General features: G+C 41.5%; 1 long non-coding RNA gene across 1 annotated transcript; it reads left to right on the forward strand.

Moving 5' to 3' along the window:
* Nucleotides 1-31812: 31812 nt before the first annotated feature.
* LOC148874653 (uncharacterized) lies at nt 31813-60237 on the forward strand. Its single transcript, XR_016104462.1, has 4 exons — nt 31813-31949; nt 32035-32133; nt 59384-59609; nt 59708-60237. It is a non-coding gene; the product is annotated as an uncharacterized LOC148874653 (long non-coding RNA).
* The last annotated feature ends 11852 nt before the right edge of the window (nt 60238-72089 follow it).

The following is a 72089-nucleotide window of genomic DNA, read 5'->3' on the forward strand; positions in this document are numbered from 1 at the left end:
TGATCGGACAATATCCAATAGGGTATAGTTTTTCTTCTCCAACACACCATTTAACTATGGTGTAGCGGGAGGGGCTAATTGTGATACTATCCCATTGTCCTTTAAGTAGTCATTGAATTCATCAGAGAGATACTCCCCACCTTGAGTTTGTTATCATCCAACAACTTGGTGAAGTTTTTGTTTGCCATTTTTAGTAAAGGCGAAGCGAATTTATAAGTCCACAACCTAATTGATTCATGTCATCACATAGAAAGGGCTTTAATCTATGTTCCATTTCCATATTGGGAATCTCTGAGTTTCCCTCCAATCTCAATGATGAAGACAGTTCTATCTCTGGAAATGTGGAAAACCACATGGGGTGCATGGAGCCAAATGTTTTAGCTACAAAACCCCACCACCTTCTGTGAAGGATCTCATCCACTCATCTTATGAGCTTTCCCTTAGGCCTCTGTCAAATAAGGTTCATAGCCATTTTAGGTTAAACCTTTTTATCCAGTAAATGCTCACCCATCATGTTCGTGAACGCCAAGGTACCGTGAGAGAGTCTTCCATTTTAGGATAGGCCCCTCCCACATTGGTCTATGACGCCCCTATCATCTCATGAAGCAATCTAGCCAACTGCATTAGCAGATGGATAGCCCAATTTTATGGTGCATCTCCACCCACCAATACAACCAACTTTCATACTAATGATGAAAGGCCTTTAAAGAATTCATCATATGAAATTCCCTATCACATGCACTTATATTTAATGGAGGGAACAAAAGCCCCCTAGATCTGATTTAGGTCAAACCAAAGTGGCTTCCCCTGACTTTCATAAAGTCATATTCAAAGTGGGCCCGAAATGACTAGGGTTTCATGGTGTTCCTCTTGGGGAGAAACTGAAGTGGGCCCCACTAAGAAAGGGAGATCGTCTAATGATCTTAAGGGCACCATGGAAATGATGTGCATTCAGGCATGGTGTTAGAAATAGCCACTATCGAATTAGCATGGGCCAAGCATTTATAGCCCATGTACGCAATACATCACATCACATACATCACATGCATGAAATCCATACTTGATCCAATCAATTAAATAACTGTAAAACCCATAATTAAAATTAAAAAACCTTTTCATATCATTTTAAGCCCATAATATTATCAAATAATATTATCTAGGTATATGGGCTGAACTACAAAGAGTAGTTCGACCCATATAGTATTTATGCTGAATTGGGCTAAAGCAGTTTTAACAAATCAAAACTGGGTTTTACAGATGTGGGCCGAATTGCATCTTGCAATTAACCATCAACCCCTCGGCCCATGAAGAAAATTTTAGGACTGAGAACAGCCCCCATCAAACCACAGATTCGGTCCAACTAGTTTGGTGCAATCTGGTTCGAATGGGTCTAGGGTTTAATGTTTAATTCAAGAAACATGATATGAAAATAAAGAAACTGGTACATGACAATCAAGAATCATAAACAATAGCAAAAGGGCTGCTCGTAAGGCTGCAACCCTACAAAACAAAAGTTAATTCGCGGTTTGTAGTTTCCAAAATAGTAAATTGAAGATTACCAAACCCAAATCTACAAATTTTCTCCTTCGTGCTTCCAACATCATCGTCAAATAAATAAAATGGAAAACCTAATTTTTCTATTAATATTACATCAGAATCGAATTCCTATACATTTTGTCTAAAATTAAAAAGAAAAAAAATTAATTACAGACCAAGAATGAATAGAAAAAAAAAAGCAGATGCGCAAATTTCTTGCGCCATAGAAAGATTTCGATCTTCTCCATACGAACAGCCCAAAATTCAAGAAGTATAAATATAAAAATTCTAAATATATAACCAAATAATAATGATTTATTTTCAGATCATTCGCCCAAAATTGGGAATCGATTTCCCAGAAAAATCGCTAACTGTGCAAATCGGGTAGAACGCCTTCTGTCCATTTGCGCAGATCCAAATCTGATCTAATTCGGTTCAAAACTTGAACCTAGCTCTGATGCCACTGAAGGGATGAGAGATCCATCATATGGATGGCTGAACCCTGCAGGAAGGTTGGGTGAAATTTCAAAAATTTCTCTCTCCCATCTAGGAATCACATTCCCTATTTTAGAAAATTGCATTTTCAATGATCAATCTTGAACCCATAATCGGACCAGATCTGAAACCAAAAGAGATGAGGGGGATATACCTCATACGAAGTAGCAGTAACTCCCAATGAAGGTGTTCATGCCCAAAGGGAAGACCAAAACCCGCTTCCACTGAAGATGAAAGTGTGAGATGAAGTAGGATTAACAGGATGGCTCTTTAGCAAGAACCGGGATTCTTCAGCAAGAATCGAGCAGGGGCTGGTGAGCATGAATTCAGATTGTTTCTACAACCAATAAACAATATCAGGAACCTTTCTTGATCAATTCCACAAGTGGAGATCGAACTGGGTAGGGATGGCAAGAATGGAAGAGAATTCTGCAAATTGTTGTATATCTTAAAACTGAGGAATTTGCCCCCTATTTATAGTTTTCTTTGGATCAACCTCGTAATCTAATTATGATAGAGTTTCTTAATCCAAATCTGATATTTGGATCTACACTCTTAAATGGATAAAACTTATCATATCCTTTCAGCTAATCCTAATCAGATTATAAATCAGATTTTGCCTCCTATTTATAGTCTTCTTTGGATCAACCTCCTAATCTAATTAGGAGAGAATTTCTTGATGCAAATCTAATATTTGGATATGGAATCTTAAATGGATAAGACTTATCTTATCCTTTCAACTAATCCTAATAAGATTATAAATCGGATCTTGCTTCCTTTTAATTAACAATTTAAGCCCAATTCGAATTGGGCTTTAGGTCCATTAAGCTTATGTGCTCACTTAACCCTTAACTTGCTGCCCAGTTGGCTCTCTTTGTATGGCGTGGGACCCAAACATTGATCTACACATCAGCCACATGGGTTCAGCCCAACCTTTGTTACAAGGCTTGGCCGAATTCACTGTAGGAGACAGTGAACCCTTGAGTCCATCACCATGGGTTCTTAATGAGCCCAACATTTACACTAAATGGTCATTGGGTCCAGCCACCTTATGAAAACCCAAGGCTTGTGGGTAAATGCAAAATTAGCCCATCAGGTATTACCCTCAATGGTCTTACACTTAACCTCTCAGCCCTTAATGATCAAACACTATCCGACAAGAGAGGACCTCTCCCTCGGTTGCAAGGTACAGTACTGCACTCTTTACTCACATGGATCCCGGGAATTAAAACCTTTTTGCAAACAATTTGAAACCTTAATATATAAGTATATCTCTATATAAATATATTTTGCAAAACCAAATTTCACACACATTTGAATTCCACTACTGATAGTTTAGGTTTCCATCAGAGAGAGTGCATTCCCCGATCATTCACTTTGTTCGACAAAGGGGCTGATCCTATCACTATGATCACCCACTTAGGTGAATTCTCGAACTATCTTAACATACCCAAGTTTTGACCCTGTCTAAGGATCTCACTGATTGGCTTATCAAAGATTGCCTAGTCCGTCACCTAGTGCAATACTATAATCGAGTCTAGGGGTTAGGTGTAACATTCCGGTTTTTCTTATCTATCTCCAAGGTCCAAGGCAATACTGGAATTTGGCCCGGTTTAGGGTTTCAAGAAAACACACACTACATGTACCTCAGGTTTCACCCTGGCAGCTGTGACAAGCCACCCCAAGAAACTTGACGGTACATCAGTGTCAGCCTTGACAGGATAAGTCTCCCAGTTCTATCCAACAACTGTGAAGATTCTAAACTAACACAAGTCTCATAAGTGTCCAGTTTAGGGTATTACATGGAAACACACCACAATGACATGAATCAATTATGTACTTTATTCATTTACAATAAATGTCAAAAGATACAATAATTGACATAATGTACATCAAAATGATTGGAGCTAAGGGCATACACTGTCTAACACTTCATCCTTTTATATAAGGGAAGATCACGAGGTCCTAAAGGGAAGGAGCCAAAAGGGAGTTAACTCCTATTTGGAAAGGGGATCTTTAATACGATGTTAGTTATCAGGGGAACACTACTGGGGGTTCATGTCATTGTGGTGTGTTTCAATGTAATACCCTTAAACTAGACACTTATGAGACTCGTGTTAATTTAGAATTTTCATAGCCGTTGGAAAAATCTAAGGAGATTTATCATGCCAAGGTTGACACTGATGTGCTACCAAATTGGTTGGGGTGGCTTGTCTTAGCTGCTAGGGTGAGACCTGAGGTACATGTAGTGTGGGTTTTCTTGAAACCCTGAACTAGACCAAATTTCAGTATTGCCCTGGACCTTGGTGATAGATGGGCAAAACTGGAATGTTACACCTGACCCTAGACTTGATTATGGAACTACACTAGGTGACAGATTGAGCTCTCTTTGATATGCCAATCAGTGAGATCCTTAGACGGGGTCAAAACTTGGGTATGTTGGGACAGTTTGAGAATTCACCTAAGTGGGTGATCATAGTGACAGTATCAGCCCCTTTGTCGGAGAAAGTGAATGATTGGGGAATGCACTCTATCTGATGGAAACCTAAACTGCCAGTAGTGGATTTCAAATGTGTTTGAAATTTGGTTTTGCAAAATATATTTATATAGAGATATACTTATATATTATGGTTTCAAATTGTTTGCAAAAATGTTTTAATTCCCGGGATCCAAGTGAGTAGAGAGTGCAGCACTGTACCTTGCAACCGAGGGTGAGATCCTCTCTTGTCGGATAGTGTTTGATCATTAAGGGCTGAGAAGTTCATTGTAAGATCATTGAGGGTAATACCTGATGGGATAATCTTGTATCTGCCCACAGTCCTTGGGTTTTCAGAAGGTGGCTAGACCCAAGGACCATTTAGTATAAATGTTGGGCCCATTAAGAGCCCATGGTGATGGACTTTGGGGTTCACTATGTCCTTCAGTGAATTCAGCCAGGCCTTGTAACAGAGGCTGTGCTGAACCCATGTAGCTGATGTGTAAATTGATGTTAGGGTTCCATGTCATACAAAGAGAGCCAAGTTAGCCAGCAAATTAAAAGGGTAAGTGAGCTATGTGACTTAATGGGTCTAAAGCCCCTTTCGAACGGGGCTTAAGTCAGTTAATTAAAGGGGAAAAATCTGATTTATAATTTGATTAGGATTAGCTAAAGGATAAGACAAGTCTTACCTATTTAAGAGTGCAGATCCAAATATCAAATTTGGATCAAGAAACTCTCTCCTAATTGGATTAGGGGGCTGATCCAAAGAAGCCTATAAATAGGGGGAAAATTCCTCAGTTTAGATACACTCAACAGCCTATAGAATTCTCCCCAACTTTTATCGCCCCTACCTAGTTTGATTTCCACCTGTGGAACTGATCAAGAAAGGTTCCTGATATTGTTTCTTGCTAGAAGAAATAATCTGAAGTCGTGCTCACCAGCCCTTGTTCCATTCTTATTGAAGAATTTGTGTTCTTGCTAAAGAACCATCCTGCTGATCCAGCTTCCCTTTTGGTTTCAGATCTGGTCCGGTTTTGATTCAAGAACGAACCTTGAAAATGTAGCTTTCTAAATTAGGGAATATGATTCCTGGATGGGAGAGAGAAATTTTTGAAATTTCGCTCAACCTTCTTGTAGGGTTCGGCCATCTATATGATGGATCTCCCATCCCTTCATGTAGATCATGACAAACACACAATTCTATCAAACAGAAGATCATAGCCTTCCTTTGTTACCCAAGACTTCTAGCCTTTCTTCACCATTCAAGGAGACCACCACACTTAGCCTTATCACACCACCTACACCATCTTAGGTAGGCTAGGGAAAAGATAGGAAATGTGTTAGGCATCCCTCTCTCATTCTTATATGGATGCTATCTTTCCAACAGAAGGTTTAGACCAACAGATCAGCTAGTTTTAAAGAAGATAAACAACAATGAGATGCATTCATCTTACCATTTTGATCGACTAGAGCTCATTTTATTTGCACGATAGAGAACTTTTCCACTAGTAAAACAAAAGAATAATATAGGGAAAAAAATATTTCATTGTGCAACCTATAATCAAATTCTAAGGAGGCCTAGGATGAGGTATCCATACTAACTAATTCACTTATTTTTGTATTTAAGCATTTAAAGACATTAGTTTTCTTTCCTGCTTAGCATAATACTTGTTGTCAAAGGAAATTAATCTAAATGTGGATTTTGGATTGGAGTTCAATGAGTGGGGTGATATTGGGGTTCCCCCTTATACTTCTCTTGGAACCAACTATTACTCAAAAGGATCAAAAAGACCCTAATGGAGAGGATGTGAACTGATCAGGTAAGCCAAAAAACGTGAAATGAACATAGGGGGTTGGATGACATATTGTTCAAACTCATTTTCTTCAAGCCAAAATCCAATGATTGAGGTGGTATTGGAGTTTCAGCCTTCACACCTCTCTTGGAGCCGATTTCCTGTCAAGGGAGAGATGAATGCAAACGTCTAAAGCCAACCAACCCCCTTTATCCTCTGTTTAGAGCTTCAATCAAAGCTAGTTGAAATTTGATGAATGAGAAAATTCCAATGGTAGAAAGAAATTTCACCTTTGCGTTTGGATTGGATGGAATGGTGGTTCAACCTTGCTTAAAACCTCAAAAGAATGTCTAAGACGTTGTTTGCATGATCTAGAATGTTCCAACATGTCTAAGCTAAGTACTAGGAGAAGATCGTAATGAGAATGTGAAGAGTTGAGAGATCCATCACATGGATGCCCAAAGATTGCGGAATAAGGGGCGAATTTCAAAAAATTTTTCTCTCCCTTCAATTGGGAATCACATTCCCTATTTAGAAAATCATATTTTCAAGGATAAATCTTGAACCTTAAACTGAACCAGATCTGAATCAAAAGGAATGGGAGAAAATGATACCTGATACGGAGAAGCAATATCTCCCAACGAAGGTGTTCACGCCCAAGGAAGGATCCAAAGACTGCTCCCACTGAAGATGGCGCAGTGCAGGATGGAGCAGAATCAGTAGTGTTCTTCCCAAGAACTCTGTCCTTCGCAAGAAATAGCAGGATGGAACGTGAGCACAACTCCCTTTTCAATCATATCTCAATGAATTGATGTCAAGATCCAAACTTGACTTCTCCCACATCTGGAGATCGAACTGGCAAACAGGGTGGCAAGAGCAGGGAGGCGGCAAGAGAGTATTCGCAGGGTGCAGAATTCTCTCTTCTTGATTTCAGCACTAAAGAGGATCTGATGTGTTTTTTGTTTTTGGTCTCTCTCTCTAGGCTGCCGCCCCCTCCTTCCTTTTGTTAACTTGAAAAGATCAGCTCCTAATCCCATTAGGAGGTGCTTATCCAAATCATATTTGGATCAACCTTCTCTTCTAATGATAAGGATAAACCCTTATCTTATCTGCAAATTAGATTAGCTTTATCCTAATCTTATTAGGAGGTTTCTAGATCTGAATCACATTCAGATCTAGACTCGCTGAGTGGATAGGATTAAGACCCTATCCTAACTGCTAATCCATCTCAGAAATTCACCCCTTTAATTGACTAAATTAATAGCCCAGTTTGAAATGGGCTTTAGGCCCATTAAGCTTATGTGCTCACTTAACCTTCCTAACTGCTGCCCAGTTGGGCTTCCTTGTATGGCATGGGACCCAAGCATTGATCTACACATCAGCCACATGGGTTCGGCCTAGCCTTTGTTACAAGGCCTGGTCGAATACACAGTTAAAGACAGTGCACCCCTTGAAACCCATCAAATGGGCTCTATGGGCCCAACACTTACCCTAAGTGGTCCCTGGGTCAAGTCACCTTGTAACACCCAGGGACTGTGGGCAGATGCAAGATTAGCCCATCAGGTATTATCCTCAATGGTCTTACACTTAACCTCTTAGCCCATAATGATCATACACTGCCTGACAAGAGAGGACCTCTCCCTCGGCTGCAAGGAACAGTGTTGCACTCTCCACTTATATGGATCCCGTGAATTAAAACCCTTTTGCAAACATTATAGAAACCATAATATATAGACTTTTATATCTCATATAAAATATATTTTTCAAAACAAATTTCAACGGTTGAAATCGGCTGCCGGCAGTCTTGGTTTCCAACAGTGAGAGTGCATCCCCGATCATTACCTTTGTCCGACAAAGGGGCTGATCGTGTCACTATGATCACCCACTCAGATGAATTCTCGGATTGTCCCAACATACCCAGGTTTTGACCCCCGCTAAGGATCTCACTGATTGGTACATCAAAGACAGCCCGATCCGACACCTAGTGCAGTATCATAATCGAGTCTAGGGGTCGGGTGTAATTTTCCAGTTTTGCCCATCAATCTCCAAGGTCCAGGGCAATACTGGAAATCTGGTCCAGTTCAAAGATTCAATTAATCCCACACTGTATGTGCCTAAGGTCTCACCCCGGTAGCTGAGACAAGCCACCCCAACCGACTTGGTGGCACCACTGTGTCAGCCTTGTCAGGATAAGTCTCCCCAGACCGACCCACTGGCTGTGAACATTCAAAACTAACACGAGTCTCAATAAGTGTCCAGTTTAAGGGTAATACACAAAAACATACCAAGGGAACATGAATCAAATATGTATTTTTATTCATTTACAATAAACTCATAAAGTACATCAATTTTGATTGAAGCTAAGGGCATACAAAACTGTCTAACAGCTCCCACTTGCACTTAGGTCCAATCAGTTACTAGCCGGAGTCCCATGCTTTCCACGTGTTTCTCAAACACTTTCTGTGATAGTGGCTTTGTCAATGGGTCAGCTACATTATCCGCTGACGCTACCTTTTGCTATCATCCTCCCGTAGGTCCAGTGTTGTCATACAACAATGGAATGGGTGATGTGCTGAATTCCAAATTCATGAATGAACACCTTCATTCATAAGGCAGCATCACTTACGACAATGCGCTCGGCTTGGGTTGTGGACTATTAATTTGCAACTTAGGACCCCTGTTTGCTGACACTCAGGAAACAGCACACGATCCTATCATGAAAATATATCCAGATGTAGACTTTCTATCATCTGGGTCTGACTGGAAATCGGCATCGGTATACCCTAGAACTTGCAATGAACTACCATCGAATACCAGACAAAACTCTTTTGTCCTTCGAAGGTATTTGAGTATGTTCTTCACAACAGTCCAATGCTCCTGCCCTGGGTTGGCCTGAAATCTGCTTACTACACTCACTGCCTGAGCTATGTCAGGACGAGTGCACAGCATGGCATACATGATGCTCCCTACGGCAGAGGCATAGGGAACGTCTTTCATGCCATCAATCTCCTCAGAAGTCTTGGGAGACATCTTCTTGGAGAGAGTGACTTCGTGCCTGAAAGGAACATTTCCTTTCTTGGAGTTTTCCATGCTGTATCTTTTGACTATTTTGTCAATGTAGGCAGATTGGGATAATCCTATTATCCGCTTCGATCTATCTCTATAGAGTCGAAGACCCAGTATATAGGAGGCTTCTCCAAGATACTTTCACCGTAGTTAACATACCTACATCATTCCCAATGAGTAGAATGTCATCTACATACAGAACCAAGAAGGTAACCTTATCTCCACTGTACTTCCTGTAGACACAGGGTTCATCCGGATTCTGCTCGAAGTCAAACGATTTGACGACAGAGTCAAAACGGATGTTCCAACTTCTAGAAGCTTGCTTAAGTCCATAAATGGATCTATTAAGTTTACATACCATGTTTTCCTGACCTGCAGCAATGAAGCCTTGCGGTTGCTATATATAGATATCTTCAGTAAGATCTCCATTCAGGAATGCAGTTTTGACATCCATTTGCCAAATCTCATAATCATGGTATGCTGCTACAGATAGCAGGATCCTAATGGATTTAAGCATGGCCACAGGCGAAAAGGTTTCCTCATAATCGATGCCCTCTTTCTGAGTGTACCCTTTCGCCACCAGACGAGCCTTGAAGGTCTCAACCTTACCATCGGGGCCCTTCTTCCTCTTGTAAATCCATTTGCAGCTGATTGCTTTTACCCCGGAGGGCGGATCTACTAGAGTTCAGACTCCATTGGTCTCCATTGAGTCCATCTCTGCTCTCATGGCCTCCACCCACTTCTGGGAATCTATGTCCAACATAGCTTCTGTGTAAGTCACGGGATCCTCCTCACTAGTCAAGGTTTCCACCAGGTAACTATCCTGGTCATAACCATAACAGACTGGTGGCCTGGATACCCGAGTGGATCTTTAGGTTGGTCACTACCTGGAATTTGTGGGACATCTCCCACTGATCCTGAGCTCACCTCATCAAGAACAACTTCCTGAAGATGGGTGTCCAGCATATAGTCGGTTTCCAAGAATTGCGCATTACGACTGCAGAACGCTTTCTGCTCACTTGGGTCATAGAATAGGTAACCTACAGAGCCTTTTGGGTAGCCTACAAATAGGCAACGGCTGGTCTTGGATTCCAACTTGTCTGCACTCGTTCTCTTAACGTGTGCTGGACAACCCCAAATCTTCAAGTGTCTGACACTTGGTTTCTTTTCGGTCTAAAGTTCATATGGAGTATTCGGAACCGATTTGGTTGGAACCCGATTCGGCACATAAATCGCAGTCTCTAATGCGTAACCCCAAAAGGATGTGGGTAACTCTGAGTGTATGAAAAGCGATTGGACCATATCCAATAAGGTCCTATTCCTCTTCTCCGAAACACCGTTAAGTTGTGGTGTAGCAGGAGGAGCTAATTGTGATACTATCCTATTGTCCTTTAAGTAGTCCCTGAATTCGTCAGAGAGATACTCGCCACCTCGATCTGATCGAAGGGCCCTAATTTCTCTCCCTAACTGTTTCTCGACCTCTTGTCTAAACTCTTTGAACTTTTCAAAGGATTCAGACTTGTGTCTCATTAGGTACACGTAACCGTATCGTGAAAAATCATCTGTGAAGGTGATGAAATACACGTGTTGATTTCGTGTCCTAACAGTCAGTGGACCACATACATCAGTATGTATTAGGTCAAGTGTGCCCGTACATCTTTCAGGCTTATCGTTAAATGGCCGTTTCGTCATCATGCCTTGTAGGCAAGGCTCACAAGTGGGAAGATCTTCTACAGTTAGAAAATCCAAAGGACCATCCTTTACCAACCTTGTGATTCGGTCAACACCGATGTGGCCAAGTCGATAATGCCACAGACACGTGGGATTAACTATATCACGAGCTCTCTTCTTGGGGATTTCAGCCGATGTAGTTTTGGTTATGTTAGTTTCTAGAGAAGGATGTAGAACATAGAGACCGTTCTCCAGTTCCCCGTATGTGATGAATCTGTTGTTTCTTTTAACAGTAATCGTATTACTAAAGAAGACAGAATAACCATCTACACACAGTTTTGAGACAGAAATCAAATTTCTCCTTAAATTTTGTACATAAAGATAGTCTTTCAGTACAATTATTCATTCTCTAAAAATTAATTCCACGGTTCCTATGGCCGCGGCTGCAACAGTTGCAGTAGTCCCCAAGAAGAGTGTGACTTCTCCTTCACTCAGCCTTCTGCTTACCGTGAACCCCTGCAGTGAGTTACAAGCATGAGTCGAAGCCCCGGAGTCAATACACCAGGAAGCAGAAGCTACCAACAAATTGGTTTCTATAACGCAAGTTTCGAAGTTACCTTTCTTGGATTCCTGGTAGGCAGGACAAATCCTTTTTCAGTGGCCGGTCTTCATGCAGAAGTGACAGGCATCCGATGCTTTGTCTTTCTTCCGCTTCTTGCTCTTAGTGGCTTTCTTCTGAGGCTTCTTTGCCTTCCTCTTTCTCTTGCATGTCTTTCCAGCTTCAACAAGCATGGCTACAGGCTCATCCTTTCTAATCAGTTCCTCAACTCTTTGCAACATATTGCTGAGCTCTTGTAAGCTGACATTCAGCTTATTCATGTTATAGTTCATGATGAACGGATTAAAGGAAGGAGGCAAAGAGTTAAGGATAGCATCTATCTGGGTAGCAAGGTCCAGCCCGGATCCAAGAGCCTCCAGTTCGTTGATGTAACCCATCATCCGAAGACAATGGTCGTGAACTTGTTGACCCTTGGACATTTGTGCGGTCATGAACTGTTTCAAGACCTTTTGTCGAGTAGAACGATTCTACTCTTCATACATTGTCCTGAGACTGTCCAATATGTCTTTGGCAAGATCGATCTGATCGAACTGCCTTTGTATTGGGTTGTCTAAGGAGGCAATGATGTAACTCCGGGCAAGGGAGTTTTTCTCCTCCCATTCTTGATAGTCTCTCCTTCGGGCCTCAGAAGCCCTATCACCCGGACGCTCCGGGGCAGGATTCTTTGCCACTTTGTCCAGCTTTTCAGATGTCAGGACCAGCATAAGGTTCCTGTACCAATCAGCATAGTTTGGGCCCTTCAACTTGTTGTCATCAAGTAGTTTTGCAAAAGATCCGTTTGCCATTTTCTGATAAAAGAGCAAACATCAGTCCACAACCTAATTTGATTCATGTTCATTTCATAGATATGGATTTTAATCTATGATCCATTTCCATTTATTCGTCTCTGAGATTTCCCTCCTCTCTCAGTGACGGAGACTACGGGTTGTCTCTGGAAATGTGGGAAATCACATAGGGTGCATGGAGCCAACTGTTTCAGCTGCATAACCCCACCACCTTTCTGTGAAGGATCACATCCACTCATCATATGAGTTTTCCCTTTGGCCTCTGTCAGACAAGGTTCAGAGCCATTTTCAGGTAAACCTTTCTGTCCAGTGAGTGATTACCCATCATATTCGTGAATAGCAAGGTACCGTGAGAGAGTTCCCATTTTCTGGTGAAGCCCCTCCCACATCGGTCTATGACGCCCCTATCATCTTATGAAACACTCAGACAAGCCCAACAGCAAATGGATAGCCCATTTTCTGGTGCGTTTCCTCATTACTGAAGGACCCATTCTCATGCTAATGATGGAAGGCCTTTAGAGAGTTCATCATATGAATCTCCCTATCACACACACTCATATTAGCTGGAGGGAACAAAATTATGCCCTAGTTTGATTTAGGTCAAACCAAAGTGGCTCCCACTGACTTTCATAAAGCTAGATTTCAGTGGGCCTTAAAACGGCTAGGGTTCTGCACGCAACCTCTTGATGAGGTATGGGGCCCACCATTGAGGGAAGTCATCTAATGACCAAAAGGGACACCATGGCAATGATGTGCATTCAGCCATGGCGTGCGCAAGAGCCATTGTCGAATGAGCATGGGCCAAATACTTATGGCCCATGTACGCAGCACATCACACATCCATACATCACATGCGGGGATAAATTGATCCAATCAATTAATTATCTGTAAGGCCCGTTGGAAGCCCGTTAAAATTCCATAATATTAACCATTAATATTATCTAGGTATATGGGCTGAATTAGGGTTACCCAGTTCGGCCCATATAGCTTTATCCTTTGAAATGGGCTTTTGCAGTTTTAACTATTTAAAACTGGGCGTTTACAGGCTGGGCCGAATTAACCATTTAATTAAATATCAATCCTTAGGCCCATTAGTGGGAAATTAGGGCTGACATTCAGCCTTGATTAAACCCTAGAATTGGTCCAAACAGTTTTGAACCAATCTTGGTTCGAATGGGCCAAGTGTTTGATTTTTAATTAAATCCTTAATTCAAGAAAATAATCTAAAATTAAATACTGATAAAAGAAAAAACAAGAATCAGTCAAACAGGGCAGTTCGCACAATCCTTCCTGCAAAACAGAGGTTAGATCACAGAATGCAGTTTCACAAACTGCAAATCGCAGATAGCATTTCTCTTATCTGCGAAATCTCCTTCTCTGCGCCGCCATCTTCGATCCAAAATAAAATAACTAGAAATCCTATTTCTATTAATAATTACATCAGGTCGAATACCTATACATTGAGTCTAGAAAAAAAATTATTTACAGACCCAAAATAAGTCAAGAATTGCAAAATCGCAGGTTCCCTGCGCAAACCAAGAATTCGATCTCCTCTTGTACGAACAACCCATAAATCAAGAAAATTATAAAGAACAATTCTAAATGATAATCAGATTTATTTAAATTTCATTTCAGATTATTTTCCCAACTATTTTAGGAACAAATTTCCCAAAACCAAATCTGCACAAATTGGGTAGAACGCCTTCTCCCTAATTGCGCAGGTTCAGATCTGAAACAGAATGGTTCAAGATTTGAACCTGTGGCTCTGATACCACTGAAGGGTTGAGAGATCCATCACATGGACGCCCAAAGATTGCGGAATAAGGGGCGAATTTCAAAAAATTTTTCTCTCCCTTCAACTGGGAATCACATTCCCTATTTAGAAAATCATATTTTCAAGGATAAATCTTGAACCTTAAACTGAACCAGATCTGAATCAAAAGGAATGGGAGAAAATGATACCTGATACGGAGAAGCAATATCTCCCAACGAAGGTGTTCACACCCAAGGAAGGATCCAAAGACTGCTCCCACTGAAGATGGCGCAGTGCAGGATGGAGTAGAATCAGAAGTGTTCTTCCCAAGAACTCTGTCCTTCGCAAGAAATAGCAGGATGGAACATGAGCACAACTCCCTTTTCAATCCTTTCTCAAAGAATTGATGTCAAGATCCAATCTTGACTTCTCCCACATCTGGAAATCGAACTGGAAAACAGGGCGGCAAGAGTAGGGAGGCGGCAAGAGAGTATTCGCAGGGTGCAGAATTCTCTCTTCTTGATTTCAGCATTAAAGAGGATCTGATGTGTTTTTTTTTTGGTCTCTCTCTCTAGGCTGCCGCCCCCTCATTCCTTTTGTTAACTTGAAAAGGTTAGCTCCTAATCCCATTAGGAGGTGCTTATCCAAATCATATTTGGATCAGCCATCTCTTCTAATGATAAGGATAAACCCTTATCTTATCTGCAGGTTAGATTAGCTTTATCCTAATCTTATTAGGAGGTTTCTAGATCTGAATCACATTCAGATCTGGACTCTCTGAGTGGATAGGATTAAGACCCTATCCTAACTGCTAATCCATCTCAGAATTCGCCCCTTTAATTAACTAAATTAATAGCCCAGTTTGAAATGGGCTTTAGGCCCATTAAGCTTATGTCCTCACTTAACCTTCCTAACTGCTGCCCAGTTGGCTTCCTTGTATGGTGTGGGACCCAAGCATTGATCTACACATCAGCCACATGGGTACGGCCCAGCCTTTGTTACAAGGCCTAGTCGAATACACTATTAAAGACAGTGCACCCCTTGAAACCCATCAAATGGGCTCTATGGGCCCAACACTTACCCTAAGTGGTCCCTGGGCCAAGCCACCTTGTAACACCCAGGGACTGTGGGCAGATGCAAGATTAGCCCATCAGGTATTATCCTCAATGGTCTTACACTTAACCTCTCAGCCCATAATGATCATACACTGCCCGACAAGAGAGGACCTCTCCCTCGGCTGCAAGGAACAGTGTTGCACTCTGCACTTATATGGATCCCGGGAATTAAAACCCTTTTGCAAACATTTTAGAAACCATAATATATATACCTTTATATCTCATATAAAATATATTTTGCAAAACAAATTTCAACGGTTGAAATCGGCTGCCGGCAGTCTTGGTTTCCAACAGTGAGAGTGCATCCCCGATCATTACCTTTGTCCAACAAAGGGGCTGATCGTGTCACTATGATCACCCACTCAGATGAATTCTTGGATTGTCCCAACATACCCAGGTTTTGACCCCCGTTAAGGATCTCACTGATTGGTACATCAAAGGCAGCCCAATCCGACACCTAGTGTAGTATCATAATCGAGTATAGGGGTCGGGTGTAATTTTCCAGTTTTGCCCATCAATCTCCAAGGTCCAGGGCAATACTGGAAATCTGGTCCAGTTCAACGATTCAATTAATCCCACACTGTATGTGCCTAAGGTCTCACCCCAGTAGCTGAGACAAGCCACCCCAACCGACTTGGTGGCACCACAGTGTCAGTCTTGTCAGGATAAGTCTCCCCAGACCGACCCACTGGCTGTGAACATTCAAAAACTAACACGAGTCTCAATAAGTATCCAGTTTAAGGGTAATACACAAAAACATACCAAGGGAACATGAATCAAATATGTATTTTTATTCATTTAGAATAAACTCATAAAGTACATCAATTTTGATTGAAGCTAAGGGCATACAAAACTGTCTAACAGAATGTTGATGATGCACAATTGCACACAATGTGCAGCGAAGAACTTGAACTGAAAAAGGAAGGGTTTGGAGTGTTTAGAGCTCGTCCATGGCAATTGTCTCTTCCTTAAACATTCAAACACTCATTTTTGGCAAAAAGAGTAAAACGATACAAAGAAAGAAATGAAGAAAAAATATAGATAATGAGGAAGTAATAAAAAGGCCGATGCGGAAATAGAGTCTTGAGAAGAGGGGGGAGGGCCTGTTTCCCAAGGTTGCTGCAAATACCTTAGGCCCCCTCTCACCCCTTATTTATAGGGTTTAAAGGAAATTTAGGTATTTTAGGAAATTTATAGGGGCAAAGGTGTTTGAAAAGGGTAAAGGTGTGGGTACCATGGTGAGAGAAAATGGAGGGGCATTTTGGGTTTTCCAATAGTTTTATAGGGGTAGAATTGTCTTGGGAATAGTAAGAATAGGGTAGTCTAGTTAATAGAAAAGCAAGGGGGTATTTTGGATATTTTGAGGATTTTTAGTGAAGTTTAAGTAAATTTGTAGGTAGAGAGAGGGGGAACATTCCCATCTTTTGGAGGGCTACACAATGGGGGGTATCCCTTCCCCCAATCCATAACCCCCTAAGGCCCTAACCCAAGTGCAGGCTGGATTCACAAATCTCCATTATGACCACTAGGAGACCTTACCAACCATCTGGTTGACACCTTGCTGACTAGGATTACTTCTGAGGTTCTATGGTGTACAATTGGGTCAAAGGGAAGTCTTGAATGAAGGTGGATGATAGTTCATAGGTTGAAATCTTACCTAGTTTGAAGGCTAAAAAGGGTATTTTCATGTATAATTTGACAAGGTGAGGTTCCCCAGGGCCTCAAACAAGTTGGCGGGGTTCAATTGGTTTAGACTTCAAATTTAGGAGATTCATGTATCATAGGTCTTGACCAATGAGAGGTTCTTAAATAGAATGATGCTTTGATTAAAGGGTAAATGAAGGAATTTTGAGATAAAATTTGATAGGCAAAGATTTTAATTATGGTATCTACTGTCTTCTAGTGGTGTTTGATTAGTTAGGTAAGGTGTTGATAAGGGAGATTTGTAGTTTGAGGGACTGCGATGTCCATTTTTGGGTGTTGACCATAGGTCACCAACTAAGGTTTATTTAAATCTCAAAATTCTCTCATAATCCCAAAGAAATCTATACTAAAATCTCAAAAAGGGTTTCATATGCATATACTTAGCTAAATGACTCCTATAATCCTATTCCACCATTGTTTATTCCATATCCATTTGTTAAGCCGTTGGCACTAAAATCATTTGTCACTATATATTTAAATCCATGTTCTTTTTAGTTTAATATAATCAATCAACTATGCATTCCAAGAAAATCAAGTATTGCCTATATTCAATTAATCCAACTAATTAATAAACATATTACACTTTTAAATCCAATCCAATCCAGTTAATGTTAAATAGACATCTAAATCCAACTTAACCCAAAGAGATTTGAATTCAAATCGAATTTAATCCGGTCCATTATTTATAGTTACAACTAAATCATAGTAATCCATTATACAATACAAAATGTTAGTATTTCAAGATTTAAAGAGAGGATGAGTGGGAGAGGTTTGTTTGGACTTGGAAGACATCCGCTGACATGGCGATTCCCAAATTTGCTTAGGCTGCATTTGGGATTCGTTATTTTAAGGACTTATCTCATTTTTTAATTAAAATTTCCCTAAGAACATTGAGTTTTTTAACAGTAAAATGGAGATAAGTCCTTAAAATAAGAAATGCCAAATGCAGCCTTAGACTTTCAACAGTCCTTGTTCTAGAAAGAGAAAACGAGTGGGGGAGATTTGTTTGGGACATGAATACAAAAGGATTGCTATGGATGTGGATAAGGGTGTCAATGGACCCGTCCAGTCCAAAATCAAATTGGATGAATTGGACGGACCAACAAAACATATTGGATTGGACCAATCCGCTCCAAAATATTTATTAGATCGGAGTGGACCTGGTTCATCCGTAATAAATTTATATTAGATTCGGTTGGATTAAACCAATATCTGATCCACTAATATAAGATAAGAATATATAGGTGTCAATGGACCGAGTTTGAGTTGAAACCAATCTTAATTAAAATGATTTTGAACAGATTGAACAGTCCAAATATTGAATTGGACCGGTCCAAAATATTTACTGGATTGGATTGGACCCGGTCTATTTGTAATGGACTCACATTGGACTGTATTGGATCGGACCAAATCCAGTCCAATTGACACCCCTAGATGTAGGCATGCCACAAAGAGTATCCATGATGGTAGGGTGTGCGCCAACCTGAAGAAACAGGCACCTAATGGACATTTGACTCTCATTTTGAACCAATGGCTGAGGTGGGAGGGCCTATATTGCCCCACCTAACATACTGATGAGTTGCTCACTTGCTTGGATTGGAATTAAAAATCTTGGATTCACTTAAAAAACTCCTATGCGGGTGGAAACTTTGGATTCACTTCATTTGTGAAACAAAAAGCAGCGAAAAAAGGTTCAAAAACTACTAAAGTTTTTAGAGGGTATTCTTATCATTTTGTTCCTTCTAAGGAAACGTCAAATGACTTGATGATTGTTTGGGACAACTCTTTAAAGATGAACTTCATATCAGTTTTTGATAGCCTTGTTGTGACTCGTATTATCAACTATCCTTTTCACATACGCCGGGTTCTACTCTTTACTTTCATCCATTCCGGCTCTTAAGATAGAGTAAAATTTCAAGAGGAATTGACACACTACTGCTCGTTATCTTCTATTCCTTTTGTTTTAATGGGTGACTTGAATTGTACATATTGACTCCCAAGATGATATAAGTAGGGAGATAATAGGGTGCAAAATTCTCAATTAGCTTTCTTATACAATTTAATGGAGGAATTTGAGCTACATGATTTGGGTTTTTTGTTACCCAAGTGGGGTTAATTGGGTTTATAAAATTTTTTGTTCAATTCCCCTAATCGATTCTCTCTATTAAATATTCCTCAATATGTAATAAATGAAGCAATGTATAAATAAAAAAAAATAAAAAAAATACTTCACTTCAGGTGTAGGCAGTTAACATACAAATATAACTAAGATGTATAATGAGTAAAAACTTGTTCACTTTTGAGTTCTATTTCACCTGATGGGGATGTCCCCTAATTGTTTAGTTCAAAATTTAGTCAAGCATAAAGAATACAAAACACTGAATGATTTGGCTTTTCCACTAACTAAAAGAAACAAGTGATTCATACAACCAAGCATATGGATGAACAGTTAATTGACAGTTGAGCAATAAATATTTCACTATGCACCTACGCCAATGTCCATGAATAGTAAATGACAAGAGCACAAGTTGAGTGAATGCAAAAAATAAGTGTGAAGACAAACAAAGATAAGTAAAGAGCTAGTGATCAGAAAGAGAACAATAGGCAACCAAATTTATCGGGGTTTGGTCATCCTCACCTACATCCACTCTCCAAGCCTTACAATTTTCACAAATTAAACCATCTAGTTTCAAATGTAGTGGAAAAAAGGTTACACCTTGCCTTTTCCCTATTCATCGAAGAACTTGATGTGACCATCACTCTGCCATTATCTAGTTTCCTAGATACTACCAAACCTTTTACCACAATTCCACCATTCGTTCATTAGTAGAGGTGTAAATAGATTGAATTCGAATCGGATTAGGCAATATTCAAATTGAATCCAATTAAAAAATTTGATATCTGAATCTGTGATTTGATATCGATATCTGATTGATATCAAAAATTAATATTTGAATTTGAATCCGATTAAATATTCGATTATTCGATTAGATTCAATTCGAATTTGACTGATTAATTATTTTAGGTAATTAATAAATATATAAAATAAATTTTTTATTTATTTAAAGTATATAAATTATTTTTATAATTTAATTATTATATATAAAACATTTAAAAATTTTATATATTATATATAAGAATTAAATAATTGGTCAAATTCAGATATTTATCAAATTGAATCAAGTCATATCTGAATTCGAATCTGATTAACTATTCGGTATAAATAGATTGACTGGTTAAATAATTGAATTATCCAAATTCGATTCGATTACGCTGAATCTTGAATTCAAAATCAGATTTTTGAATATCGTTGATACCCCTATTCGTTAGGACTCGCAACAACCTCAGGTATAAACATACGGGTATACACACTGACAAGAGCCACCTACTCTTGATTCCTCCTCACTCTTAAAACTCAAGGATGTTAATAAAGAAAAAAATGTTCCTCAATGAATAGATTTGTAAAATACAACTCAAAACAATACAATGCTTTTTTGCAAGAATTAATGATGGCTCAATGTTTTTCCTAATGAAGCTCTATTTCTTTTTGCCTTTTTCAAATTTCAAATTGGTTTTCTAATCAAGCTCACTTTCTTTTCTTTTGATTTGGAAATTTAAGGCTCTAAAAAGATGTTTCTAGTTTGGTTCTAATGGGTTTATGTATATGAGGTCAATAGATGACCTTGAGAAAAAGTCTAGGTATTAAATGTCCTTAATTTTTAACCAATAAAAATGATCGTTAAAAGTAGAGAAGAGTCTCACTTTGGGGATGACCACATAATCTTGGCTCAATAAAATCTTCCAGATTAGCTTGGTGAGGATGCCTCTAAGCGTCTTGCATGGCTTGCCAAGTTGTATTTTTTGGAGATATCTGAGGGCTCTGCACTCAGTTAGCACCTGATGGATACGCAAAGGAGGAGAGAGAAATCTTTCCAACAGACCATGGACTATTTCCAAATAATCTCCTTCGATCAGAATTTGATTCAACCAAGCTGAAAGGAAGCACCATCTACGTTGATTTTGAGGTAACCATGTGGAGGAGGTTGCCATGAGATGGGAGAAACGACTTCTGCTGAAGCTAAATAACTCGACTGATGACTGGAGTCTAAAATCTTGTCGATTTCATTGAGATGAATATTTATCAAAATCCAAACATTTGGATGGGTTTTGATGTGGCATAATCCGGATGCTCCCTGCTGGATGCTGATGTGGCTGCCAATAACGATGTGGATTAGGTACCTAAAAGAGAAGGGTCAGAGATCCCAGGGTGGTTCACCCGGTGATGATACTCCGATGGCTAAATTAGAACACAGTGATAGTAGAGAGCTTGAAGATGATAACAGTGAGAGAGCTAGAGAGCAAAGATTACACACAATCAATAGATCAGAGAACATACCCTCACCCCTGGGGGGGGGGGGGGCGGTGTCTCTATATACTATAGCCCAGGTGGGTAGGTGGAATGGTCATTGGATCCCTGCAGTGATGGGACCTGATGCGGCGCGTTAGGCGGATGAAACACTACCAAATGATAACACTGTCGCTTTCCGTTAGAATGGGGAGTTGGTGAGCTAATGTTACCGTTACAAGCGCAATCCTGATGGGATACAAAGTACGGAGGTGTGTTCCTCGAGGTTGCCAAGCGGAGGCCCGAATGTTAGGCGAGCTGTTTGATAGCGAGCTAATTGGTAACGAGCTTCTCGAGCTCGTGCTCAAGTCGATCCTTGCCATGAATGCTGAAGCGCCTTCGAGCCCGGGGTAGGTCACATACCTAGGCTTGACCTGTGGTGAAATTGGTCCCGTTATCTTGGTCGTGATCTGGTACTAGGACGATCTTAGCCCGAAATGACTAGTTCGGGTTATTAGTGCATCCGAGCTCATTTCGAAGCGAGCTGATCTATGATGAGTTGTCACCCACGTTGAGTCATGTCCATGTGTTGATCTGATCAAGTCGAGTTGTCATATATGCCGAGTCATGTCCATGTGTCTCTTGATTACGAGGTCAGTCCAAATTCCCCTTCATCAATTGCCCCCCACTCCTTGAGCTAGGGGTCTTGACCTAGTGCGGGGAGTCCATGACGTGACAAGTGGATTTTGGCTCGAGGTCCATGCTGCTTTGGCAGATTGTGTGCGGTTTACGTGTGGATGTCACATGATCTATGAACTCCGCAGATGCCAAAAAATGCGTTAAACTGATTTTGATCTCGAGGGGCGTGCATCCGGTTTTCTTAGGAGCCATCGGATTGTCTTGATCTTGATCGTTGCTTCTTCAGTACAGTGGCTATAAATAAGAGGACCCGAGATTCATTTTCTTTGCCACAAGCTTACTAGTTTTTGATCTGAGATCGCGCTTGGATTCTTTAGCTCGAGTTCTCTAGTTCGCCATCCTTTCCTAGTTTGATCATTTCTCTTTGGTGAGTCTCCCTTTGGTTTTCCTTTTGGTTTCGTTCAGTTCCATTTAATTCCATGTCTTCCTTTAGTTTCGATAGCCTTCTTGATGAGGTCGAGGAGGGTACCTCGGCCCAGGTTGGTAGCCAAAACGAGGCTACCCCGGGGGGCTTAGAGGTTGTCTGCGGTGAAAGGGATGAGAGATCCATTGTATGGATGCCAAAATCTTGTAGAATAAAGGTGCGAATTTCAAAAATTTTTCTCTCCCTTTCAACTGGGAATCGCATTCCCTATTTAGAAAATCATATTTTCAAGGATCAATCTTGAATCATAAATAGAACCAGATCTGAACCAAAAGGAGTAGGAGAAGATTATTCCTGATACGGAGAAAAAGTATCTCCCAACGAAGGTGTTCATGCCCAAGGAAGGATCCAAAGACTACTCCCACTAAAGATGGCGCAACGCAGGATGGAGCAGAATCAGCAGTATCCTTTTCCAAGAATTCTGTCCTTTGCAAAAAATAGCAGGATGGCATGTGAGCACAGCTTCCTATCAATTCTTTCTCAAAGAAGTGATGTCAAGATCGATTCTTGACTATCTGTAGATTAGATCAGCCTTCTCCTAATCTCATCAGGAGGTTTCTAGATCTGAATCATATTCAGATCTGGACTCTCTAAGTGGATAGGGTTAAGACCCTATCCTATCTACTAATCCATCTTAGAATTCACCCATATTTAACTTATTAAATAAGTTCAGTTCGAAATGGGCTTTAGGCCCATTAAGCTTATGTACTCACTTAACCTTCCTAACTGCGGCCCAGTTGGGCTTCCTTGTATGGTGAGGGACCCAAGCATTAATCTACACATCAACCACATGGGTTCGGCCCAGCCTTTGTTACAAGGCCTGGCTGAATACACTGTTATAGATAGTGCACCCCCTGAAACCCATCAAATGGGCTCTATGAACCCAACACTTACCCTAAGTGGTCCTAGGGCCAAGCCACCTTGTAACACCCAGGGACTGTGGGCAGATGCAAGATTAGCCCATTAGGTATTATTCTCAATGGTCTTACACTTAACCTCTTAGCCCACAATGATCATACACTGCCCGACAAGAGAGGACCTCTCCCTCGGTTGCAAGGAATAGTGTTGCACTCTCTACTTATATGGATCCCGGGAATTAAAACCTTTTGCAAACATTTTAGAAACCATAATATATATATTTTTATATCTCATATAAAATATACTTTGCAAAACAAATCTCAACGATTGAAATCAGCTTCCGAAGTCTTTGAGGCCACTGTTGCAGATGAAAGGAAGAAGGCTGCTGAAAGCTTTAAAGAGTCTCCGGAGTTCGAGGCCCTACAGGTCGAATACAGCTCGAGCTCCTATCGCTCTAGGTTCAAGCTGTGCCGACATCTGGTTTTGTAGGAGTTCCCAGATCTTGACCTTGGTGGGATTACGATGAGAGGCTAGGACCCCGAGGTAGCTAAGGCGACAGAGGAGGAGGAGCCTGACTCTCCCAGGGAGGAAAGTGACACCGAAGTCAAAGCGGTGAACCCTTTTGCATGATGGCTTGTTCTCTTTTTCTTTCTTTTTGGACTGTGGATGTACTCTCTCGGGCCGTTGAGCTCGGATTTTAGTAAAAGTTCTTGTGCTTGCCCCTTTTTTTCCAATGAAATATATACATTTTTTTGAGTAATCTTGAGCGCCAAGTGATTCAAAGTCTGAGTGAGTTCTGGGCTTGGAAATTTTTTAATCGTATAGGTTATCGAACTGTCGAGCTACCGAGCTGGCAATGAAGAAGGATTATCGATAGTGATACTCTGGACAGCGTGGGTTACCCCGAACTATTGGGTTACTGAGCATGGTAACGAGTAAGGGTAACCAGGGTGGAATAGACATCGTGGGGTTTTATACCCGAGCTTTCTTTACCTTAAGTATTAGGAACTTGCTTGCGCTAGTGAGGTAACTAGGTCTTATGCAGTGCTTAGGTCCTTGCACTAGTGGGGTTTTATACCTGAGGACTTGTAAGGAACCAGGTGTCAGAGGACCCGGGGTGGCCAACCTGATGACGTCACTCCGATGGTTAAGTTAGTACTCTCATAGTAGACTGCGAGCTAGAAAACACAATCTGAGAGTTAAAGCTTGCTTACTTGTTTCTGGGGCTGGTGCCTTTCCAGTTCGTAATCAGAGGTAGTATCACCTTAGATTGCTAATGTTCCATGCCCGAGGTACCCACTCTCCTTCTAGGTTTTTGAGCTCGTACGTACCTTCCCCGAATATTTGTTTCACTCGGTAGGGACCCTCCTAGTTTGGTCCGAGCTTACCTACACCGAGCTCAAGTACCATAATATTTCGGAGGGCCAGGTCCCCTACACGAAAGTGTCATTTCCTGACTCAGACGTTATAATACCACACTACTCTTTGTTGGCAGGCTGTGGTCCGGATATATGCGAGGTCCCATACCTCTTCTACCAGGTAAATGTTGGTGCGGAGCTTGCCATCATTTCCTTTGTCGTAGGCTTCCAGCCGTAATGTCGATACCTTGATCTCAACTGGGATTATCGCTTCCGTGCCGTAGGTGAGGTTGAAGGGGGTTTCACTTGTGGCGACCTTGACGGTAGTTCGGTAAGCACATTGTACGCTGGGCAGCTCTTTTACCCATAGCCCCTTAGCTTGGGATAAGCGAGCTTTCATTCCACAGAGTATGGCTCTGTTCGTGACTTTTGTCTGCCTGTTCACCTGGGAGTGTGCTACCGAAGTGAAGTTCTGTTGTATCCCCATCTCGGCACACCAGTTCTAGAACTTGATGTCTTTGAATTGCTTACCATTGTCAGAAGTGAGCACTCGGGGCAGTTCAAAACGACACACTATGTTCTTCCAAAAGAAGTTATGCATGGTTCGAGCTGTGATTGTTGCTAAGGGTTCTACTTCTACCCATTTTGTGAAGTAATCCACTACTACGACTAAGAATTTTCTCTGTCCTGTCGCTGGCGGGAATGGTCAAAGGAGGTCAATCCTCTAGTGTGCGAAAGGCCAAGGGCTGGTGAGGTACTTCAGATCAGTAGCATGTCGGTGATGGATGTTGGTGTATCTCTGACATTTGTTGCATTTCTTGACAAGCTCAGATGCATCCGCCTTCATTGTGGGCCAGTAGTATCCTTGCTGCAGCATTTTCTGGGTGAGAGCTTTGCCCCCCAAGTGTCCACTACACAGGCCAGGCCTTCATGGATGTCGTGGAGGACGAGCTCAGCCTCTGAAGGTTGCAAATAGCGCAAGTAGGGGAGAGTGTAGGATCCTCGATACAATCATCCGTCTATCATAGCGTACTTGCCTGCTTGTCATTCTACCCTTTTGGCTGCGTTGCCATTTGTAGGTCGAGTTCCGTGAAGTAGGTAGCTCGTGAGTGGGTTGATCCAGCTTGGCTCTGTTTGTGCAATGGGAGCAACCTCTTTTGCCCCCCGAGAATGCTGGACCGAGGCAGGTTTTCTATGTGCACGGTCCTCATGTTGTTGCTGCTCATGCTGGCTAATCGGGATAGGGCATTGGCCTTAGCGTTCTCGGACCTCGGTATTTTCCTAATGAAGTATGACTGGAAGCTTTGTAGAATTTCCTTGTCCTTGGCTAAATAAGCGGCCATGGTGGGGTCGTGAACTTTGTAGTCGCCGGTGACCTGGTTGACCACGAGCTAGGAATCACTGTAGATGATGATGTGTTTTGCTTGTACCTCTTTTGCCAATGCGAGCCCGACTTGTAGTGCCTCATACTCTGCCTCATTATTGGATGCTGCAAACTCGAACCGAAGTGCATACTCTAGTTTCACCCCGCTTGGTCCATGCAGAACAATGCCTGCTCCGCTTCCTTGCTGATTGGACAAGCCGTCTACATGGAGGATCCAGGGCTCCTCATCCCAAGTTGGCCTCGCTCTGACCGGGGCTGGTGTCGTGCTGGTTGAAGCCGCTTCCTTGTGCTCGAGCTCCATTAGTTTGGGGGCTGTGGTGGTGAAGGTACATTCTGCCACAAAGTTGGCCAAGGCTTGTGCCTTAATCATCGTTTGAGGCTCGTACTAGAGGTCATATTCACTGAGCTCGATGGCCCACTTCATCAGTTTGCCAGATACCTCGGGCTTGAGTAAGACTTGCCTCAAAGGTTTGTTTGTGAGGATTATGACAGTGTGGGCTTGGAAATACGGGCGGAGCTTCCGGGCCACCGTGACTAGTGCGTATGCCAGATTCTCAATCTCTAAGTACCTGGTTTCTGCATCCTGCAAAACTTTACTCACATAGTAGATAGGTTGTTGGACTCAATCTACTTTTATTAGTACCGAGCTAACCACCTCATCACTCACAGAGAGGTACAACTTTAAAGCATCACCCTCCTTGGGTCAGGTCAGGATTGGGATACTAACTAGGTATTTCTTTAGGTCATTGAAGGCAAGCTGGCACTCTTTAGTCCATTCAAAGTCTTTACTTTTCTTGATTGCCTTAAAAAAGGGTAGGCAGTGATCCGCCGACTTGGACATGAAGCGACTTAAGGCAGCCATGTGGCCATTCAGCCTTTGAACCTCTTTCAACTTGTGAGGTGGATTCATTTCTAGGATAGCCTTGATTTTTTTTGGGGTTTGCTTCGATTCCACGCCGGTTAACTATGTAACCCAAGAATTTTTCCGAGGTGACACCAAAGACACGCTTATTGGAGTTTAACTTCATACTATAATTGTGCAGAATTTCAAAAACACATTACAAGTCACTTATTAGACAGTTTGAAAATTGGGTTTTGATGACCATGTCATCTACATAGCACTCAACCTTGTCCCCGATCAATAGCTCAAAAAGTTTGTTGACAAGTCTTTGAAAGGTTGCCCCGGCATTTTTCAGTCCAAAGGGCATAACCTTGTAACAGTACAGTCCTAGCTCGGTTATGAATGCTGTTTTTTCTTCATCGACGGGGTCCATCTTGATTTGGTTATAGCCCGAGTATGCATCCAAAAAACTCAGCAACTCATGCCCTGATGTTGCATCCACTAGACGGTCGATCTTAGGGAGAGGGAAACAATCCTTTGGTCAAGCTTGAACGGGGTTATAACCATTGGCCATTGGCCTTTTTTACCAGAACGGGGTTAGCCACCCAGCTCGGGTAGTAGGTCTTCCTGTTGAAATCGACTATGAGGAGTTTCCCAACCTCCTCATCGACTACCTTCCAGCGCTTTGGTCCTAGGTTGCGCTTTTTCTGTCTAACTACTGTGACTAAAGGATCAGTGTTCAACTAGTGAGTTATAACCTTAGCATCTATACCGGGCATTTCAGCCGTGGACTAGAAAAACACATCTAAATTTTTAAGTAAGAAACTTACCAATCGAAAGTGGAGAGGCTCTTCAATTGAGCCTCCGATCTGGAGAGCTCTGGTCAGATCTTCCGCCGAGGTCGGGATGTGGACCGTTCCTTCGGTTTGCGTAACTCGCTCCTTGAAGTACTCCATAGGTTGTTCTAACTCGAGGTCATCTACCAGCTTGGCCTTCCCTTTTAGAGTAGCAACATAACACTTTTGGGATTCGAGCCGGTCGCCCCGAGCCACCCCTACCCCGAAGTCCGTGGGGAACTTCATGGCTAGGTAGTAAGGAGGTACCACCGCGTGAAGCACGTGGGTGATGGGCCGTCCTACGATGGTGTTGTACGGGGAAGGCATTGTGACTACTAGGAATGTATGTTCAAATCTCATGATGTTGGGCCATGTGCTAACCTCCATGGCTAAAGAAATCCACCCAAGGGGCCTGACTTCTTCTCCGCTGAAGCCCACTAGTGGAGTGCTGGCAGGTTGGAGGTCACTTTCCTAGAGCTGTAGCTTGTCGAAGGTGCCTTTGAACAGGATGTCAGTCGAACTCCCTGAATCTACCACGATGTGCCTAACTTTGAAATCGTTGATCTTCATTCTTATGACCAGTGCATCATCGTGGGGGTACTAGATCCCGCATGCATCGTCTTTGGTGTAGAATATAGGGTCCTCAGGTCATGGCCGCTTTGGAGGGTTCTGCTCTTCACGCTCTAACTCGCAAGCTGAAGTCTTTCCCGCTGCTATGGAACAACCCGCGATGACTGACCCACCGATGATCGTGCTAATTATCCCACGAATTGGTCTATCTTCGGGCAGTTGCCTCTGTTCACTTGGCCTGTTGTTGGATTAGGGAGTGTCTTTCTTCTGCTCCCCTCATTGGTTTGTCTGGCCTTCATTACTTTTCTGTACAAAGTTTCTTAGGTACCCATGACGGATGAGCTCCTCAATCTTGTCGTGGAGGTTTTTACAGTTTTTGGTGCTATGACCGTGGTCTCTATGAAAACTACGATATACATTTTTTACTTCTGTGGACTGGATCACTTCTCAATTGAGGCGGCCACTTTACAAAGGAGGCATCCTTGATTGCCATGATAATTTTCCCTCGCTTCATGTTGAGGGGTGTGAAGCTTGGTCTTTCAACCGGGGGAGCTCGGGGATGAAAATCTGACTTGTTCCCTCCTCTGGTTGGGGACTTGCTCTTCTTCCTTTTGCTGCCACCATTGTGCGAGTTGTGGTCCTCTCTCCTCCTTTTTTCTGCTAGGGATCCGGTTCGCTGGTTCATCTCTTCCTCAGTCTCGATGAACTGATTGGTGAGCTTCAAGAATTCTGTGATGTTTTTGGGTTTGTTTGCCACTATGTGCCACTTGAACTCTCTATGAACGATCCCCCTTTTTGCTGCCACAAGTCTCACAGTTGGGTCTAAGTTCGCGATTAGTAGGCAAGTGTCCTTAAAGTGTTTGATATAGCTTCAAATCGACCCCCCTTCCCTTTGGACTACACTGAGGAGACTCTCTTGTGACCTCGGGCACTTCTTACTAGTGATGAAGTGTGCGGTGAACAATTGTACGAGCTGCGCCCAACTTTTAACTGTCCCAGGCGCAATGTTTCTATACCAAGGGCGGGCTACCCCTTTGAAAGTTGTGGAGAAGACGACGCACATGCAGGTTTTGTTAGCCCCAATGAGATGCATCTGGGATTGAAAAGAATCCACGTGGTCATTTGGGTCGAAAGACCCATCATACTTGTCCAAGGGGGACCTTGAAGTTTGTTGGCATCGGGGAGGCTAGGAGCTCGGGGGATAGCAGAGAGGGGCTGCTTTTGTGACTCCCGTGCTTACCTCCATTTTACATTTAGGCTGCTCAAGTCAGATAGACCACGTGAACTGGCCAGGATTTACTGCTCGAGGTACTTCGGCATGCCTCCTTAATTGTTGCTAGACTGGTTCCGCAGTGATGCTATTGACCTCCGCACTATCAGAGGGTGCTTTGGTCAGAAGTGACTCAGACTACCGGCTACTATGGACTGAATTGTCTTGCCTAGAGTCCTCAGCTAGGACCTTGAACCGGTTCCCTGCGAGAGTGCTTTTAGGTCGCGAAGGCCGAAGTTGGCTGATTCTGGTGGGCCGAGTTTCTCTCGACCTGCTTACTTGTTGAGAAATGGGAGGGACTTGTCTTTCCCTCTTGCTGTGAGATGAGACTTAGGAGGTCTCTCTCCAACGGGGACAACTGCTTTGGTGGCGAGGCTTGCTCGGGGTGATTGGACACTAAGGCAGGGTTGGTCGCTGGTTCTGTTGCAGTGGCGGAAACTGCCGTTGGTACATGTGGTGTAGAACTTGCTGTTGGTACTGCTGGAACTGCTGAACCTGCTGCATTTGGGCTTGGATAGCCTGTACATAGTATACTAGGTTGCTTAGTTGGTTTTGTCCTCCGGGGAGAACTATAGATGGTTCAACGGAGGTCGCACCCACTACAGGGGGAAGTGGGGTGTTCACAGGTTGAGTTGGTTGGGGCACAATAGGTGCTGGGATCCCACCCGTGGGGATCGGTATGGTGAACTAGCCCATATAGGCAGTTGGGAACTGGGGTTTCCCCTAGGGGTGTTTGCCTCTCTGTGTTGTCCAGCGTTGCTGGAAGAAGCCATGGGTTTGACTTTGAGTTTTTTTAGGTTTTTGGAATGGAGATGAGAAGGATTTTAGTAACAAGTTTCCCATAGATGGCGCCAATTGATGTGGCATAATTTGGCTACTCCCTGCTGGATGCTGATGTGGCTTCTAGCAATGATGAGAATTAGGTTTCTGAAAGAGAAGGGTCCGAGATCCCGGGGTGGCTCACCTGGTGAAGACACTCCGATGGCTAAGTTAGAACACAATGATAGTAGAGAGCTTGAAGATGATAATAGTGAGAGAGATAGAGAAGGGGGTGGTGTCTCTATATACTATAGCCCAGGTGGGTAGGTGGAACGGTCACTGTATCCCTGCAGTGATGGGACCTGATGCGGCGCGTTAGGTGGATGAAACACCGCCAAACGGTAACACTGTCACTTTCTGTCAGAATGGGGAGTTGGTGAGCTAATGTTACCGTTACAAGCGCAATCCTGATGGGATACAAAAGTATGGAGGTGTGTTCCTCAAGGTTGCCAAGTGGAGGCCCGAATGGTAGGCAAGCTGTCTGATAGCGAGCTAATTGGTAATGAGCTTCTCGAGCTCGTGCTCAAGTCTATCCTTGCCATGAATGTTGAAGCACCTTCGACCCCGGGGTAGGTCACACACCCGGGCTTGACATGTGGTGAACTTGGTCCCGTTATCCTTGTTGTGATCTGGTACTGGGAGGATCTTAGCCCGAAGTGACTTTAGTTCGGGGTATTAGTTCATCTGAGCTCGCTTCGCAGCAAGCTGATCTACGCTGAGCTATCACTCGTGTTAAGTCATTTCCATGTGTCAATCTGATCATGTCGAGTTGTCATATATGCTGAGTCATATCCACGTATCTCTTGATTACGAGGTCGGGCCAAATTCCCCTTCATCAGGTTTGTTCAAAACCTAGCGTGTTTCAAGATTTCCAAATCAACCATAGGTGAACTAGGATGGCCACAATAGGATAACGTACCCCCTCGAAGCTTGGGATTTTTAGTCAACCTATAAGCCATTCTTGAAGAGAAGGAATATCTCTTGATCAGATAGTAATGTTGAGCTGAACCAGTTTCTCACAACGAAGTAACATTTAGGCTATGTATGGAGGCCAAATGAACATTTGGCAAGTCAAACCCAAAAATTTTATGTCCCATGTTTGAGCTAGTTATCTCTACTTTTAGAAGGCTATAAATGGACTATAGGAGATGGATTGAAAATTGACACATAGATGCAAATCTATGGATTCAACATGGCTCTGTTGGGCTTCAGAAAAAAAAAAAAAAAAAAAAGAAAAAACAGAAAAAAGAAAAAGCATGGCTCTATGTGCAGTGGAAGGAATATCTCTTGATCTGATACTAATGTTGAGCTGAACCAGTTTCTCACAACGAGGAAACTGGATCCTTCCATTTTTGTCGGAAACGACTTCCTTGAAAAATGAAAGTAAAAAAGAGGGAAAAAAAATCGAGAACCTCACTTCAACTTCAACAGGGAATTTCTGCTTTGAAGAAATAATGGTGAATAAACTATGAAGTCGATCTGTGAAAGCTTATTCACCTTATTCCAGCAAGTAGATGTGAAAAGTAGAGGTAAATTCGAATTTGAAACTTGCAGTTCTTCATGTTTCATCTGGTTCGAATCTGAGTCTCTCTTCTTCTTCTTCTTCTTCTGTAGGTTTTCCATTTTGCAATACTTACAGAGGATCATTTGCGCAGAGGTGGAGTGTGCCATTTTTGTTGAGATTTTAGTGGTATATTTCATGCGATTTCAGTGGTATGTTTCCATCCTCTGTTATGTTACCTGCTGGTATTTCCATCATCTTTTGCATTACGTACAGAGGAAAACAAAGATTATCTCACATGTAGCCGAAGGCACCGACATCATGAGCACCAACTGCATTTTGAAAAGAAACACAATTCAGAGATCAATGATCCAATAAATTTTTAAGATTACATCCACCAAAGAAACAATAAATCATGAAATTTAAGATTACATCCACCGAAGGCACCGACATCATGAGCACAAACAAATCAGGATTCTTATTATAATACTTATTTGTCAATTTCGGACTCTTTTCATAAAAGAATTTATTTTTTTAGTTTAGAAATTCCTAGTTGTACAGTTTATTGGTTTCTTAGTTGTTTTCCAATTATAGGTCAATTTAAGAAAGCTAGAATAGATAAAAGGAGCTTTTCTGGAAGGAATAAAGACAGTTTATTTACATTTTTATTTTTGCTCTTTTCGTCTCAGTTTTCTTGCACAAAACCAAACTATATCAGCCATGGTTTCCACCAGTTTCTTCAGACTCTAGTGGTTTTGAAACTGCTAGAACACAGCCCTTTCTACCCTGAACTTAACAAGTAGTTTAGGGATTGCTTTGCTGGATTGTACAGCACGACTATTCGTGAACCCTGCTTGTTATGAAGAGATAGGAAATCCATCACATGGACGCCCAAAGATTGAGGAATAAGGGGCGAATTTCAAAAAATTTTCTCTCCCTTCAACTGAGAATCGAATTCCCTATTTAGAAAATCATATTTTTAAGGATCATTCTTGAACCATAAACAGAACCAGATCTGAACCAAAAGGAGTAGGGAGAGATAATACCTGATACAGAGAAATAATATCTCTCAATGGAGGTGTTCACGCCCAAGGTAGGATCCAAAATCTGCTCCCACTGAAAATGGCGCAGTGCAGGGTGGAGCAGAATCAGCAGCGTTCTTCCAAAAGAATTTGATCCTTCTCAAGAATCACCTGGACGGCTTGTGAATACAACTCCCACCAATCTTTTCTCCAAATGATTGGAATCAAGATCAAATCTTGATTTCTCCCAAGGAATGGAGATCGAACTGCTGTAGGCGGCGGCTACAAAAAAGGAGGCGGCAAGAGAGTATTTGTAGGGTGCAAAATTCTCTCTTCTGTGATTTTAGCTCTGAAGACAAGACTATTGCTGGTGGTTGTCTGTTGTGATGTGTCTAAAGGCTGCCGCCCCCTCTTCCTTTTATAGACTTAAAGGGATTAGCTCCTAATCCCATTAGGAGTTGCCAACCCAAATCATATCTGGATTAGAAGTCCCTTTAAGATAAGGGATAACCCTTATCTTATCTATAGATTAGATCAGTCATCTCCTAATCTAATTAGGAGGTTTCAAGATCTAAATCTTAGATCTTGGACTCTCTAAGGGGATAGGGTGTGGGCCCAATCCTATCAGCTGATCTATCTCAGAATTCGCCCCTTAAGTGACTAATCAAATTAGCCCAGTTCGAAATGGGCTTAAGGCCCATTTAAGGTTATGTATTCATTTAGCCTTCCAAACTACTGCCCAGTTGGGCTTCCTTGTATGGCGTGGGATCCAAACATTGATCTACACATCAGCCACATGGGTTCAGCCCAGCCTTTGTTACAAGACCTGGCTGAATACACTATTATGGACAGAGCACCCCCTGAAACCCATCAAATGGGTTCTATGGGCCCAACACTTACCCTAAGTGGTCCTTGGGCCAAGCCATCTTGTAACACCTAGGGACTATGGGCAGATGCAAGATTAGCCCATCAGGTATTATCTTCAATGGTCTTACACTTAAACTCTCAGCTCATAATGATCATACACTGCCCGACAAGAGAGGACCTCTCCCTCGGCTGCAAGGAACAGTGTTGCACTCTCTCAAGTATGGGTCCTGGGAATTAAAACCTTTTGAAAATCATTTCAAAACCATAATTTATATACTTTTATATCTCATATAAAATAAATTTTGCAAAACAAATTTCAATGATTGAAATCAGCTGCTGGCAGTCTTGGTTTCCATTAGTGAGAGTGCACCCCTGATCATTACCTTTGTTCGACAAAGGGGCTGATCTTGTCACTATGATCACCCACTCAGATGAATTCTCAGATTGTCCCAACATACCCAGGTTTTGACCCCCGCTAAGGATCTCACTGATTGGTACATCAAAGACAGCCTAATCCGACACCTAGTGCAGTATCATAATTGAGTCTAGGGGTCGGGTGTAACTTTCCAGTTTTGCCAATTAATCTCCAAGGTCCAGGGAAATACTGGAAATCTGGTCCAGTTCAAAGATTCAATTAATCCTACACTATATGTGCCTAGGGTCTCACCCCGGTAGCTGAGACAAGCCACCCCAACCGACTTGGTGGCACTACAGTGTCAGCCTTGTCAAGATAGTTCTCCGTAGACCGACCCACTGGCTATGAACATTCTAAACTAACACGAGTCTCATTAAGTATCCAACTTAAGGGTATTACACAGAAACATACCATGGGAACATGAATCAAAGGTGCACTTTTATTCATTTACAATAAACTCATAAAGTACATCATTTTGATTGAAGCTAAGGGCATACAAAAACTGTCTAACAACTCCCACTTGCACTTAGGTCCAATCAGGTACTAGCCAGAGCCCCATGCTTTCCACTTGTTTCTCAAACACTTTCTGTGATAGTGGCTTTGTCAATGGGTTTGCTACATTTTCCGCTGACGCTACTTTCTGAATCAGGACATCTCCTCTACCAACAATCTCCCTTAGTACATGTTACTTCCTCTCGATGTGCTTCGACTTCGAGTGGGCTCGTGGCACCGTAGCCTGAGCAATAGCTCCATTGTTGTCACACAACAATGGGATGGGTGATGTTGTAGACGGAAATACTCCTAACTCGTGAACAAACTTCTTCATCCATACGGCTTCTTTGGCAGCCTCACTTGTGGCAATGTACTCGGCCTCGGTCGTGGAGTCTACAGTGGACCCCTGTTTGCTGCTTTTCCAGCAAACAACACACGATCCTATCATGAAAACATATCCAGATGTAGACTTTCTATCATCTGGATCTGACTGGAAATCAGCATCTGTATACCTTTGGATCTGTAGTGAATTACCATCGAATACTAGACAAATTTTTTTTGTCCTTTGAAGGTACTTAAGTATGTTTTCCACAGCAGTCCAGTGCTCCTGCCCTGGGTTGGCCTGAAATCTGCTTATTACACTCACTGCCTGAGCAATGTCAGGGCGAGTGCACAACATGGCATACATGATGCTCCCTACTGCAGAGGCATAGGGAACGTCTTTCATGCCATCAATCTCCTCAGAAGTCTTGGGAGACATCTTCTTAGAGAGAGTGACTCCGTGCCTGAAAGGAACATTTCCTTTCTTGGAGTTTTCCATGCTGTATTTTTTGACTATTTTGTCAATGTAGGCAGATTGGGATAATCCTATTATCCACTTCGATCTATCTCTATAGAGTTGAAGACCCAGTATATAGGAGGCTTCTCTAAGATCTTTCATAGAAAATTGCTGTGAAAGCCATACTTTTACCATAGTCAACATTCCTACATCATTCCGAATGAGTAGAACGTCATCTACATACAGAACCAAGAAGGTAACCTTATCTCCACTGTACTTCCTGTAAACACAGGGTTCATCCGGGTTCTGCTCGAAGTCAAGCGATTTGATAGCAGAGTCAAAACAGATGTTCCAACTTCTAGAAGCTTGCTTAAGTCCATAAATGGATCTATTAAGTTTACATACCATGTTTTCCTAACCCATAGCTATGAAGCGTTGCGGCTGCTGCATCTTCAGTAAGATCTTCATTCAGGAATGCAGTTTTGACATCCATTTGCCAAATTTCATAATCATGGTATGCTGCTACAGCTAGCAGGATCCTAATGGATTTAAGCATGGCCACAGGCAAAAAGGTTTCCTCATAATCGATGCCCTCATTCTGAGTGTACCCTTTCGCCACCAGACGAGCTTTGAAGGTGTTGACCCTACCACCGGGGCCCTTCTTCCTCTTGTAAATCCATTTGCAACCGATTGCTTTTACCCCAGAGGGCCGATCTACTAGTGTCCAGATTCCATTGGTCTCCATTCAGTCCATCTCTTCTCTCATGGCCTCCACCCACTTTGGGAATCTATGTCCAACATAGCTTCTGCGTAAGTCACGGGATCCTCCTCACTAGTCAAGGTTTCCACTAGGTAACTATCCTGGTCATAACCATAACGGACTAGTGGCCTGGATACCCGAGTGGATCTTCTAGGTTGGTCACTACTTGGAACTTGTGGGACATCTCCCATTGCTCCTGAGCTCTCCTCATCAAGAACAATTTCCTGACGATGGGTGTCCAAGATGTAATCGGTCTCCAAGAATTGGGCATTTTGACTGCAGAACATTTTCGGCTCACTTGGGTCATAGAATAGGTAACCTACAGAGCCTTTTGGGTAGCCTACAAATAGGCAATGACTGGTCTTGGATTCCAACTTGTCTGCACTCGTTCTTTTAACGTGTGCTGGACAACCCCAAATCTTCAAGTGTCTGACACTTGGTTTCTTTCCGGTCCAAAGTTTATATGGAGTGTTCGGAACCGATTTGGTTGGAACCTGATTCAGCACATAAATTGTAGTCTCTACTGCATAACCCCAAAAGGATGTGGGTAACTCTGAATGTATGAGATGTGACCAGACCATATCCAATAAGGTCCTATTCCTCCTCTCTGAAATACCGTTAAGTTGTGGTGTAGTAGGATGAGCTAATTGTGATACTATCCCATTGTCCTTTAAGTAGTCCCTGAATTTGTCAGAGAGATACTTGCCACCTCTATCAGATCGAAGGGCTTTAATTTGTCTCCCCAACTATTTCTCGACCTCTTGTCTAAACTCTTTGAACTTTTCAAAGGATTCAGACTTGTGTCTCATTATGTACACGTACCCATATCGTGAGAAATCATCTGTGAAGGTGATGAAATACACGTGTTGATTCCGTGTCCTAACACTCAGGGGACCACATACATTAGTATGTAACAAGTCAAGTGTGCTTGTACATCTTTCAGGCTTACCATTAAATGGCCGTTTTATCATCTTGCCTTGTAGGCAAGGCTCACAGGTGGGAAGATTTTTACAGTTATAAAATCCAAAGGACCATCCTTTACCAACCTTGTGATTCGGTTAACATCGATGTGGCCAAGTCAGTAATGCCATAGACACGTGGGATTAACTGTATCACGGGCTCTCTTCTTGGGGATTTCAGCCGACATAGTTTCGGTTATGTTAGTTTCTAGAGAAGGATGTAGAACATAGAGACCGCTCTCCAGTTTCCCGTATGCGATGAATCTGTTATTTCTTTTAATAGTAATCGTATTATTAAAGAAGACAGAATAACCATCTGCACACAGTTTTGAAACATAAATCAAATTTCTTCTTAAGTTTTGTACATAAAGACAATCTTTCAGTACAACTTTTCCTTTTTAAAAATTAACTCCACGGTTCCTATTGTCGCGGCTGCAACAATTGCAGTAGTCCCCAAGTAGAGATTGACTTCTCCTTCACTCAGCCTTCTGCTTACCTTGAATGCAGTGAGTTACACGCATGAGTTGAAGCCCATGAGTCAATACACCAGGACGTAGAAGCTACCAATAAATTGGTTTTTATAACACAAGTTTTGAAATTACCTTTCTTGGATTCCAGGTAGGCAGGACAATTCATTTTCCAGTGGCCGATCTTCTTGCTGAAGTGACAGGCATCCGATGCTTTGTCTTTCTTCTGCTTCTTACCCTTTGTGGCTTTCTTCAGAGGCTTCTTTGCCTTCCTCTTTCTCTTGCCCATTTTTCTAGCTTCAACAAGCATAGCTATAGGCTCATCCTTTTTAATCAGTTCTTCAGCTCTTTGCAACATATTGTTGAGCTCTTGCAAGCTGACATTCAGCTTGTTCATGTTATAATTCATGATGAATGGATTAAAGGAAGGAGACAAAGAATTAAGGATAGCATCTATCTGGGTTGCAAGGTCCAACCCGGATCCAAGAGCCCCCAGTTCGTTGATGTATCCCATCATCCGAAGACAATGGTCGTGAACTTGTTGGCCCTTGGAGCTTTGAGTGGTCATGAACTGTTTCAAGACCTTTTGTCTAGTAAAACAGTTATGCTCTTCATACATCGTCCTTAGGCTGTCCAATATATCCTTGGCAAGTTCGATCTGATCGAACTGCCTCTGTATTGGGTTGTCCAAGGAGGCAATGATGTAATGCCGGGCTAGGGAGTTTTTCTCCTCCCATTCCTGATAGTCTCTCCTTCGGGCCTCAGAAGCCCTGTCACCCGGATGCTCCGGGGCAGGATTCTTTGCCACTTTGTCCATCTTTTCAGAAGCTAGGACCAGCATAAGGTTCCTGTACCAGTCGGCATAGTTTGGGCCCTTAAGCTTGTTGTCGTCAAGAAGCTTTGCAAATGATCCATTTGCCATTTTATGATAAAAGATCAAACATCAGTCCACAACCTAATTTGAGTCATGTTCATTTCATAGATATGGATTTTAATCTACGATCCATTTCCATTTATTCATCTTTGGAAATGTGGGAAATCACATAGGGTGCATGGAGCCAACTGTTTCAGCTGCATAACCCCACCACCTTTCTGTGAAGGATCATATCTACTCATCATATGAGTTTTCCCTTTGGCCTCTGTCAGACAAGGTTCAGAGCCATTTTCAGGTAAACCTTTCTGTCTAGTGAGTGCATACTCATCATATTTGTGAACATCAAGGTACCGAGAGAAATTTCCCATTTTCTGGTGAAGCCCCTCCCACATCGGTCTATGACACCCCTATCATCTTATGAAACACTCAGACAAGCCCAACAGAAAATGGATAGCCCATTTTCTGGTGCATTTCCTCATTACTGAAGGACCCATCCTCATGCTAATGATGGAAGGCCTTTAGAGAGTTCATCATATGAATCTCCCTATCACTTGCACTCATATTAGCTGGAGGGAACAGTTAATTATGCCCTAGTTTGATTTAGGTCAAACCAAAATGGCTCCCACTGACTTTCATAAAGCTAGATTTCGGTGGGCCTTAAATCGGCTAGGGTTCCGCACGTAACCTGTTGATGAGGTGTGGGACTCACCACTGAGGGAGGTCATCCAATAACCAAAAGGGACACCATGGCAATGATGTGCATTCAGCCATGGTGTGCGCAAGAGCCACTGTCGAATGAGCATGGGCCAAACACTTATGGCCCATGTACGGAGCACATCACACATCCAAACATCTCATGCAGGGATAAATTGATCCAATAAATTAATTTTCTGTAAGGCCCATTGGAAGCCCGTTGAAAATCCATAATATTAACATTTAATATTATCTAGGTATATGGGCTGAATTAGGGTTACCTAGTTCGCCAATATAGCTTGATCCTTTAAAGTGGGCTTTTAGCAGTTTTAACTATTTAAAACTGGGCTTTTATAGGTTGGGCCGAATTAACCATTTAATTAAATATCAATCCTCAGGCCCATTAGTGGGAAAATTAGGGCTGACTTTCAGCCTTGATTAAACCCTAGATTTGGTCCAAACAGTTTGAACCAATCTTGGTTCGAATGGGTCTAGGGTTTGATCTTTAATTAAATCCTTAATTCAAGAAAATAATCTGAAATTAAATAACTGATAAAAGAAAATCAAGAATCAGTTAATCAGGGCTATTCGCACACTCCATCCTGCAAAACAGAGGTTAGTTCATAGATTGCAGTTTCTCAAACTGCAAATCACAGATAGCGAATGTCCCATTTGCGAAATCTCCTTCTCTGCGCCGCCATCTTCGATCCAAAAATAAAAATAAATAGAAATCCTATTTCTATTAATTATTACATCATATTGAATGCCTATACATTGAGTCTAAAAATAAAAAAAATTATTTACAAACAAAATGTAATAAATAAATTCAATAAATTGCAAATCTTGTAGTTCACCCTGCGCAAACCAATAATTCGATCTCCTGTTGTACGGACCGCCAATAAATCAAGAAAAATTATAAAGAACTATTCTAAATAATAATCAGATTTATTTAAAATTAATTTCAGATTATTTTCCCATCTGTTTTGGGAACAAATTTCCCAAAACCCATATCTGCGCAAATTGGGTAGAACGCCTTCTCCCTATTTGCGCAGGTTCAGATTTGAAACAGAATGGTTCAAGATTTGAACCTGGCTCTGATACCACTAAAGGGATAGGAAATCCATCACATGGACATCCAAAGATTGTGGAATAAGGGGGCAAATTTCAAAAATTTTTCTCTCCCTTCAACTGGGAATTGAATTCCCTCTTTAGAAAATCATATTTTCAAGGATCATTCTTGAACCATAAACAGAACCAGATCTGAACCAAAAGGAGTAGGGAGAGATAATACATGATACAGAGAAATAATATCTCTCAATGGAGGTGTTCACCCCCAAGGTAGGATCCAAAATCTACTCCCACTGAAGATGGTGCAGTGCAGGGTGGAGCAGAATCAGTAGTGTTCTTCCAAAAGAACTTGATCCTTCTCAAGAATCACCTAGATGGCTTGTGAATACAACTCCCACTAATCTTTTCACCAAAAGATTGGAATCAATATCCAATCTTGATTTCTCCCAAGGAATGAAGATCGAACTGCTATAGGCAGCGACTGCTGGAAGGAGGCGGCCAGAGAGTATTTGTAGGGTGCAGAATTCTCTCTTCTGTGATTTCAGCTCTGAAGACAAGACTATTGCTGGTGGTTGTCTATTTAGATGTGTCTAAATGTTACCGCCCCCTCTTCCTTTTATAGACTTAAAGGGATCAGCTCCTAATCCCATTAGAAGTTGCTAACCCAAATCATATATGGATTAGAAGTCCCTTTAAGATAAGGGATAACACTTATCTTATCTACAGATTAGATCAGCCATCTAATGGGCTCTATGGGCCCAACACTTACCCTAAGTGGTCCCTGGGCCAAGCCAACTTGTAACACCCAGGGACTGTGGGCAAATGCAAGTTAAGCCCATCAGGTATTATCCTCAATGGTCTTACACTTAACCTCTCAGCCCATAATGATCATACACTGCCCGACAAGAGAGGACCTCTCCCTCGGCTGCAAGGAATAGTGTTGCACTCTCTCAAGAATGGATCCCGGGAATTAAAACCTTTTGCATATCATTTTGAAACCATAATTTATATACTTTTATATCTCATATAAAATATATTTTTCAAAACAAATTTCAACGATTGAAATCAACTGCCGGCAGTCTTGGTTTCCATCAGTGAGAGTGCATCCCCGATCATTACCTTTGTCCGACAAAGGTGCTGATCCTGTCAATATGATCACCCAATTAGATGAATTCTCAGACTGTCCCAACATACCCAGGTGTTGACCCCCGCTAAGGATCTCACTGATTGGTACATCAAAGACAGCCTAATCCGACACCTAGTGCAGTATCATAATCGAGTCTAGGGGTCGGGTGTAACTTTATAGTTTTGCCCATCAATCTCCAAGGTCCAGGGCAATACTGGAAATCTGGTCCAGTTCAAAGATTCAATTAATCCTACACTATATGTGCCTAGGGTCTCACCCCGGTAGCTAAGACAAACCACCCCAACCGACTTGGTGGCACCACAGTGTTAGCCTTGTCAAGATAGGTCTCCCTAGACCGACCCACTAGTTGTGAACATTCTAAACTAACACGAGTCTCATTAAGTGTCCAGGTTAAGGGTATTACACAGAAACATACCATGGGAACATGAATCAAATATGCACTTTTATTCATTTACAATAAACTCATAAAGTACATCATTTTGTTTGAATCTAAGGGCATACATAAACAGTCTAACATGTTACACCTTAAAGCAGTAGCTGCATTAAAAATATCCAAATTTCAGAAAAGATAGATGCAAAAGAAGTAGTACTAAAGTTATGTTTGGTTTGAAGGAAAAAGTTGGGAAAGGAAAGGAAAGATGAGGAAACCTTTACAAACTTTGTATATGTTTCCCTACCATTCCCTTCCTTTCCCTACCTTTTCCTTCAAACCAAACATAGCCTAAAGGGAAAAAAATTATCTACAATGTTCTCTTGTTACACAAGACAGCCTGAGTTACGGGAGGAGAGAGAGTTAATGGCATGATTAATGAGGAGAGATAATTGGACTGGTTAATGAGTACTACTAAAGGGGAAAAAATTAGCTAAAATGTGATGTTGTTACACAAGATAGCTTGAGTTATTGGAGGAGAGAGACTTAATGGTGTTAGACAGTCTTGTATGCCCTTAGCTTCAATCAGATTTGAAGTACTTTTGCTATTTAGTGGAAATAAATTAAAGTGCATGTTTGATTCATGTTGTTTGGTATAATTCTGTGTAAGACCCTAAAACTAAACACTTATAGAAACTTGTGTTAGTTTTAAATGTTCACAGCCAATGGATGAGTCTGGGGAGATTTATCCTGCCAAGGCTGATACTGGTGTGCCACCAAGTGTTGGGATGGCTTGTTTCGGCCATTAGGGTAAGACCCAAGGCACATGCAGTATGGGATTGCTTGAACCCTTGAACCGGACCAGATTTCCAGTATTGCCCTAGACCTTGGGGACAGATGGGCAAAACTGGAAACTTACACCTGACCCCTAGACTCGATTATGACACATAACTAGGTGTCGGATCGGGCTGTCTGTAATGTGTCAATCAGTGAGATCCTTAGTGGGGGTCAAAACCTGGACATGTTGGGGCAGTCTAAGAATTCATCTGAGTGAGTGGTCATAGTGACAGGATCAGCCCCTTTGTCGGACAATGGTAATGATCAGTAATGCACTCTCTCTGATGGAAACCAAATTGCCGATAGTTGATTTCAATCGTTGGAATTTTGTTTTGCAAAATAAGATATATATATATATATATATATATATATATATATATATATATATATATATATGTATATGTACGGTTTCAAAAGATTTGCAAAAGGTTTTAATTCCCGGGATCCATGTGAGTAGAGAGTGCAACACTGTTCCTTGCAGCCGAGAGAGAGGTCTTCTCTTGTCGGGCAGTGCTTGATCATTAAGGACTGAGTGGTTAAGTGTAAGACCATTTAGGATAATACCTGATGGGCTAATCTTGCACCTGCCCATAGTCCCTGGGTTTTTATAAGATGGCTTGGCCCAGGGACCACTTAATGTAAGTGTTGGGCCCATAGGGTCCATGTGATGGGCTCAAGGGGGTCACTGAGTCTTTTAGTGAATTCGGATGGGCCTTGTAATAAAGGCTAGGCCGAACCCATGTGGCTGGTGTGTAGATCAAAGCTTAGGTCCCACGTCATAGAAAGAAGCCCAACTGGGCAGTAGGTTGGAAACTAATTAAACACTGAACACTTAATGGGCCAAAAGCCCATTTTGAACTGGGCTGATATGATCACCAGTTCATAGGGTGAATCTGAGATTAGTGTTAGTAAAAGGATTGGGTCTTTGACTTTATCCACTCTAAGAGACCAAATTCAAATTAGATTTGAATCTGGTAACCTCCTGATAAGATTAGGAGTTAACTAACTTAATCTGCAGATAGGATTAAGATTAACCTCTATCCAAATACCGGTTTGGATTGGGATAACTCCCAAAATATTGGGAGGTTTCTTAATCAAGAAGAAAGAGGAGAAAACCCTAGCAGAAATATCTGATTTCGAACTGGGGGTTTGAGTAAGCAAGAAACACATCCTGCAATCTGAGATTTGATCTCTCACAGACTCCAGAGAGAAGAGACAATTCTGCCCTCTTCGTCCCTGGACTTCTCCTCCTTCAGCCGCCGCCACTACCTGTTGGAAGATTGGATCTTTGCAGCAATAGAAAGTCAAGAAAGCAGTTCTTGACAATAGTCTTGCAAGAAAGACACTATGATTCGGTGTTCAAGGTTTCTAGAGGGTTCTTGTGAAGAATCCAGTGTGTAGAACGCACCCTGCTGGTTCCGTTCCATCCACAGTTGTGTCATCTTCAGCAGGAGCAGATCTTGGTTACTTCTTTGGGCGTGAACACCAACTTTGGGAGATATTATTTCTCCAGATCAGGTATAATCCTTCCTATTTCCTTTTGGTTCAGATCTGGTTTGTTTATGGTTCAAGTAGGATCATTGAATAATGTATTCTAAATTTAGGGAATATGATTCCCAGTTGGAAGAAGGTAGGAAATTTTTTTGAAATTCGCCCCCCATTCCGCACCTTTCTTGGCATCCATTAGATGGATCCTACCATTCTTTCAAATGGCATGGTTAAAGAGGAGAGATAATTGGAGCTAATGAGAAAGAGGAGAGTTGACGGTGAGATAATGAGGAAAGAGAGTGAGAAAAGTCTTAAAAGTGATTGATTAGCTACTTGAGTTACAAAAAAAGAAAAAAAAAAAAAAACACAGAAAAAAGTAGACATCCTTGTTTTAGTGTATATATAGATTTCTTGAGGCATGTATCTCAAGATTGCAGGTCCAGAACTTTCTCCCTGATATGCCTTCTCATGCTTCAAAGCAATCCCTACTCAAGGTTTCCTTGGAGGAATGTGGCCTCTGGCTTCTACTACATGTAGCTAGGGTCAATTTGCAGCCAACTTCACATGTACCACATGGACTGTTCATAAGATTGCTACCATAGTGAAAGAATGGTAGGATACATCTAATGGACGCCAAGAAAGGTGCAGAATGGGGGGCGAATTTCAAAAAAATTTTCCTACCTTCTTCCAACTGGGAATCATATTCCCTAAATTTAGAATACATTATTCAAGGATCCTTCTTGAACCATAAACAAACCAGATCTGAACCAAAAGGAAACAGGAAGGATTATACCTGATCCGGAGAAATAATATCACCCAAAGTTGGTGTTCACGCCCAAAGAAGTGACCAAGATCCGCTCCTGCTAAAGATGACACAGCTGTGGATGGAACGGAACTAGCAGGGTGCGTCCTACACACTGGATTCTTCACAAGATCCCTCTGGAAACCTTGAACACCAATCCTACTATCTTTCTTGCAAGACTATTGTCAGGAACTGCTTTCTTGACTTCCTGTTGCTACAAAAATCCAATCTTTCAATAGGTAGTGGCGGCGGCTGAAGGAGGAGAAGTCCAGGCACGAAGAGGGCAGAATTGTCTCTTATCTCTGGAGTCTGTGAGAGATGAAATCTAAGATTGCAGGATGTGTTTCTTGCTTACTCAAAACCCCCTAGTTCAAAATCTGATATTTCTACTAGGGTTTTCTCCTCTTTCTTCTTGATTAAGAAACCTCCCAATAATTTGGGAGTTATCCCAATCCAAATCAGTATTTGGATAGAGGTTAATCTTAATCCTATCTGCAGATTAAGTTAGTTAACTCCTGATCTTACCAGGAGGTTACCAGATTCAAATCTAATTTGAATTTGGTCTCTTAGAGTGGATAAGGTCAAAGACCCAATCCTTTTACTAACACTAATCTCAGATTCACCCTATGAACTGGTGATCATATCAGCCCAGTTTGAAATGGGCTTTTGGTCCATTAAGTGTTCAGTGTTTAACTAGTTTCCAACCTGCTGCCCAGTTGGGCTTCTTTATATGGCGTGGGACCCAAGCATTGATCTACACACCAGCCACATGGGTTCGGCCCAGCCTTTATTACAAGGCCCAGCCGAATTCACTGAAAGACTCAGTGACCCCCTTGAGCCCATCACATGGACCCTATGGGCCCAACACTCACATTAAGTGGTCCCTGGGCCAAGCCATCTTATAAAAACCCAGGGACTATGGACAGGTGCAAGACTAGCCCATCAGGTATTATCCTAAATGGTCTTACACTTAACCTCTCAGCCCTTAATGATCAAGCACTACCCAACAAGAGAAGACATCTCTCTCGGCTGCAAGGAACAATGCCGCACTCTCTACTCACATGGATCCCGGGAATTAAAATCTTTTGCAAATCTTTTGAAACCATACATATACATATATATATATATATATATATATATATATATATATATATATATATATATATATATAATTTTGCAAAACAAAATTCCAACGATTGAAATCAACTGCCGGCAGTTTGGTTTCTATCAGAGAGAGTGCATTACTGATCATTACCATTGTCTGACAAAAGGGCTGATCCTGTCACTATGACCACTCACTCAGATGAATTCTCAGACTGCCCCAACATGTCCAAGTTTTGACCCCCACTAAGGATCTCACTGATTGGCACATCAAAGATAGCCCGATCCGACACCCAGTGACATGTCATAATTGAGTCTAGGGGTCAGGTGTAACTTTCCAATTTTACCCATCTGTCTCCAAGGTCTAGGGCAATACTGGAAATCTGGTCCAGTTCAAGGGTTCAAGCAATCCAATACTGCATGTCCCTTGGGTCTTATCCTGATGGCCAAAACAAGCCATCCCAACACTTGGTGGCACACCAGTATCAACCTTGGCAGGATAAATCTCCCCAGACTTATCCAATGGCTGTGAACATTTAAAACTAACACAAGTTTTTATAAGTGTCCAGTTTTAGGGTCTTACACAGAATTATACCAAACAACATGAATCAAATATGCACTTTAATTTATTTCCACTAAATAACAAAAGTACATCAAACCCAATTGAAGCTAAGGGCATACAAGACGGTCTAACAGCTCCCACTTGCACTTATGTCCAATCTGGTACAAGCCGGAGTCCCATACTTTCCACGTGTTTCTCAAACACCTTCTGTGTCAGTGGCTTAGTGAATGGGTCTACCACATTGTCCACTAATGCTACCTCTTAATATCATCCTCCCGTACATCCAGTGTTGTCATACAACAGTGGAATGGGTGATGTACTGAATTCCAAATTTAGGAATGAACACCTTCATTCATAAGGCAACCTCACTTACGATAATGCGCTCGGCTTGGGTTGTGGACTATTAATTTGCTACTCAGGACCTCTATTTGCTGACATTCAGGAAACAATACACGATCCTATCATGAAAACTTATCCAGACGTAGATTTTCTATCATCTGGATCCGACTGGAAATCGGCATTTGTATACCCCAGAACTTGTAGTGAACTACTCTCGAATACCAGACAAAACTCTTTTGTCCTTCGAAGGTATTTAAGTATGTTCTTCACAACAGTCCAATGCTCCTGCCCTGGGTTAGCCTGGAATCTGCTTACCACACTCACCGCCTGAGCTATGTCCAAGCGAGTGCACAGCATAGCATACATGATGCTCCCTACGGCTGAGGCATAGGGAACGTCTCTCATGCCCTCAATCTCCTTAGAAGTCTTGGGAGACATCTTCTTGGAGAGAGTTACTCCATGTCTGAAAGGAACATTTCCTTTCTTGGAGTTTTCCATGTAGTACCTTTTGACAATTTTGTCATTGTAAGCAGCCCGGGATAATCCAATTAATTGCTTTGATCTATCTCTATAGAGTCGAAGACCCAGTATGTATGAAGCTTCTCCAAGATCTTTCATGGAGAACTGCTGTGACATCCATACCTTGACCAAAGTCAATATTCCTACATCATTCCCAATGAGTAGGATATCATCCACGTACAATACTAAAAAAAGTAATCTTATCCCCACTGGACTTCCTGTAAACACAGGGCTCATCCAGATTCTGCTCAAAGTCAAACGTTTTGACGACAGAATCAAAACGAATGTTCCAACTCCTAGAAGCCTGCTTAAGTCCATACATGGATCTGTTGAGTTTACATACCATGTGTTCCTGACCAGCAGCAATAAAGCCTTGCGGCTGCTGCATGTAGATATCTTCACTAAGATCTCCATTCAGGAACGCGGTTTTGACATCCATTTGCCAAATCTCGTAGTTATGGTATGCTGCTACAACTAGCAGGATCCTAATGGATTTAAGCATGGGCACGGGCGAAAAGGTTTCCTCATAATCGATGCCTTTTTCTGAGTATACCCTTTCACCACCAAGCGAGCTTTGTAGGTCTCAATCCTGCCATCGGGGCCCTTCTTCCTCTTGTAGATCCATTTGCAACCAATTGCTTTTACCCCGAAGGGCGGATCTACTAGAGTCTAGACTCCATTGGTCTCCATTGAGTCCATCTCAGCTCTCATGGCCTCCACCCAGTTCTGGGAATCTATGTCTAACATAGCTTCCGCGTAAGTCACGGGATCCTCTTCACTAGTCAAAGCTTCCACCAGGTAGGTATCCTGGTCATAACCATATCGGACTGGTGGTCTGGATATCCGAGTGGACCTTCTAGGTTGGTCATTACCTAGAACTCGTGAGCTCTCCTCATCAAGAACTATTTCCTGACGGTGAGTGTCCATGATGTATTCAGATTCTAAGAATTGGGCGTTTCGACTGTAGAACACTCTCTGCTCACTTGGGTCATAAAATAGATAACCCACTGAATCCTTTGGGTAGCCTATAAATAGGAAATGACTAGTTTTGGATTCCAACTTGTCCACACTTGTTCTTCTAACGTGTGCAGGACAACCCCAAATCTTCAAGTGTCTTACACTTGGCTTCCTTCCGGTCCATAGTTCATATGGAGTTTTCGGAACTGATTTGGTTGGAACCCGATTCAGCATGTAGATAGCAGTCTCTAATGCATATCCCCAAAAGGATGTGCATAATTCTGAGCGTACGAGAAGTGACCGGACCATGTCCAACAAGGTCCTATTCCTCCTCTCTGAAACACCGTTGAGTTGTGGTGTAGCAGGAGGAGCTAGTTGTGACACTATCCCATTGTACTTTAAGTAGTCTCTGAATTCGTCAGAGAGATACTCGCCACCTCGATCCGATCGAAGGGCCTTAACTTCTCTCCCTAACTGTTTCTCGACTTCCTGTCTGAACTCTCTGAACTTTTCAAAGGATTCAGATTTGTGTCTCATTAGGTACACATAACCATATCGTGAAAAATCATCGATAAAGGTGATGAAGTACACGTGTTGATTTCGTGTCCTAACACTCAGGGGACCACATACATCAGTATGTATTAGGTCAAGTGTGCCTCCAGATCTTTCAGGCTTACCATCAAATGGCCTCTTAGTCATCTTACCTTGAAGGCAAGGCTCACAAGTGGGAAGAATTTCTACGGTTAGAAAATCCAAAGGACCATCCTTTACTAGTCTTGTGATTCGGTCAATACCGATATGGACAAGTTGGTAATGCTAGAGGCACGTGGGATTAAGTGTATCATGATTCCTTTTCTTGGGATTATTGACCGACGTAGTTTCGGTTAGGTTAGTTTCTAGAGAAGGATGTAGAACATAGAGACCATTCTCCAGTTCCCTGCATGCGATGAATTTGTTATTCCATTTAACAGTAATCATATTACTAAAATAAACAGTATACCCATCAACACACAGTTTAGAAACAGAAATTAAATTTCTTCTCAAGTTCTGTACATAAAGACAATCTTTAAGTACAAGGACTCCTTCTCTAAAAACTAATTCTACGGTTCCTATCGCCGCAGCTTCAACACTTGCAGTCGTTCCCAAGAATAGTGTCACCTCGCCATCACTCAATCTTCTGCTAACTTTGAACACCTGCAGTGAGTTACACGCATGAGTTGAAGCCCCGGAGTCAACACACCACGACACAGAAGTAATTAACATATTAGTTTCTATGACACAAGTTTCGATGTTACCTTTCTTAGATTCCAGGTAGGCAGGACAGTTCCTCTTCCAGAGGCCGGTCTATTTGCAGAAGTGACAGACATCCGATGCCTTGTTCTTCTTCTGCTTCTTGGGTTTGGCAGCTTTCTTCTGGGGCTTCTTTGCCTTTCTCTTTTTCTTGCTTGATCTGTCAGCTTCAGCAAGCATAACCACAGGCTCATCCTTCTTTAAAAGATCCTTGGCCCTCTGCAACATATTGCTGAGTTCCTGGAGCTGGCATTCAGCTTATTCATATTATAGTTCATAGTGAACGCATTGAAGGAAGAGGGAAAAGAATTCAGGATGGCATCCACTTGCGTGCCAAGATCTAGCCCGGATCCAAGATCTTCAAGTTCATTAATGTATCCCATCATCCGAAGACAGTGGTCATGAACTTTCTGCCCCTTGGACATCTGCACGGTCATGAACAATTTCAGGACCTTCTATCGAGTAAAAAGGTTTTGCTCTTCATACATTGTTTTTAGACTGTCCAATATGTGCTTGGATAGTTCGATCTGATCGAACTGCCTCTGTATTGAGTTGTCTAATGAGGCAATGACGAAGCAGCGGGCTAGGGAGTTCTTATCCTCCCAATCTTGGTAGTCCCTCCTATGGGCCTTAGAAGCCCTATCACTCGGACGTTCCGGCACAGGATTTTTCTCCACCTTATCTAACTATTCAGAAGTTAGGACCATCATAAGATTTCTGTACCAGTCGGCATAGTTTGGGCCCTTAAGCTTGTTATCATCTAGAAGCTTTGCAAATTGACCGTTTTCCAATTTTTGATAAAACAGCAAAAACGTTAGTCCACAACCTTAGTTTGATTCATGTTACCTACATAGATATGGCTTTTAATCTATGTTCCATTTCCATTTATTCATCTCTGAGATTTTCCCTCCCTTCTCAGTGACGGAGACGACAGAATGTTTCTGGAAATGTGGGAAATCACATAGGGTGCGTGAAGCCAACTGTTTCAGCTGCATAACCCCACCACCTTTCTGTGATGGATCATATCCACTCATCAGATGAGTTTCCCTTTTGCCTCTATCAGACAAGGTTTAGAACCGTTTTCAGGTAAATCTTTCTATCCAGTGAGTGCACACCCATCATATTCGGGTTACGCCAAGGTACCGTGAGAGAGTTCCCATTTTCTGGTGAAGCCCCTCCCACATCGATCTATGACGCCCCTATCATCTAATGAAACACTCTAACAGATCCAACAGCAAATGGATAGCACAATTTTATGGTGCGTTTCCTCATTACTGATGGACCCATCATTGTGTTAATGATGGAAGGCCTTTAGAGAGTCCATCAAATGGATCTCCCTATCACACGCACTCATATTTGCTTGGAGGGAACAAAATTATGCCCTAGTTCTAATTTAGTTTAAACCAAAGTGGCTCCCACTGGCTTTCATAAAGCCAGATTTCTGGTGGCCTCAATCGGCTAGGGGTTCCGTACGCATCCCTTTTCAGGGTTGTGGGGCCCACCCACCAAGTAGAGAGGGGTCATCCAATGACCTTAAGGGACACCATGGCAATGATGTGCATTCAGCCATGGTGTGCGCAAGAGCCACTAACGAATTAACATGGGCCAAGTGCTTATGGCCCATGGTCGCAGCACATCATACATCCAAACATCACATGTAAAGGAAGAATTGATCCAATCAATTAACTACTGTAAAGCCCATCAAATGGCCCATTTAAAACATAAAGCCCATACAACTTTTCTCACAACAATGGGCTTTTGCAGTTTTAACCCTTTAAAACTGGGCTTTACAGGTGGGCCGATTTAATCCCTATAATTGAACATCAGATTTGGAATAATCAGTGTGAGAAATATGGACTGAAAAACAGCCCCTTTCGAATCTCAGATTCGGTCCAAACAATTTTGGTCCAATCTAGTCCGAAATGGTCCAAAACTGATTTTCAATTCAAGAGAGATCTGAAATTAATAATTTTTTATTTTAAATAATCACAAATCAAAAATATGGATTGTTCGTACCACCTACAAAACAGAGGTTAATCACAAAAGTTACAGTTTCATAAACTGTAAATCGCAGTATGTGATTTCTCCATCTGCAAATCTCCAGTGTCGCCATCTTCTTCCTTCTTCTTTAATCAATAAAATAAATAAAAAACAGAAATCCTATTTCTATTAATTAATTACAATCTTGATCAAATCCTATACATTCAGTCTAGAAAAATAAAAAAAAATTATTTACAGACCGAATAATAATGAAAGGAAGAAAAAAGGGTGTGCAGACTATCTACGCCAAATCTGCACTACGATCTCCAGGTTCGAACAGTCCATTAAATAAAAAATAAATAAAGAACAATTCTAAATAAATTTTTGGATTTAACAAAATTAATTTCAGATCAAACGCCCTTAACAAGAAACCATTTCTTGAAAAAAAAAGGAAAGCAATCTGTGCAGATCTTGGCAGAACATTTTTTGTTCATCTGCGCAGGGTCAGATCTAATTTTCTTTTGGTTCAAGATTCAAACCTGTGGCTCTGATACCACTAAAAGAATGGTATACCAGATTTCCAGTATTGCCCTGGACCTTGGAGATAGATGGGCAAAACTTGAAAGTTACACCTGACCCCTAGGCTCGATTATGATACTACACTAGGTGTCGGATTGGGCTATCTTTGATGTACCAATCAGTGAGATCCTTAGCGGGGGTCAAAACCTAGGTATGTTGGGACAGTCCGGGAATTCATCTGAGAGGGTGATCATAGTGACAGGATCAGCCCCTTTGTCAAACAAAGGTAATGATCGGGGATGCACTCTCTCTGATGGAAACCAAGACTACCGGCAGTAGATTTCAATTGTTGAGATTTTGTTTTGCAAAATATATTTATATATATATATATGTTATGGTTTCGAAATGATTTGCAAAATGTTTAATTCCCGGGATCCATGTAAGCAGAGAGTGCAACACTATTCCTTGTAGTCGAGGGAGAGGTCCTCCCTTGTCGGGCAGTGTTTGATCATTATGGACTGAGAGGTTAAGTGCAAGAGCATTGGAGATAATACCTAATGGGCTAATCTTGCATCTGCCCACAGTCCCTGGGTGTTACAAGGTGGCTTGGCCCAAGGACCACTTAGGGTAAGTGTTGGGCCCATAGAACCCATAAGATGGGTTTCAGGGGGTTCACTGTCCATAAACAGTGTATTCGGCCAGGCCTTGTAACAAAGGCTGGGCTGAATCCATGTGGTTGATGTGTAGATCAATGTTTGGGTCCCATGCCATACAAGGAAACCCAACTGGGCAGCAGTTTGGAAGGCTAAGTGAGTACATAACCTTAAATGGGCCTTAAGCCCATTTCGAACTGGGCTAATTTGATCAATCAATTAAAGGAGGCGAATTCTGAGATGGATCAACTAATAGGATTGGGCCTAGACCCTATCCACTTAGAGAATCTAAGATCTAAATAAGATTTAGATCTGGAAGCCTCCTAATTAGATTAGGAGATGACTGATCTGATCTGCAGATAAGATAAGGGTTCTCCCTTATCACTTAAAGGGACTTCTAATTCAAATATAAATTGGATCAGCAGCTCCTAATAGGATTAGGATCTGATCCCTTTAAATCTATAAAAGGAGGAGGGAGTGGCAGCCTTTAGACATGCAACCTAAGACTCTTGTCTTCAGAGCTGAAATCATAGAAGAGAGATTTCTACAACCTCTGCAAAATCGCTCTTGCTGCCTCCTTCCTGCCGCCGCCATTACCTTCAGTTCAATCTCCAGTTCTTGGGAAAAATCATGATCTGATTTTGATACCAATCTTTTGGGAAAGATTGATTGGAGCTGTACTCACAAGCCATCCAGTTGATTCTTGCGAAGGGTCAGGTTCTTTTTAAGAACATTGCTGACTCTACTCCATCCTGCACTGCGCCATCTTCAGTGGGAGTAGTCTTTGGATCTTTCCTTGGGCATGAACACCTCCATTGGAAGATAGTAATTCTCCATATCAGTTACATCCTCCCTCCTACTCCTTTTGGTTTAGATCTGGTTTGGTTCATAGTTCAAGATTGATCATTAAAAAATATGTTTTTCTAAAATAGGGAGTTTGATTCCCTACAAAGATGGGAGAAAGTTTTTGAAATTTGCCTATTCCATTCCGCAAGACTTGGGCGTCCATGTGAAATTCGCCCAGTCCATTCCCACTTGTGAGCCTTGCCTTCAGGGTAAGATGACAAAGAAGCCATTTAATGGTAAGCCTGAAAGATGTATAGGCACGCTTGAGCTTATACATACTAATGTATGTGGTCCCCTGAGTGTTAGGACCCGTAACCAACACGTGTATTTCATTACATTCACCGATGACTATTCTCGGTATGGTTATCCTTCAAAAAGTTCAAAGAGTTCAGACAAGAGGTCGAGAAACAGTTAGGGAGAGAAATTAAGTCCCTTCGATCAGATCGAGGCGGCGAATATCTCTCTGACAAATTCAGGGACTACTTAAAGGTAAATGGGATAGTATCACAGTTAGCTCCTCCTGCTACACTACAACTTAATGGTGTTTCAGAGAGGAGGACTAGGACCCTATTAGACACGGTCCGATCACTTCTCATCCATTCAGAGTTACCCACATCCTTTTGGGGATACGCATTAGAGACTACGATATACGTACTAAACCGGGTTCCAACCAAATCGGTTCCTAAGACTCCTTGTGAGCTTTGGACCGGAAAGAAACCATGTGTACGACACTTGAAGATTTGGGGTTGTCCAGCTCACATTAAAAGAATGAATCTGGACAAATTGGAATCCAAGACCAGCCGTTGCCTATTCGTAGGCTACCCAAAGGGCTCAATGGGCTACCTATTCTATGATCCAAGTGAGCAGAAGGTGTTCTGCAGTCGGAATGCATAATTCTTGGAAAATGACTACATCCTGGATAATCTTCGTCAATAAATTGTTCTTGATGAGGAGAGCTCAGATGCAATGGGAGGTGTCCCACAAGTTCCAAGTAGTGACCAACCTAGAAGATCTACCCGGGTGTCCAGGCCACCGGTCCGTTTTAGTTACGATCAGGATAGCTACCTGGTTGAAACCTTGACTAGTGAATAGGATCCCATGACTTATACGGAAGCTATGTTGGACATAGACTCCCTTAAATGGGTAGATGCCATGAGAGCTGAGATGGACTCAATGGAGACCAATGGAGTCTGGACTCTAGTGGATCCGCCCTCCGGGGTAAATGCAATTGGTTGCAAATGGATCTACAAGAGGAAGAAGGGCCCCGATGACAGGGTTGAGACCTACAAAGCTCGTCTAGTGACGAAAGGATACACTAAAAAAGAAGGCATCGATTATGAGGAAACCTTTTCGCCTATGGCCATGCTTAAATCCATTCGAATCTTGCTAGCTGTAGCAGCTTACTATGACTATGAGATTTGGTAGATGGATGTCAAAACTGCATTCTTGAATGGAGATCTTACTGAAGATATCTATATGTAGCAACCGCAAGGTTTTGTAGGTGCGGGTCAGGAACACATGGTTTGTAAGTTGAATAGATCCATATATGAACTCAATAAAGCTTCTAGAAGTTGGAACATCCGATTTGACTCTACGGTCAAAAGTTTGATTTTGAGCAGAATCCTGATGAACCTTATGTTTACAGGAAGACCAGTGGTGACAATGTTACATTTCTGGTTCTGTATGTAGATGACATTCTACTCATTAGGAATGATGTAGGAATGTTAACTACGATAAAAGTATGGCTATCACAACAATTCTCCATGAAAGACCTTGGAGAAGCCTCCTATATATTGGGTCTTCGACTCTATAGAGATAGATCAAAATGGATAATAGAATTATCCCAATCTGCTTATATTGACAAAATAGTCAAGAGATATAGCATGGAAAACTCCAAGAAAGGAAATGTTTCTTTCAGGCATGGAGTCAATCTCTCCAAGAAGATGTCTCCAAAGAACTCTGAGGAGATCGAGAGCATGAAAGACCTTCCCTATGCCTTAGCCGTAGGAAGCATCATGTATGCCATGCTGTGCACTCATCTTGACATCGCCCAGGCAGTGAGTGTAGTAAGCAGATTCCAGGCCAACCCAGGGTAGGAGCATTGGACTGCTGTGAAATGCATACTTAAGTACCTTCGAAGGACAAAAGAGTTTTGTCTGGTATTCGATGGTAGTTCACTATAGATCCAAGGATTGTGTGCTGTTTGCTGGAAAAGCAGCAAACAAGGGTACACAGTAAACTCCACAACCGAGGCCGAATACATTGCTGCAAGTGAAGCTGCCAAGGAAGCCGTGTGGATGAAGAAATTCATTCACGAATTGGGAGTAGTTCTGTCCAGCACATCACCCATCCCATTGTTGTGTGACAACAATGGAGCGATTGCTCCGGCTAAGGAGCCACGAGCCCACTCAAAGTCGAAGCACATCGAGAGGAAGTACCACATACTCCGGGAGATTGTTGCTAGAGGGGACATCTTGATTCAGAAGGTAGCATTAGCGGAGAATGTAGTAGACCCATTGACTAAGCCACTGACACAGAAAGTGTTCAAGAAACACGTGGAAAGTATGGGACTCCGGCTTATACCAGATTGGACCTAAGTGCAAGTGGGAGCTATTAGACAGTTGTATGCCCTTAGCTTCAATCAGAAATATGTACATTATGAATTTATTGTAAATGAATAAAGTACACATTTGATTCATGTTCCTGTGGTGTGTTTCTGTATAATACCCTTAAACTAGACACTTAATGAGACTTGTGTTAGTTTAGAATGTTCACAGCCATTGGGTAAGTCTGGGGAGATTTATCCTACCAAGGCTAATACTGGTGTGCTGCCAACTGTTGGGGTGGCTTGTCTCAGCTACCAGGGTGAGACCCAAAGCACATGCAGTGTAGGATTAATAAAACCTTTAAACCAGACCAAATTTCCAGTATTGCCCTGGACCTTGGAGATAGATGGCAAAACTTGAAAGTTACACCTGACATCTAGACTCGATTATGATACTACACTAGGTGTCGGATTTGGCTGTCTTTGATGTACCAATCAGTGATATCCTTAGCGGGGGTCAAAACCTGGGTATGTTGGGACAGTCCGAGAATTCATCTGAGTGGGTGATCATAGTGACAGGATCAGCCCCTTTGTCAGACAAAAGTAATGATCAGGGATGCACTGTCTCTGATGGAAACCAAGACTGCCGGCAGTCGATTTCAATTGTTGAGATTTTGTTTTGCAATATATATATATATATATATATATATATATATATATATGTTATAGTTTCGAAATGATTTGCAAAAGATTTTAATTCTTGGAATCCATGTAAGCAGAGAGTGCAACACTGTTCCTTGCAGTCGAGGGAGAGGTCCTCCCTTGTCGGGCAGTGTTTGATCATTATGGGCTGAGAGGTTAAGTGTAAGACCATTGAGGATAATACCTAATGGGCTAATCTTGCATCTGCCCACAGTCCCTGGGTGTTACAAGGTGGCTTGGCCCAGGGACCACTTAGGGTAAGTGTTGGGCCCATAGAGCCCATAAGATGGATTTCAGGGGGTGCACTGTCCATAAATAGTGTATTCGGCCAGGCCTTGTAACAAAGGCTGGGCTGAACTCATGTGGCTGATGTGTAGATCAATGTTTTGGTCCCACGCCATACAAGGAAGCCCAACTGGGCAGTAGTTTGTAAGGTAAGTGAGTACATAGCCTTAAATGGGCCTTAAGCCCATTTCGAACTGGGCTGATTTGATCGGTCAATTAAAGGGGGCGAATTCTAAGATGGATCAGCTGATAGGATTGGGCCTAGACCCTATCCACTTAGAGTGTCCAAGATCTAAATAAGATTTAGATCTGGAAGCCTCCTAATTAGATTAGGAGATGGCTGATCTGATCTGCAGATAAGATAAGGGTTCTCCCTTATCACTTAAAGGGACTTCTAATCCAAATATAATTTGGATCAGCAGCTCCTAATAGGATTGAGAGCTGATCCCTTTAAATCTATAAAAGGAGGATTGGGCGGCAGCGTTTAGACATGCAACCTAAGACTCTTGTCTTCAGAGCTGAAATCACAGAAGAGAGATTTCTGCAACTTCTGCAAAATCTCTCTTACTGCCTCCTTCTGCCACCGCCATTACCTTCAGTTTGATCTCCAGTTCTTGGAAGAAATCAAGATCTGATCTTGATACCCATCTTTTGGGAAAGGGTTGATTGGAGCTGTACTCACAAGCCATCCAGTTGATTCTTGTGAAGAGTCAAGTTCTTTTGAAGAACATTGCTGATTCTGCTCCATCCTGCACTGCGCCATTTTCAGTTGGAGCAGTCTTTGGATCCTTCATTGGGCGTGAACACCTCCATTGGGAGATACTAATTCTCCATATCAGGTACATCCTCCCTCCTACTCCTTTTGGTTCAGATCTGGTTTGGTTCATGGTTCAAGATTGATCATTGAAAAATATGTTTTTCTAAAATAGGGAATTCGATTCCCTGCAAAGATTGGAGAAATTTTTTGAAGTTCGCCCAATCCATTCTGTAAGACTTGGGTGTCCATGTGATGGATATCCCATCCCTTCATCCTTGAGGTTCATTAGAAATGCAGGGATTCTTTGGAATCAAAGATATGACCTCTACATTCAAGGATTCAAAGATCATTGGGTGTGGTTTAGTCATAATAATATCTACACTTAAACTGAATTTAGTTTTGGAATCAAAGATCATTTAATGGAGGGTATTATGTTAATTACTCCCTATTTGTAGATGACTTCATGAATAAACAAGACATTGAGAACAACGCATGAAGTGGGAGGATTCAAATTTAATAAACTTAGGACATTTAGTAAAACTCCATTTTAATTTTTAAGTGATTCCCCCTCTTCATTTTAATTTCATAAGTAAGCAAACCATTGCTCTCTCATATTCCTATTATGAAAATTTGTTCAAGAAAAATTGCTCTCTCATTCATATAAGGGTCATATATATGATCACATCTTGAAATAGTGGTTTTAGTATGAGGATTGATGTTGTATAAAGTTAATCCTTATATCTTTTATTGAAAGTTTTGAGTTTTTCCTCATTGAATGTGCTTTAGATGGATAACTTGGATGATCTCACGTTGATTGCAATTGTTTGTGCTACTTCTTCTGCTGCGGTAGTATGCATTGCCTTAGTAGATGAGTATTTGAATTATGTTGATAGAGAACCATTCATTAATCGAGATGTACAAAGAAATGATTTGTTGAAACGCCTTTATCATACAAAAGAAATTGGTTGTTATAATCAACTTAGAATGGGGAAAGAGTCATTTGCAAGGTTAGTAAAGATACTTCGTGAGTCTGGTAGGTTACATGACTCAATTAGAAGTAGTGTTGAAGAGCAAGTGGCAAGGTTTCTTCATATCCTTGCCCATAATGTGAGAAACAGAACCATGGGATTCCATTTTAGTCGATTTAGGGAGACTGTGAACTATCACTTCAATCAAGTTCTTAATGTAGTGTTAAGTCTAGAGGATAGGTATGTCATCCAACCAACTGGTGAAGTTGCACCAGAGATTAGGAATAGGATAGACTATTGGCCTTATTTTAAGGTGACAATCATTATTTTTATTATTTTGGTTGATATATTAGGTAGTATAAAAACAAAGGTTCATGTAGAACTTTTCAATGAATGACAGGATTGTGTAGGAGAAATTGATGGAACACACATCCCTGTGAAGGTACCAATTGCAGATGTTGCTAGAATTTTAGGACGCAAAGGTTATCCTACCCAAAACATACTAGCAGCATGTTCCTTTGGTTTAAAATTTACTTATGTCTTGCCTAGATGGGAAGGTGTAGCATCAGATTCTTGTATGTTGAGGTCTACTCTCACTAGAGAACACAAACTTGAGGTGCCTGAAGGTAGTAACCCAAAACAACTAGTTTTTACCATTTTTCTTATAGGCAATGTTGTTAAAAGATTTTTTTATCAATAGGTAAATTCTACCTTGTGGATGCAGGGTTCACATTGAAAGTTGGTTTAATTACGCCATATAGGAACACTCGATATCATTTAAAAGAGTGGGGTTAACACCAACCTGAAACTGCCAAGGAGCTATTTAATCTTCATCATTCTTGATTAAGAAATATGATTAAACGGATATTTGGAGTGTTAAAGAAGCGGTTTCCTATCCTTGTGCCTGTGCAACATTATCCATTTGAAATATAAGTTAAGATTGCACAAGCTTGCTGTATCTTACACAACCACGTGATGGGTGTGAATCCATATGACTTCATTATGAGGCGATACAGTCAAGAAGCAGGAAATAGAGGATTAGAAGAAGGTATTGAACCTGAGGAAGAAGATGATAAGAGACAATTAATAACGACCTTCACATCATTTAAGTGGGAATGAGGCAATGAGAAAAGGAACTCCCTTAAGAGAAGAAATAATTGTTAGACAGTTTTGTCTGCCCTTAGCTTCAATCAAGATGATGTACTTTATGAGTTTATTGTAAATGAATAAAAGTGCATATTTGATTCATGTTCCCTTGGTATATTTCTGTGTAATACCCTTAAACTGGACACTTAATGAGACTCGTGTTAGTTTAGAATGTTCACAGCCAGTAGGTCGGTCTGGGGAGACCTATCCTGACAAGGCTGACATTGTGGTGCCACCAAGTTGGTTGGGGCAACCTGTCTCAGCTGCCAGGGTGAGACCCTAGGCACATACATTGTAGGATTAATTGAATCATTGAACTGGACCAGATTTCCAGTATGGCCCAAGACCTTGGAGATTGATGGACAAAATTGGAAAATTACACCCGACCCCTAGACTTGATTATGATACTGCACAAGGTGTCGGATTGGGCTGTCTTTGATGTACCATTCAGTGAGATCCTTAGTGGGGGTCAAAACCTGGGTATGTTGGGACAGTCTGAGAATTCATCTAAGTGGGTGATCATAGTGATAGGATCGGCCCCTTTGTCAGACAAAGGTAATGATCAAGAATGCACTCTCACTGATGGAAACCAAGACTGTCGGCAACCAATTTCAATCATTGAGATTTGTTTTGCAAAATATATTTTATATATGAGATATGAAAGTATATACATTATGGTTTTGAAATGATTTGCAAAACGTTTTAATTCCCGGGATCCATATAAGCAGAGAGTGCAACATTGTTCCTTGTAGCCGAGGGATAGGTCCTCTCTTGTCGGGCAGTGTATGATCATTATGGGCTGATAGGTTAAGTGTAAGACCATTGAGGATAATACCTGATGGGCTAATCTTGCATCTGCCCACAGTCCTTGGGTGTTACAAGGTGGCTTGGCCCAGGGACCACTTAGGGTAAGTGTTGGGCCCATAGAGCCCATAGGATGGGTTTCAGGGGGTGCACTGTCCTTAACAATGTATTTGGACAGGCCTTGTGACAAAGGCTAGGCTGAACCCATGTGGCTGATGTATAGATCAATGTTTGGGTCCCACACCATACAAGGAAGCCCAACTGGGCAGCAGTTTGGAAGGTTAAGTGAGTACATAACCTTAAATGGGCCTTAAGCCCATTTCGAACTAGACTAATTTGATTGGTCACTTAAAAGGGTGAATTCTGAGATGGATCAGTTGATAGGATTGGGCCCAGACCTTATCCACTTAAAGAGTCCAACATCTAAATAAGATTTAGATCTGGAAGCCTCCTAATTAGATTAGGAGAAGGTTGATCTAATATGCAGATAAGATAAGGGTTATCCCTTATCACTTAAAGGGATTTCTAATCCAAATATGATTTGGATCACCAACTCCTAATGGGATTAGGAGCTGGTTCCTTTAAGGTTATAAAAAGAGGAGGGGGCGGCAGCCTTTAGACATGCAAGCAGCCAACACATTCTTGTCTTCAGAGCTGAGATCACAAGAAGAGAGAATTCTGCACCCTGCGAATACTCTCTAGCCACCTCCTTCCTCCTCTTTACAAGAGTAATCAAGATTCGATCATTATACCAATCTTTTGGAGAAAATATTGGTTGGAGCTATATTCACAAGCCATCCAGTTGATTCTTGTGAAGGGTTAAGTTCTTTTGGAAGAACACTGTTGATTCTGCTCCACCCTGCACTATGCCATCTTCAGTGGGAGCAGATTTTGGATCCTTTCTTCGGCGTGAATACCTCCATTGGGAGATACTATTTCTCCATATCAGGTATAATCCTACTCCTTTTGGTTCAGATCTGGTTCAGTTTATGGTTCAAGAATGATCATTGAAAATATGATTTTCTAATTTGGGAATGCGATTCCCAGTTGAAGGGAGAAAAGTTTTTGAAATTCACCCCCTTTATTCGACAATCTTTGGGCGTCTATGTGATGGATATCCTATCCCTTCAGTGGTATCAGAGCCATGGTTCAAATCTTGAACCATTTTGTTTCAGATCTGAACCTGCACAAATGGGCAGAAGGCGTTCTACCCAATTTGCGCAGATATGGGTTTTGGGAAATTTGTTCCCAAAATTAATGGGTGAATAATCTAAAATTAATTTTACATAAATTTGATTATTGTTTAGAATAGTTCTTTATGATTTTCTTGATTTATGGGTTGTTTGTACAAGAGGAGATCGATTTCTTGGTTTGCGCAAGGAACCTACAAGATTTGCAGTTTCTTGATTCATTTATTGCATTTGGTTTGTAAATAATTTTTTTTTTATTTTAGACTCAATGTATAGGTATTCGATCTAATGTAATAATTAATAGAAATAGGATTTCTATTTATTTTTTATTTTTTGATCGAAGATGGCAACGCAGAAAAGGAGATATCACAGAGAAGAAATTTTCGTAGATGAGAGAACTACAATCTGCAATTTGTAGTTTATGAAACTGCAAACTATGATCTAACCTCTGTTTTGTAGGATGAATTGTGCGAACAGCCCTGATTGACTGATTCTTGATTTTCTTTTATCAGTTCTTTAGTTTCAGATTATTTTCTTGAATTAAAGTTTAATTAAAGATCAAACCCTAGACCCATTCGAACCAAGATTGGTTCAAACTGGTTGGGCCAAATCTAGGATTTAATCAAGGCTGAAAATCAGCACTAGTTTTTCCACTAATGGGCCTGAGGATTGATATTTAATTAAATGATTAATTTGGCTCAACTTGTAAAGGCCCAGTTTTAAATAGTTAAAACTGCTAAAAGCCCACTTCAAAGGATAAAGCTATATAGGCCGAACTAGGTAACACTAATTCAGCCCATATACCTAGACAATATTAATGGTTAATATTATGGTTTTAAAATGGGCTTCCAATGAGACTTATAGATGATTAATCGATTGGATCAATTTATCCCTACATGAGATGTATGGTTGTGTGATGTGCTGTGTACATGGGCCATAAGTGTTTTGCCCATGCTCATTCAACAGTGGCTCTTACGCACACCATGGCTGAATGCACATCATTGCCATGTTGTCCCTTTTGGTCATTGAATGACCTCCCTTAGTGGTGGGCCCCACACCTTATCAAGAGATTACGTGCGGAACCCTAGCCGATTTAAGGTCCATCAAAATCTAACTTTATGAAAGTCAGTGGGAGCCACTTTGGTTTGACCTAAATCAAAGTAGGGCGTAATAACTGTTCCTTCCAACTAATATGAGTGCATGTGATAGGGAGATTCATATGATGAACTCTCTAAAGTCCTTCCATCATTAGCATGAGGATGGGTCCTTCAGTAATGAGGAAATACACCAGAAAATGGGCTATCCATTTGCTATTGGGCTTGTCTGAGTGTTTCATGAGATGATAGGGGTGTCATAGACCGATGTGGGAGGGGCTTCACCAGAAAATGGGAACTCTCTCACGGTACCTTGGCATTGACGAATATGATGGGTAAGCACTCATTGGACAGAAAGGTTTACCTGGAAACGACTCTGAACCTTGTCTGACAGAGGCCAAAGGGAAAACTCATATGATGAGTGGATATGATCCTTCACAGAAAGGTGGTGGGGTTATGTAGCTGAAACAATTGGCTCCATGCACCCTATGTGATTTCCCACATTTCCAGAGACAACCCGTAGTCTCCGTCACAGAGAAAAAAGGGAAACCTCATAGATGAATAAATGGAAATGGATCGTTGATTAAAATCCATATCTATGAAATGAACATGAATCAAATTAAGTTGAGGATTGATTGCGCTTTTATAAGAAAATGGTAAACAGATAATTTGCAAAGCTTCTTCATGACAACAAGCTTAAGGGCCCAAACTATGCCGAATGGTATAGGAACCTTATGTTGGTCTTAACCTCAGAAAAGTTGGATAAGGTTGCTAGGAATCCTACCCTGGATTGTTTGGGAGATAGGGCTTCTGAGGCCCGTAGAAGAGAATACCAAGAATGGGAGGAGAAAAACTCCCTTGCCCATTGCTATATCATTGCCTCCTTGGATAATCCAATTCAGAGGCAGTTCGATCAGATCGAACTTGTCAAGGACGTATTGGATAGTCTCAAGACAATGTATGAAGAGCATAATCATTCTACTCGGCAGAAGGTCTTGAAACAGTTCATGACCGTGCAGATGTCCAAAAGCCAACAAGTTCACGACCATTATCTCCGGATGATGGGTTATATCAACGAACTGGAGGCTCTTGGATCCGGGATAGATCTGGTAACACAGATCGATGCTATTCTCAACTCTCTGCCTCCATCCTTTAATCCATTCATCATGAACTACAACATGAACAAGCTGAACGTCAGCTTGCAGGAACTCAACAATATGTTGCAGAGGGCCGATGAATTGATTAAAATGGATGAGCCCATTGCCATGCTTGTTGAAACTGGAAAATCGAGCAAGAAAAGGAAGGCAAAGAGAAAGCCCCAAAAGAAGGCTGCCAAACCCAAGAAGCAGAAGAAACATAAAACATCGGATGTCTGTCACTTCTGCAAGAAGACCAGACACTGGAAAAGGAACTATCCTGCCTACCTAGAATCCAAGAAAGGTAATTTCAAAACTTGTGTTATAGAAACCAATTTATTGGTAGCTTCTGCGTCCTGGTGTATTGACTCCGGGGCTTCAACTCAAGCGTGTAACTCACTGCAGGGCTTCAAGGTAAGCAGAAGGCTGAGTGAAGGAGAAGTCACACTCTACTTGGGGACTACTGCAACTGTGGCAGCCGTGGCCATAGGAACCGTGGAGTTACATTTTAGAGAAGGAACAATTATACTTAAAGATTGTCTTTATGTACAAATTTAAGGAGAAATTTGATTTCTGTCTCAAAATTGTGTGCAGATGGTTATTCTGTCTTCTTTAGTAATACGATTACTATTAAAAGAAATAACAGATTCATCGCATATGGGGAACTAGAGAACGGTCTCTATGTTCTACATCCTTCTCTAGAAACTAACATAACCAAAACTACGTCGGCTGAAATCCCCAAGAAGAGAGCCCGTGATATAGTTAATCCTACATGTCTATGGCATTACTGACTTGGTCACATCGGTGTTGACTGAATCACAAGGTTGGTAAAGGATGGTCCTTTGGATTTTCTAACTGTAGAAGATCTTCCCACCTGTGAGCCTTGCCTACAAGGTAGGATGACAAAACGACCATTTAACGGTAAGCCTGAAAGATGTACAGGCACACTTGACCTAATATATACTAATGTATGTGGTCCCCTGAGTGTTAGGACACGAAATCAACACGTGTATTTCATCACCTTCACAGATGATTTTTCACGATATGGTTACATGTAACTAATGAGACATAAGTCTGAATCCTTTGAAAAGTTCAAAGAGTTTAGATAAGAGGTCGAGAAACAGTTAGGGAGAGAAATTAAAACCCTTCAATTAGATCGAGATGGCGAGTATCTCTCTGACGAATTCAGGGACTACTTAAAGGACAATGGGATAGTATCACAACTGGCTCCTCCTGCTACACCACAACTTAACGGTGTTTCGGAGAGGAGGAATATGACCTTATTGGATATGGTCCAACTCAGAGTTACCCACATCCTTTTGGGGTTATGCATTAGAGACTGTGATTTATGTGCTGAATCGGGTTCCAACCAAATCAGTTCTGAATAGTCCATATGAACTTTGGACCGGAAAGAAACCAAGTGTCAGACTCTTGAAGATTCAGGGTTATCCAGTAAACGTTAAAAGAATGAGTGCAGACAAGTTGGAATCCAAGACCAGTCATTTCTTATTTGTAGGCTACTCAAAAGGCTCTGTAGGTTACTTATTCTATGACCCAAGTGAGCAGGAAGTGTTATGCAGTCGAAATGCACAATTCTTGGAAACCGATTACATCTTGGACCCATCATCAGGAAGTTGTTCTTGATGAGGAGAGCTCAGGAGCAGTGGGAGATGTCCCACAAGTTCTAGGTAGTGACCAACCTAGAAGATTCACTCGGGTATCCCGACCACCAGTCCGTTATGGTTATGACCAGGATAGTTACCTGGTGAAAACCTTGATTAGTGAGGGGGATCCTGTGACTTACGCGGAAGCTATGTTGGACATAGATTCCCAGAAGTGGGTGGAGGCAATGAGAGTAGAGATGGACTCAATGGAGACCAATAGAGTCTGGACTCTAGTAGATCCACCCTCCGGGGTAAAAGCAATCGGTAGCAAATGGATTTACAAGAGGAAGAAGGGTCCTGATGGTAGAGTTGAGACCTTCAAAGCTCATATGGTGGTGAAAGGGTACACTCAGAAAGAGGGCATCGATTATGAGGAAACCTTTTTGCCTGTGGCCATGCTTAAATCCATTAGGATCCTGCTAGCTGTAGTAGCATACCATGATTATGAGATTTGGCAGATGGATGTCAAAACTGTATTCCTGAATGGAGATCTTACTAAATATATCTTTATGCAGTAGCCGCAAGGCTTCATTGCTGCAGGTCAGGAAAACATGGTATGTAAACTTAATAGATCCATTTATGGACTTAAGCAAGCTTCTAGAATCCGGATGAACCCTATGTCTACAAGAAGTACAATGGAGATAAGGTTACCTTCTTGGTTTTGTATGTAGATGACATTCTACTCATTGGGACTGATGTAGGAATGTTAACTACAGTGAAAGTATAGCTTTCACAACAATTCTCCTTGAAAGATCTTGGAGAAGCCTCCTATATACTGGGTCTTCGACTCTATAGAGATAGATCGAAGCAGATAATAGGATTTTCCCAATTTGTCTACATTGACAAAATAGTCAAAAGATATAGCATGGAAAACTCCAAGAAAGGAAATGTTCCTTTCAGGCCCGGAGTTACTCTCTCCAAGAAATTGTCTCACTAGACTTCTGAGGAGATTGATGGCATGAAAGATGTCCCCTATGCCTCTGCCATAGGGAGTGAGTGTAGTAAGCAGATTTCAGTTCAACATAGGGTAGGAGCACTGGACTGCTGTGAAAAACATACTTAAGTACCTTCGAAGGACAAAAGAGTTTTGTACAGTATTCGATGGTAGCTCACTACAGATCCAAGGGTATACAAATGCTGATTTTCAGGGGGTGCATTGTCTTTAACAGTGTATTCGGCCAGGACTTGTGACAAAGGCTGGGCTGAACCTATGTGGCTGATGTGTAGATCAATGTTTGGGTCCCACGCCATACAAGGAAGCCCAACTGGGCAGCAGTTTAGAAGGCTAAGTGAGTACATAACCTTAAATGGGCCTTAACCCCATTTTGAACTAGACTAATTTGATTGGTCTAGTTCTATGGCACCTTGTTTCTGTGATTCTTCATGGCATACAGTAAATGAGTTCCTTGGCTTGGGGTGTACGCTCACTGTGTTGGGTTTGGTAATTGTTCCTATTCCTGGCGGAGTACAATGAATGATAAATTTTTAATTTGGATAGATTATTAGCCCCTTGCTTATTGGTAAGTGTGAGCATATCAATAAGCATTTCTATTTTTCTATTTGTTATATATTTTTAGTGTTGTTGGCTTACATGCGGGGGTGACTGCTTTGAATTCATTTTTCGCCTAGATGTTGATTTTCTTAGAGATTTGGCGTTATTTATTTGGTCATTAGGGTTGGTTGTTTTGGCATACTCAGCCCCTCTGTCTTTTGATAGGGTGCTTTCTATCGAGAGGCATTTCGATATTGGACCATTTGGCGAAGTTCTTAGCCTCCCTGCATCTTGGTAGAAAGGAGTCTGTTAAAAGACAATTAGTGGCTGATGATTTGCTTTCCAGCCCCCTGTTATCGATAGGAGACTCTTTTCCGGGGCAATTTTTAGTGGTAATTTGAAAATGCTTTACCAAAGACAATTGAGATTGTGGTTTTGATTTCCAACCCCCTGCCTTTGGTAGAGTATTTTTTTTATTGTGAAATACATTGAGGAGTTTGATTATCTGTACAGGGCTTTCAGCCCCTTTTTTGTGTTTGTGGGCATGCCCAACTCGGTGCTTTCTATCGAGAGGCATTTTGATATTGGATCGTTTGGCAAAGTTCTCCGCCCCCTGCATCTTGATAGAAAGTAGTTTGTTAAATGACAATTACTAGTTGATGATTTGCTTTCCAGTCCCCTATTATCAACAAGAAAGGCTTTGTTAGTGCAATTTGTAGTGGTAATTTGATTTTTAGCCCCCTTGTTTCTCGATAGAAAATGCTTTGCTAAAGACAATTAGGTTGTGGTTTTGATTTCCAGCCCCCTATCTTTGGCAATATTTTTTTATCGTGAAATACATTGAGGAGTTTGGTTATCTGGGCAGGGCTTTCAGCCCCCCTTTGTGTCTGTGGGCATGCCCAACTCGCAGCTCTCTTGTTTTTGCAGTAATTCGTTGGGGGATGTAATGACTCTTCTAATTCTTGTGCTATGTCATGGCAGTGAGGCCGACCATTACATGATCTTCATCATGCCTCACGTGTATAACTATCGAATCGCATTTATGTGCTATGGGTCATGTGTGGCTCGGGATTGGTGGTTATTTGGTTGAAATAGCGGCCTGATGATGCGGCAATGCTTTTAAATAGGACCATCGAAGATAAACTCAAACCCATCGCCAGCCTACGATGAGCACAAAGCCATTGCGAGGTTGCGATGAGCTTAGAGCCATCGCAAATTTGTGTTGAGTCATGAACTCATCACGGGTATCTTTGTAGCATCAGTTTAGCACCTTTTGTGCTATTACGGTTGTGGTGATCAATAAGTACATTCACCTGCCTCCCATACCTCCCAACCCGTACCCCTCCAAAACCCATAGTGGGTTGGATTTTGAGAATCCAAATCCTTTTCGCATATGAAAATGCAAAACCCTCCCTGACCAAGGGTAGGGTGGGTTGGTTTTTGAGAATCCAAACCCTCATCCCCACATATGAAAACGCAAAACCCTCGCCAACCATACCCTCCTTGCATTTAAGGGTAGGGCAGGTTGGGTTTAAAACCTGTATCAATTGGGTTTAAAATCTGCATCTAATTTCATATTTGTCTTGTTATATATAAGCAATAGATAAGTAAAATATCACAAATAAATAGGAATTTTTTCAATTATTTGATTACAACATGTAAAAAACACAAAGTATCAATTATCCTTCACTTAAATTTTAAAATATTATTAAATTCAATAATTAATAGATAAAGTTTATATGCTTTCCAGCAATATGCAGGTCAAGGAGGGTTGAATTTAGCATAATAGCATACCTATATAAATTATAGAATCTCAAAACCCATTGATGTGTTGCTCATTGTGACACTAGCAAGTGCACTAGCCGTTCAAGTAATAAACTAGAGAGTGAAGTATCGTTCCCACGAGGATTTAGGAAACAATTACCAATACTAAATTGAGCACTTCTTATCTCATCAAAAAATAAATCAAAACTCTAATGAAAGCTAAAAATCCTAAATTAAAATCTATCTAAATCATTGGTCCAATTGCCTTCAATTCAGGTTAGAAGAGTAAGCAGTAAATGTCAATCTCAGAATTCAGCAATCTATCAATTTGGATCATTCGAATGAATCATGATTGAGCCTTGGTTTGGTGAAACCCCAAGGTCATGAACAGCCTCTCTCAAGCGCATGTTCATCCTATGCATGAGTGACGGTTCTTCTATCTCTAGCAAGAATCTAATCCCCATGCATGCATTTCTTCAAACACTTCTAAGGCATCAATTCAAATCTGAATTGATCACCAACTGAATTGTGCAAGTTATCTCTAACCTTGCACTCAATTCAGTTCTTGAATAGTAGATCTGAATTCCTAGAGTCTCTCTCAAGCACTCTAGGAATTCCAAGCTGTAGATTAATTCGCCCAATCTGAAAATTTCAGATCTGAATTCTCTTTCAAGCAATTCAGATCTTGCAATCTCAGATCTGAGAATTCAGATCTGAGTTTTGAAGGTTAGTTGGCCGAATTAATCTACAATCACACCCTTATTCAAGAAACTTCAAGTACAATGCATGACCATTTGAATGAATAAAAAAGAATTAGATTGCTGAACTGAAATTTTACAAGCTGAAATACATCAAGGAAGAATGGAAACAATGAGAAAGAAGAAAGAACATATAACTAAGAAACTGAATTCAAATCAAAAGAGAATGAAACTACAAATGATTTATTACAAAAAATCTTTGAATCACAAACCCTCAATTCGAACTCACCTTCTTCTTCTAGCTTGCTTGTCTTGAACTTCCTTCAGCCCTTCTTCTTCTTCTTCCTTGCGCCTAGCCTTCTTCTCTTCTCTTCTCTCAAGGTGGCCGAACCTCTAAGAGTGGGAGAGCCTTCCTCTCAAGCAATTGAACACCTTTCTCCCCTCCTAGAGGCCTACTTATATAGTTTTTCAAGGGGGCTCTTGCCCCTTCTTGAAGTTTCTAGAATTGGGTGTATTACACCCCTCATGAACCTTCTAGAGTGCTCCCTCCTTCTCTTCAAGAAACATCTAGGAGTTGCCGCCCCTAGCTCCCTTTGGGCTGCTATTTGCGCTACAACTTAGCTTGCTTTTGAGCTCATGTGGGCTACACTCTAGGCTGTCATTTGGGCTAAAAATGGGCTGGGCCGAAATTTCCTTCTTGCTAGGCTTCTTCCCTTGGGTTTTCCAAAGAGTTAGCTTGCACTACTTGGGCCGAATGAAACTCCCTTGCTCTCATGGCTGGGCCGGGCTGAACTTGATAAATTTTGGGCTTTTTTTTCTTGCTTTTGCCTTCTGTTTGTTGATTTGGCTCCCCCTGAAATCTTTCTTGCAATCAAGCTAAATTAAGGAAAAAATTAATAAAACTGGCATAAAAATCCATGCTAAAGTCCTCAAAAATTATAGATAAATTGTAAGTTCATCAAATACCTCCACACTTAAGCTTTTGCTTGTCATCAAGCAAAGACATCAGCCATAAACTTAACATTCCCCCCTTCTGTTCTCACCATTTACCTGGTGAACTTTTTAAGATAGAAATGCATTGAGTAGTCGGGGAACTTTTGTAAGTGCTCAACTCTTATTCTTGTAAATTACCATTTAAGATATGTATCAGATCCAAGGAAAGGAGAATATGAATTTCATCATAGTCTAGCCTTCACTCCTAATTCATATATAAATCAGCTCCTTAATTGTCAAGGTTAATAATCAAATTTCACTAAGTTTCACATCTGTAACTAAATCTTAATGAGAGTTCAACTTTAGAGTGCCCCTTTGAACCTCGGTTGTCACCACAATTACTTATTTCTAAGGGTGAGTGCATCTTATGCTCCATCTCACCCTTTTTTTTTTTTTTTTCGGTGTGAGTGCATTTTATGCTCCATCTCACACACTTTTCTCTCTCTTTTACTTTTTTTTTTTTTTTTGTGTGAGTGCATCTTATGCTCCATCTCACACTGGTCACTTACTTGAGGTAGGACTCATGTTCTGAGCTGCTAGTTTTACTATTCAGCTCAAAATAGCGGAGTCAATTTGGGCTTTTGTCCTTCTTTGCAATTATTGAACCTCAAGAATCAGCACTTCAGATGTGCACTAGCTCTCTTGACCATTAACAATGAAATCAAGGGCTTCCATACACATGAAGGAAGTTAGGGCTAGTCATGCTGAAAGGCATATTCAGCTCCCCTTTTCTCATGCATAAATCAAATTGGGTCATTCACAAGAATAAAAACTTAACAAGTACATCAGTTTCCCTTAACTCATTGAATTCCTTCTTAAAAAAAATCATCAAATAAATAGTAATGAACTTGAGGGGTTCCAGTCTTTTTTTTAGGTTATGTCATTGCCTGCATATGTGTGTTGGGGTGCATGAGGTGCATGGTTTCAACCCCCATACCCTAGCCTCGGGCTCACTCCCCCACACTTAAGATGAACATTGTCCTCAATGTTCGTAGTGTTAGGGAGTCACACTTGCTAGAGCAAACTGAAGAAAAGAAAATGATGAACTGAGTCCTTAAAGAATTGGAATTTTGAGAAAAAGATCTTTATTTTACTAACTAATATTCTAAAAAGATAAATGACAAA

This window comes from Nelumbo lutea, chromosome 1, assembly GCF_056320005.1.
Source record: "Nelumbo lutea isolate HS-2025 chromosome 1, American lotus-T2T, whole genome shotgun sequence".
Classification (NCBI taxonomy): Eukaryota; Viridiplantae; Streptophyta; class Magnoliopsida; order Proteales; family Nelumbonaceae; genus Nelumbo; species Nelumbo lutea.